This window comes from Chiloscyllium punctatum, chromosome 12 (genome assembly GCF_047496795.1).
Source record: "Chiloscyllium punctatum isolate Juve2018m chromosome 12, sChiPun1.3, whole genome shotgun sequence".
Lineage (NCBI taxonomy): Eukaryota > Metazoa > Chordata > Chondrichthyes > Orectolobiformes > Hemiscylliidae > Chiloscyllium > Chiloscyllium punctatum.
In genome coordinates, this window is record NC_092750.1 from 29,896,481 (window position 1) to 29,968,569 (window position 72,089).

Consider the following 72,089-nt stretch of genomic DNA (forward strand, 5'->3'; position numbering starts at 1 on the left):
ACTTGACACTGATATTTTTTATAAACCCACTGACTCCCACAGCTACCTGGATTACACCTCTTCCCACCCTACCTCTTGCAAAAATGCCATCCCATATTCCCAATTCCTCCGCCTCTGCCATATCTGCTCCCAGGAGGACCAATTCCACCACAGAACACACCAGATGGCCTCCTTGTTTAGAGTCCACAATTTCCTTTCCCACGTGGTTAAAGATGCCCTCCAATGCATCTCGTCCACATCTCCCACCTCCGCCCTCAGACCCCACCCCTCCAACCGTAGCAAGGACAGAATGCCCCTGGTGCTCACCTTCCACCCTACCAACCTTCGCATAAACCAAATCATCCGCCGACATTTCTGTCACCTCCAAAACGACCCCAACACCAGGGATATATTTCCCTCCCCATCCCTTTCTGCCTTCTGCAAAGACCGTTCCCTCCGTGATTACCTGGTCAGGTTCATGCCCCCCTACAACCCACCCTCCCATCCTGGCACCTTCCCCTGCCACCGCAGGAATTGCAAAACCTGCGCCCACACCTCCTTCCTCACCTCCATCCAAGGCCCTAAAGGAGCCTTCCACATCCATCAAAGTCTTACTTGCACATCCACCAATATCATTTATTGTATCCGCTCCTCCCGATGCGGTCTCCTCTACATTGGGGAGACTAGATGCCTCCTAGCAGAGCACTTTAGGGAACATCTCTGGGACACCCGCACCAATCAACCACACCGCCCTGTGGCCCAACATTTCAACTCCCCCTCCCACTCTGCCGAGGACATGGAGGTCCTGGGCCTCCTTCACCACTGCTCCCTCACCACCAGACGCCTGGAGGAAGTATGCCACAACTTCCACCATGGAACACTTCAACCCCAGGGAATCAATGTGCACTTCAACAGTTTCCTCATTTCCCCTTCCCCCACCTCACCCTAGTTCCAAACTTCCAGCTCAGCACTGTCCCCATGACTTGTCCTACCTGCCTATCTTCTTTTCCACCTATCCACTCCACCCTCCCCCGTGACCTATCACCTTCATCCCCTCCCCCACTCACCTATTGTACTCTATGCTACTTTCTCCCCACCCCCACCCTCCTCTAGCTTATCTCTCCACCCTACAGGCTCTTTGCCTTTATTCCTGATGAAGGGCTTTTGCCCAAAACGTCGATTTTACTGCTCCTCCGATGCTGCCTGAACTGCTGTGCTCTTCCAGCACCACTAATCCAGAATTAATGTGATATAGTCTGATCACAATTAAATTATGTTGACCGTTCACAATTTAAATGCTATTTAAATTACTTCTATCTTTTGTAAAATACTCTTAAATGAAATTTGTCTCATATGTTATACACAAGCCATATGTGATTTATTTGGAATTGAGATGCAACTAATCATTTCAGATTATTTATGAAAAAAAATTGACAGTTATTCGGTGTGATCTTAACTCTTATTCTCCGATGTGTGTAGTTTTATAATTTTTATGTTTTCGTTGATGATGGTCTTAACAAATATAGTGTATGCAAGTGGTTGTGTGTGGAATTTAGTGCCAACATTATTGAGTATTTGTCAACGTAGCGTGCAACATATGTGAAATATCCTTACTTTGGTGCCATTGAAACACCAGCAACATTGTATGGTAAGGGCAGCCGTCATTATGGTCACCTCGGCCAACTAGAATTACTAATCTAGAACAACAGAAAGAAAGCAAACATCACCATTCACAAGTCATTCCCTCAACGCAGGTCAGGTCAAAGGACAAACTGCATCCAACAGCATTTTAGATTCAGAATAATGGCAGGTCTGATGTATCGAGATGTGGAAGTCAACATCTGCAGCAATTACTTAATAAAGTTAAAGTTCCACTTACTGTTGGGAAGAAATAGAGAAGCAGCACTGAGATGTGATGTTTCTAATGCATTAGTACCAGATTTTTAAATTTTGATGAACAAAAATACTGAGTTTCTTTATACTGAATTGAAAATATTTAATTAAATACATATATAAAGCATTTTAGTGTAATATGTTTTGAATTAAGGTTACAGCATGTGACTCAAGCATTATCATCCTCGTTATTCCTGTACTAGTTGGTGACTTCTGTTGGACAACACAATTTTAACTGGCTTTATTGATCCTTTGATCAAGGCAGTGATCAAATGGTCAAGCCATAAATTACATTTTGTCAGTCAGTTTAAAACCAAATAAATAACATTGCTGATGAGTCCTATATTGGACTCTGCATGTGGTCTCATTCTTGTTATTTTAAGCCCAGCCCAAATCAGTTTCAATAATGTATTGATTTGATTAATAATCCTGTTACTACCATCAAATTGATTCTCAGTGCTAAAAATTGCTTTCTGGGGGCAAGGGAATATTTGTTTCATTTTGAATCATTCAATATAGTAACATCTGCTATGGTGTGAACTACTAATATTGAAATCACTTGCAGAGGTATCTGTCCAGATGATGAATTAAATTGCAGGGGACAATAGTGGGTGCCAACATATCCTTGTAATAACAAAAGGCAACGTTGCTTTGGGCTTTATTGACATTATTCCACGGGAACCAAAGTGTGTCATGAAGTAGCATGAAGCTTTCCAAGAATGTAGGTGCCTGGAGGTCTGAATTTTTCTTGCCTGGGGCTTGGCTACCTGTCATACCATTTTTGTCAGAAGTGGAGATATAAGTCATCTAATAGTATTCAGATAGTTCCAAGTGGTAGTTTTGAGTTATTGGAAATTACATTTGATGTCCTGAAGACTGGTGGCGAGACTTCATCAAGCAGAAAAATCCTAGTGGACATTTGACAGAGTTCAGGTGTAGAATATAAGTCTTTGCTAGAATGTACTGCAAGAGAAGGTTCAACGCCTTCGTGCTTTCTGGCTTGGGCTGTTGCATTTAAAGCTCCTGTATTACTAACGGTATCATTTATGGTGTCCTAGCAAGGCCATGACTTTGATTCTTTGTACCTAAAGTAAAGATGGATCTGTACATTTATGCCTATTGCTGAAAAGAGTTCTATTCAAATGATAGATTATTTCTTTTCATCACTCAATTAATTTTGAACTCTGCAATTTCCCTGCCATCTTAAAATACTGCGAGTGATTCAATATGACAATTAAATGTTGAATCAAGAAGCCCCCATCATGGATCTGCCAATTTTTTGAAAACGTTTAATCAACTTTGCTTTGTTGTTATGCAGCTATTAAATTCCAATCTTCAATTGGAGACTCTGGATGGAAGCATTTCATTTAGAAGAGAAGACATCTTGAAAGCGTTCAGATTACCAACATAATTTGTTCGCTTCATATGGATAGGTTGATATTAGTAGGACAATTATTTTGTTGCCATTGAAAGGTCAGGCTGAAACTTGAGGCTTTGTGGGTCTCACCAAAGATGAGAGATCCATGCTATCTCTTTGCAGGAAGGCTCACTAAACCACATGCCAATCAGGCAGTGGCAAAGCTAGTGAAGGGCCTTCTCCCATAACCAAGACACTGAGAGCTGAAGTTTCACCTACTGAGAACTGGCCAATCAGTGGCTAGCAAATCTTGTACTCAACAACGCCACTAGTTGCTGCAAGAAGGACAGGTGCTGGATTCCCAGCTTCACTAGAGAGATTAGGCCACAAGTTGTAATATGAAGGTAAAGAGGGGTTTTCATAGGCTGGGAATCACAGAGAGGTGCAGGGAGTCAACAACCAAGGCAGGTAGTGTATCTGTCAGCAGGCCCCTTGTCATTAGGCCATGCATGTTGCATTGATACAGACCTGCCCACCACTGGGTTAATGCCAGCAGTAACGGGAGGCTGACAGGGTGAGATGCTGGGCCATTTGCCTTCCTGTCCAGAACTGAATTCTGGTGGAACTATGAGAGCAGCAAGGTTTAGGTGTGCTATCACCCCACTTAATTATATGCCCTTCCTTTGTCCAAGCTCACCACCAGTAGGAGCAAAATATTCTGCCCATCAACATGATTAATATGATGTGTATTTGCTGGGAATTTATGTGGGTTCCATTTTCTTTTTGTCTGTTTTGACAATTTGCTATTCAGAAAAATGGCCAAATTAAATTGTAGTGGCCTAGAGTAACAAATCTTTTGAGGAATGCATGCTATCTGCTCCCAAAGGATATATGGCAATAAATTTCCTGTGACAAACTTAATGATAGGGTTTCATTATGATAAAATGTTTGAACTTGTCTTGAACAAAACAGTGTTAGTTTAGAAAAAACAGACCATAGTTTTTTTCTGTCAAGTCTTTCCCAACAAAATGAATCCTGATTGCGGCAGCCATTTTTCTTGCTTTGTCTCAGGATTCAGTATGGAATATTGGTGAGGTAAATTGTTGCATTACAAATATTCACATACAAAAGGTGAAACTCTCACTCTGCTAATACACACTTCCATTTAGTTTATTAGCAGATGTTTGCCTCCATGGTTAACTGCCTCAATAGCTAGAAGTCAATGGATGATTGATGGTTCTTTTTTGTAAAAGCCAAATATTTTTTCAATGGTGATATAGTGGCTGTATCCTCCTCTAGCATAACAACGTTGAAAAATTTCTGCAATATTCCAAATCAAGCTCTTGCATTTTTCTTGCTTTAAGATTGGTAAGTGTGTCTTCAGTCACCTAGGCCTTAAATCTGAAATTTCATTTCTAAACTGACCTAACTGCCTATTTCTTTCTCCTTCTTTAAAATTCTCCTTAAAATCTATCTTTTTAACCAAGCCTTTAGTTACTTGTCCTCCTACTTTGCATCCACATTTCTAATGATAGCTTCTAAATGCAGTATTTCAGGTTCCTGGGCAAGCAAGAAGGTTAGAAGACATTGTGGTTCACAAAGCTCAAATGCTAAACTCTCATTCTTCATGTTGAAAAATGTCTATTGCATAGGTGTAGCATGTATATCTAAATTACCTTTGATAAATGTTCAATAATAATAATTGCAGAAATACCTAGGAAGTTCCTTTTATTGATATTACTACAGCTATAACATTGGAGGTACAGCATTAGTCAGGTTGCTATGCAACCATCATTCATGCACATTCACTCATGCCACAGGATATTGCTGCAGGAATTCATCAGGATAATGCTCCCATAGTGTTCAGACCCATTTATGGCTTCTCAGATACAGCAGCAATCCCTGTCCATTCACAACAAAAATTGGACAGCTTTCAAATTTGGGCTGGTAAGTAGCCAGTAATATCAATGCCTCATAAGTACCAAGCAATGTCCACCCTCAATTAAAGATAATCCAGCATTTTCCCTGATATTCAATGGCAATAATATTGCTGAACCCCAACTGACAATATCCTGAACCTTCATGATTTGTGGCTGCCCCTCTGTTCAAGGATGACGTCTACTCAATGTTATGAGTTTCTGCCATGTGTCTTCATGCTACTGAACAAGCTTATTCTTGACCTGCAGAACTTTGGGCACATGGGGCACTAGTTGTGAAAAAGGGTCTGTAATGGTTAATATCGAATTCATAAGCACCATTCATTGTAAAGGCATCAGGGGGACTTAATGACATAAGGCTAGCACCACCAAACAGTGTTGTGTTGTAGAGCATATTCTTATAACCTGCAAATAGTTGCAGAGATGTAATAAACTACATCTCATTTATTCTACAAGACTCTTCTCATTTGATCAAATGGTGGCTACCGTCATACAGATGAGACTATGAATACCCATACAGAATCTACATGCTTTGAAGATATAAATGGCAGCTAACACAACATTAGTATTTATTCAACCTTTCTCCCATGGAATATAGAGATTGGGGTAGAGGCATTGCTGATGGAATTCCTCTAGCTCTCTATGTGTTGCTGATAGTCTTTGTGTCACTGCAAAACAGGACTATGGTGATGATGACTGTTCATTATATGAGGACTTATATTACTTGAAGAGCTCTTTTTTCTCAATAGCACATTGCCATATTTTGAGGAAAGGTGAACTGGCACAGACATTATGGTATTGAGTTTTTTTGTCAATGGTGGCCTTGTGAGTGAGGTGGCTGCCAAAGCATAGGATGTGCTCAATATATTTCTTAGTCTCCCCTCAACATATATGGGAGGTGGAATATTGGGCTGGCCAGGTGTGTGTTAAAATGAGTTTTGTTTCTACAATACTCAAGAATGATTTGTGCTTTCTTGTGTGTAAAATTAAGAAATTGAGGGTGTGTTGTAAGTTTGACACTGTGGGTATTAATTCTACAGTCATGTGCAAATTGTGGATCGTATATGTCTATGGTGGTCAGTATAGATTTGACATGAAATTGGCTAGCTGGCTGGCATTTAATATTGATGCCAAAGGGCTTTTCAACTTCCTGAGCTGGATAGCCGCTATTGGGTAGATTATAAATAGCATGTAGTACGAGTATTCCTGACAGAGGATGGTGGTGGAGGGTTGCTCTTCAGACTGGAGGCCTGTGATCAGCAGAATGCAGCAAGGATTGGTGCTTGGTCCACTGATTTTTTCATTTCAATGTGAATATAGGAAGTATGGTCAGTAAGTTTGCAGATGACACTAAAATTGATGGTATAGTGGATAGTGAATGTGAGGTGCTACATTTTGGTAATGCAAATCAGGGCTGGAGTTATACACTTAATGATAAGGTCCTTCGGGGAATGATGCCAAACAAAGAGACCTTGGGGTGCAGGTTCATAGTTACTTGAAAATGGAGTCACAGGTAGACAGGTTGGTGAAGAAGGCGTTTGGTATGCTTGCCTTTATTGGTCAGTGCATTGAATATAGGAGTTAGGAGGTCATGTTGTAGCTGTATGAAACATTGGTTAGGCCACTTTCAGATTACTGCGTGCACTTCTGGTCTCTCTGCTACAGGAAGGATGTTGTGAAAATTGAAAGGGCTCAGAAAAGATTTACAAGGATGTTTCCAAGACTGGAGGGTTTGATCTGTAGGAAAGACTGAACAGCTGGGGCTGTTTTCCATGGAGCATTCGAGAGCGAAGGGTGACTTTATAGAGGTTTATAAAATCATAAGGGGCATGAAAAGCCAAGGTCTTTTCCCTGAGGTGGGGGAGTCCAAACCTGGAGGGCAAAGGTTTAAGGTAAGAGGGGAAAGATTTAAAAGAGACCTAAGGGACATTTTTTCACACAGAATGTGGTGCATGTATGGAATGAGCTGCCAGAGGAAGTGGTGGAGGCTGGTACAATTACAACATTTAAAAGGCATTTGGTTGGGTATATGATTAGGAAGGGTTTAGAGGGATATGGGCCAAATGCTGGCAAATGGGGCTAGATTAATTTAGAATATATGGTCGACACAGATGAGTTGGACTGAAGGGTCTGTTTCCCTGCTGTACATCTCTATGACTCTGTGACTATGACGATTGAACCCACAGATATACTGCCCAATTAGATTGACTGGCAGCTGTCAGTAATGAGGCTTCTTGTCCATAAGGGATAGAAGTTCCACTCTAACCTTATTAAAACCATCCCCACCTCCAAGGCATAAGTCAATGTGATGAAATTCTCCCCACTTTCTTGGATGACTGATATGTCAACAGTATTTAGGAAGCTCAATACAATCCAAGAGAAAGCAGTTTATTTGATTGACACCCAAACCAGCACTGGATTAGTGGTGCTGGAAGAGCACAGCAGTTCAGGCAGTATCCAACGAGCATCTGCAGTTATTGTTTTTATCCAAACCAGCACCTCAATTACTCACTCCCTCCACCATTAATGCACAGTAGCATCAACGCACAGCAGATATAAAATGCCCTGCACCCAATACACTTTGGTTGTCATCTTCCAAACAGCCAAGTGGAAGTATAAAGGTAACAGAACTCCACCATCTGCACTTTGGCCTCCCAGCACACACCATCTGATGGGGAGCTTTCACATTGTCCCTTCACTGCCATTGAGTCAAGTCTTGGAACCCCCTACCTAACAGACATGTGGTTGTTCATGTATCAGATGGATGGCAATGGTCCTACAAAGTCGTTCCCCACCACTATCTCAAGGGCAATTAGCGGTGTCCATTGTCGTTCACAGTCACATCCCATAAAAGAATTAAGAAAATTAGACATGGTTTAAAAATGTGCAATTTTGGAAACTTTTCCAATTTAAAGGTACATTACATTAATGCAAAAATTTGAATTAAAAGAAACAGAAACCATAAAACAAGTCTGGCAAGATCCATGATAATGCAAATGCAAAACTAAAGGTCCAGAGCTGAACCTATTTAGTGATATGAGGTTTTACTATCCAAGGTGTAAATTGAGCAGCTCTTGTACTATGTACATGCCATGGGAATGTGGAGAGCTTACTACTTTGGCAATTAGGGTGAATCTTCTCAGGCTGTAATACATTGTTTCTGCTTCTCAGCCATTGCTGGCATTGCTTCCTGATCTGGTAAATAGTGTTTGGGATGAGGATTTGCTGTCTACATGATACGTTAATGCCTAATGTTCGTAAAGAACATGTATGTCTCACAGGGGTCTTTTACCCCATGCTATAGTCATGTCTACATAATACTGTCATCTTTGAAGGGCCTCACATCATTAAAAAGTAAAGCTCCCCTCCTCCCCTCCCAGAAGGAAACATTTACAAGCCCATTCCAAATCTGATGGCAGCCATCTTGAGTTTCATTGCTTACTTAGTATTTATAGAATGATAGAAGGAAACAGTATTTGCTTCTCAGGTAACAAGTCCCAGGCTCAGCCTCTTACTCATGGTAAGTCTCCAAATGTACACAGTCCCTCTTTGGTAGAAGCCAGAAGTGCCAAATGGATGATCTATAACCAGTGGTCCCCAGCATCACAGATGCTAGTATTCAGCCAAATCAATTCACTTCAAGTGATATCAAGAAACTGGTGGAGGCAGTGGATACTGCAGAGGCTATGGGCCCTCACAACATTCTGGCAATGGTACTGAAGGCTTGTGCTCCAGAGCTTGTCACTCTCCTAGCCAAGCTTTTCCAATACAGTTACAATACTGGCATCAACCTGACAATGCGGAAAATTTCCCAAGTATGTCCTGTACACAAATAGAAAGACAAATCCAGTTTGGAAAATTACCGTCCCATCAGTCTACTCTTGACCATCAGTCAGGTGATGGGAGGTGTTATCAACAGTGCTACCAAGCAGCACCTGCTCAATAATAACCTGCTCAATGAAACCCAATTTGGGTTCTGCCAGGACCATTCCAATCCTTATTACAGCCTTGGATCAAACATGGACAAAAAGCTGAAATCTAGAGGTGAGGTGAGAATGACACCCCTTGATATCAAGGCTGCATTCAACTGAGTGTGACATCAAGGAGCCCTAGCAAAATTAGAGTCATTGCCTATCAGGGGGAGAACTCTCTGCTGGTTGGAGTCATACCTGGCACATAGGAAGCGATGGCCTAGCGGTATTATCACTTGACTGTTGACCCAGGTAATGTTCCTGGGACCCATATTCAAAGCCCACTATGGTGGAATTTGAATTTAATAAAATTCTCGAATTAAGAGTCTAATGATGACCTTGAATCCATTATTGATTGTCAGAAACCAAACTGGTCACTAATGTCCTTTAGGGAAGGAAACTGTCATCCTTACTTGGTCTGGCCTACATGAGACTCCAGATTCACAGCAATGCGATTGATTCTTAATTGCGTCTGGGTAAGTAGAGATGGACAATAAATGCTGCTCTGATCAGTGACACCCTCCTCATATGAATGAATAAAGAAAAAGCATCTGTTATGGTTATTAGAGGCCAATCATCTCAGCTCCAGGACATCTCTGCAGGAGTTCCTCAGAGTAATATCCTAGGGCCAACCATCTTTGGCTGCTTCATCAATGACCTTCCTTTCATCGTAAAGTCAGAAGTGGGGAGTATCTCCGATAATTGCACAACATGCAGCACCATTTGCAACTCCTCAGATACTGAAGCAGTCCATGCTCAAATGCAACAAGATCTGGACAATATCTAGGCTTGGATTGACAAGTGGCAAGTAACATCTGCATCACATAAATGCCAGGTAATGACACAAAAATAGGGGAAAACCAAGTTGTGAAAGGGATAAAGACAATTTACAGAAAGATATTTATAGGTCAAGTTAGTGGACAAAAAATTGGCAATTGGAGTGTAATATGGGAAAATGTGAAGATGTTCATTTTGGATAGGAGAACAAAAGAACTGATTTAAATGTAGGAAAGCTGCAATGCAGAGGGACTTGGGGATACTTGTGCACAAAACACAGAAAGCAAGCACATAGGTGCAGTATGTAATCAGGAAGTCTAGTGGAATGTTGGCCCTTATTTCAAAGGGGTTGGAGCATAAGAGTAAGGAAGTCTTACTACAACTGTATAAGGTACTGGTGAGACCAAATCTGGAGTACAGTGAGCAGATTTGGTCCCCTTATTTAAGGAAAGATGTTGTTTCACTGGAGGCAGTTCAGAGAAGGATGATCTCTGGTATGAAGGAGCTGTCTTATGAGCAAGTGTTCAACAGGCTGGGACTCCATTCATTGGAGTTTAGAAGAAAGAGAGGTGATCTCACTGAAACATCGAGGATTCTTAATGAGCTTGGAAATGCTGAGTGAATGGGAGAGTCTTGGACCAGAGGGCATAGTTTCAGAACAAAGGACTGACAATTTAAGATTGAGATAAGGAGGAATTTCTCCTCTCAGACGTTTGGAAGTCTGTGGAACTCCTTGCCACTGAGGGCTGTTGGGCTAGAGTCGTCATATATAATTAAGGCTGAGATTATTAGATTCTTGATCAGTAGGGGAATCAAGGACTATGGGGAATAGGCAAGAAAGTGGATGTAAGGAATGCTGGATCCTATTGAATGGTAGAGCAGACTCGAAGGGCCGAATATCCTACTCCTGTTCCTATTTCTTATGGTCTTATAATTTAATGTCTTAGCCAGTATCTCAGCCAATGAAACATTCTTTCAAAATTGTGTCAACTGTTCGCTTGGATAAGATGCTTTCTAATCATTCCAAGATGACCATATAAACCGCAAACACTTGGCTGGATAGGATGGGTAGGGGGGATGAAAAGCAGTTAAAATTCTCCCCATTTCATTTTTTTTTTGTTTTCACTCTCCTCACCCTGACTCAACACATTGGAATTGAGCTTTCTTTTGGATGCTATAGTTTTAATACTATCGATTTGTATTTACTGATGCAATCTTTGTTTCAATTTTGTTTAATTCCTCATTCATGTAATGAAATGAGATGTGTAATGTTATTGATCGAAAGGAAGAATACCAAAAAAAAATGCAGGTTACTAATGCACAAGAGGCATTTCATTCAAATTGAAATATGGAATAAGCGCGACCGAGTGAATAATCTTTACCCTTCTCAAGCATTTGTGACTGCCCATCATGATTATTTTATAAACAAACACTTTCAGTTCATCGTGCCTTGCATTATTTTCAAACTCACTTACTTTGACTAGGAAAGAATGTTGCAATTCTATTTCAATAGAAGTGCAGTTAAATATGTAGGCATGTGAATTATAAATTCGAGTGCAGTACATTGGCGAAATCAAGGCGCAAAACGCTTAAAACTGAAAAAAACTCACACAAAAATGTGATTACTTTGCAATAATGATGTAGAACACTGTGAGCCCAAGCAAACTATGAGAATAACCAGAACTCTCATCTCTTCTACACACTTGAAATTACTTTAGCCTTTAAATCCAGAAGTTTGAAAGCCTTAAATTGTGGTAAAAATTATAATCCATTACATAGAGTTGAGGTGTCATTAAAATGATGTGTTGCTGTACTTGCATTCTGCATAATACCTCAGACTAACTCACTGATGCATGAGTTGCATTATGTTTTCACAAAGTAGTATACAACAGAGATTGTTTGAAAAGCCTATAATGGATGTTGGAATGTAGCTATTTTGACCTATGCTTAGATTATGAACCCTGTGGTTGAGTTTGTTGCACCTAACCCTATCTTACAGTCAAAAAAGCACATTCTTGAAAGTCTTGCTGCGTTAGAACACTGAACTGGAGCCAGAAACGACTGAATGTGGCTCTAGTGGCCATCAGCAACTGGTGGTCCCACTAAGCATTTGCTGAAAGATCTGTAAAACCATAACTTCTTGAAAGCATCAGTTGTGTGGTATGAATGTACATTGTTTGTACTTTGCTGTTGCACTTTAAGATCACATTTTTTAGGGATCGGTTTAGTTCTTATCATTGTTCAGTCTTAGTATCAATTACACTGATTTTGGTGATTGTAGTGAGTAAATAGCATATGATTATTACATATTCAAAGGTCAGCAATATCTGTGCATCAGAACAAAACCTTTCCTACTTCCGAGAAGTTGTCAGCAGCAAGCATTAGCATGACAGTTATAATAATAGTTTATAGAGTAACTCTAGCTCAAAAAAAATGCCTTATGCACTACTCAAGGCCCTACTTTCTTCTGTAGCTATTAAATATTTCCAAAACTGGTACTGGCTTCTTTATAACCTCTTTCAATGGGCTGAAGTTTGCCAAAAAAATGGTTGTGTTAACTTGGGAAGTTTCATGGAAGATTTCTCTCTGTAAGTTTCATGAAATTTAATGGTGTTTACCTTAATACTTATGCACCATACACCCTGGTACTGGTCTCACACAATCTTACACTCACCAAGGGCAGGTGTGCTCACTGCTGCTAGGGTCTTCCAGGTTTCCCACTACCCAATCATTGTGGTTTCCCACAACCCAATCATTGCATAACCATTTCAGCTTATTGAAATGTATTGACTTTATTACGTATAAACTTTATTTACTTTATTTCATTTAGTAAAAATTATTCTGAACAGTGAGGAATATAGCTCACTCACGTATTTGCATCAGTAACCATAATTAAGTGGAGATAAATTGGCTCTATGAATTTGATCTCAGAGACCATGCCTAGTGCGAGGGAGAGATCGGGCCCAGCTTGGGGGAGAGATCAAGCCCAACGTGGGGGAGAGATCAGGCCCAACATGGGGGAGACATCAGGTCCAGTGTGGGGGAGAGATCAGGCCCAGCTTGGGGGAGAGATCAAGCCCAGCATGGGGGAGAGATCAGGCCCAGCCTGGGGGCGAGATCAAGCCCAGCGTGGGAGAGAGATCAGACCCAGCATGGGGGGAGAGATCAAGCCCAGTGTGCAGGAGAGATCAGGCCCAGATTGGGGGCGAGATCAGGCCCAGCGTGGGGGAGAGATCGGGCCCAGCATGGAGAAGAGATCAGGCCCAGCGTGGGGGAGAGATCAGGCCCAATGTGGGGAGAGATCAAGCCAAGCATGGGGAGAGATCAAGCCCGGTGTGGGGGAGAGATCAGGCCCAATGTGGGGAGAGATCAAGCCAAGTATGGGGAGAGATCAAGCCCGGTGTGGGGGAGAGATCAGGCTCGGCTTAGGGGAGAGATCAGGCCCGCACTGGGAAAGCCCAGCATGGAATGACTGCAGGCCCACAGCTAAAGAAGGACTGTAATTTGGAACTTTTATCTTTAATTCTTATTTACTACTTCATACTGAGAAAAACTACAAAATTGAACTTTTAACTTATTTTTTTTTGCTACTTTTTAACCTCAGGTTTTGTACCTTGATACCTTGTACCTAAGATGGCGCTGTGAATTGTAAAGTTTTCACTGTACTCCTCTATTCCTGTACTTGAGTCCAAGTGACAAAAAAACCTAATTCCAATTCTCATTCAATGCCATATTTAAAGCACAGCTGTGCATTTAGTCAAATGTTGAAAGCCAGGAGTTGCCCTTTGCAATTCCAGTGGAGGAGGGATTGCACCCAAGGTGGCCGACAGATGTAAGTTTGGGTTTGTAAAGAAGAAGGTCATCCTCTTTCTTCAGGACTGCCAGAGAAGACCTGTTGAAAGACATCACATCACACAAAAGTAGAGCCCACACCCTCACAAATGAAAAACAAAGACATTTCCTCTACCTATTTGGGTGCACTGTAAGCCATTTTTCACTTTGATTGCATCCTTGTGATTTTTGTGAGGTTGGAAGGTGAGACAGGTAACATTTCACAAAGTGTGTCATAGGCTCAGCCTATCAATCTGGTTAAACTCCCCCCAAATCACCATGTGCCTTTCTCTCTTGCACTTCCTGTTACTCCATCAGATTTCTTCATTCCATCTCCCCAATTTCCCCTTTGAGCCCTAGGCCTGCAGCTTTGCTCTGCTGATTATGCACTGTCTCCCCATTGAGGTCAGGGCGGTGTTGATCGTTTATGACAGCCACTTGCACAGTATCCCATGCACTTGCCTATTCTATCATTATATGTTGAGCTTCCCCCTTCAACATGTTTTTACAGTCTACATCCCAGCATGCTGCTTCCAATCCCTGAAATTGACTTCCCCATCTTCCCTATCACAGCAGTGGCCCCAAAAAGCACCGACGAGACTAACAGTGGCCTATCCCACTGACCGATTTCAGGAGATGCCCTGACTAATGAGTAGTAGACTCCAAAAGATATTTGTTCAGCTGTCTGACTGATCACTCATCCCCAGACTGGTCATACTGCACTAGCCATACCCCACTCTCCAGGTAGTCATGGAACCACTGACACCGAATGCTCCAAGTAGACAACTGACCAATTCCAGAGTTCTGGACTAATATAGGATGATGAAGCCTGTGACTAGGCCAGTACCTACTACCTAATGACAATCTGCTTGATTAGACTGAGGATGGTTCCCCATAGATTCCAAGATTTCGTTGTTTGATTGCAGCATATGCAGTGTGTTTGCTGCATAAACTGCTGGCTCATGGTACAGGTGTGGCATTGATGTAACAGAGTGCCAAACAGCAACAAGTCGGTTGCCTTCACTGATCATTGCTAGTGAACATGGCAAGCTGCTTGGTTTTGTGTTTGTGCTAAAAGGCAAAGCATGGCAGGTATAGTTGGTATCCAAATAGGCACAAAGTAAGAGAACAAGCTAACAGCTTGGGATTGCTTTCTGGTCCAATGCATGCAATACATGTCTGTCCCTGCACACAAAGCAGCCTGCCCACACCTCCTCCCTCACTTCCATCCAAGGCCCTAAAGGAGCCTTCCATATCCATCAAAGTTTTACCTGCACATCCACCAATATCATTTATTGTATCCGTATCTCCTGATGTGGTCTCCTCTACATTGGGGAGACTAGATGCCTCCTAGCAGAGCACTTTAGGGAACATCTCTGGGACACCCGCACCAATTAACCACACCGGCCTGTGGCCCAACATTTCAACTCCCTCTCCCACTCTGCCGAGGACATGGAGGTCCTAGGCCTCCTTCACCACCGCTCCCTCACCACCAGACGCCTGGAGGAAGAATGCTTCATCTTCCATCTCGGAACACTTCAACCCCAGGGCATCAATGTGGACTTCAACAGTTTCCTCATTTCCCCTTCCCCCACCTCACCCTAGTTCCAAACTTCCAGCTCAGCACTGTCCCCATGACTTGTCCTACCTGCCTATCTTCTTTTCCACCTATCCACTCCACCCTCCTCCGTGACCTATCACCTTCATCCCCTCCCCCACTCACCTATTATACTCTATGCTACTTTCTCCCCAACCCCACCCTCCTCTCACTTATCTCTTCACCCTTCAGGCTCTCTGCCTGTATTCCTGATGAAGGGCTTTTGCCTGAAACGTCAATTTTAACTGCTCTTCGGATGCTGCCTGAACTGCTTTGCTTTTCCAGCACCACTCTAATCTGGACTCTGGTTTCCAGCATCTGCAGTCATTGTTTTTACCCAGCAGCCTGGCAGCAGCATTGCAGTGAAGGTACTGGGGAGCTCCTAAGTACAGTTTTGTACTGTATTAAAGTGAGTCAAATTGTGTCATGATGATGTGGTGAGACTCGTTTTCAGTTGATACCAGCCTCCATGAATAAAGGATGCAGGTGCTCACTGACCATGGATCATACCCTGAGATACTGGTGAAAACTGGCCAATGTGGATGCCCAGAGAAGATGCTAGTGAGCTGAAGGTGCCAAGGAAGCTGCTCAGATTTTTATGTCAGGAACTGTTATTGTCTAGTTTCTCTGCACTTCTTGGAAAAAGAGAAAAGTGCACATAAATAAACCAATCATGCATGTTAATATATCCAAATCAGCCCTTGATGTTGACCAGTGATATTCTTACTCAATTTTTCAGTTCTCACCACATTTTCCCAAATAATTTGCCATTATCAATGTCCATAAGACCATAAGATGTACGAGCAAATGTAGGCTATTTAGTCCATTGACTCTCTTCTGTCATTGAATGAGATCATGGTTGACCTGATAATCCTCAATTCCATTTTCATGCCTTTTCTCTATAACCCTTGACTCAGTATCAGTTTACGTATTGGGTATAAACTCTCCTCTGACATGTGAACATCATGTGTGTAAACCAGCTTCTACAGCAAGAAACTTTCTTACTCTCCTGAGTATTTCCTATTTTGGTTTAATATTGCTGTTCATTTATCTGTTAAATTAAACCCTTTTAAATCATTTATTCACAAGATACGGATGTTGCTGAGGCCAACATTTATAGCCAATCTCTAAGTCTCCTTAATATGATGAGCCAACTTCTCGAACCACTGCAGTAAGATAGTCCAAAATGCTGACATAGCTACAATGAAAGAAAGGTGATACATTTCCAAACCAGAATGCTGTGTAACATTCTAATGAAGAATTTTATAGAAGAATGTACCAAATCATCCACTTGCATTCTTCAGTAGCTTAATTTTCAAAACTGTAATTTCATTTGCTTTGATAAAGCAAAAAAAGTTTTTAACCAATTAATTGTAATGATTTATTGCACTAGTTTGCTGAATGCATACTAAAGAACTGTATTCACTGGCTAGGAGGTAACAGTGAAAATAATGGCAATACAATTGCAGAAGAAAAAGAACAAAGCAGCTTGTATGCCTTATATATATGTAACTAGTGCAATGAAATCAGATGAGAAATAAATTTCACAATTAGGTGCTATAGATCTATAGAATAGAAACTCTTCATTAAATATAATTTTTACAATCCTTTGAAGTTATGATTTTAATAATTCATTGAAATCCATATTAAAACTCCTTGGAAGTTTGAGAATCCTTTGTATCAAGAAACTTGTAACAAACTCAACTGTATCCATGATTCTGAGTTCCTGTTACCAGGAAGCTGCTGCGTAACAGTTTAAACAATGGTGCATTTCTTCCCTTAAATTTTGCTGTTAAAGTTTAACATGGAACATTTTTCTAACATGTTGATTGCTGCTGACAAATTTGACAGTTAATAGATATGTACAATGAGAAGCATTTGTACAAAATGTGAACTTAGCCTTTGATTGCGTCTGTTTTGCAGGAGATATACTGGCTCTTTCCATTACCAAGGTTAGCCATGGCTAGATAAGTAACATTTTCTCATTTTAAGTAGGTTTATCACATCAAAAACTTGAGCTTGCTTTTGAGAAAATATCCTTTCATTGGGGAAATTAATGGAGTGTTAACACAATCTAGCCAAAAGAAAATTTTGTAGAAGCTGCAAGAGTTGGCAAGAAAAATCAGAGTGACAGCAAGACAATACCATTGTAATAGGTTTTTGTTGTAATTTATGGCCAAACATTATCTGATTAACAAATTTAATTAGTGGTGTGATGTGGCTTTGGTTTTACCTTGAACTTTGAAACAGAGTAAGTGCTTCTGAACTTTAACTTAACAGCTCAAGTAATTCTGCAATGAAATAATCAAATCTTTAAAAGGTAAGAAATTTTAACAATGCAAATATTCTACATCAATGGTAAAAACATAGGCTGATCATTATTGTTATTCCATTTTTTTTAATGTGTAAGTCTTTAGCTCTAATTACTCTTCACTCAATGTTGTCAGGTCTGAAGAATGTATCACTCATTCCCCAAGAAGTCATGTGAATCTCCCTATTTAAATCTCATCAATCATTTTGTCAAGTCTGGCAGAAACTTCAGTGTAATTGAAAGGCAGAGAAGTTCACCAACAGGCCTTTTGTACCAGGGTATTGGCAATGTTGTGAAACCTATTTAGGGAAAAAGAACTATTCTTTTTGTATTTAATTGATTTAAAATAAATTATCAAATGTATTCATCAGCTGATCATGTCCTCATTTTCTGACAGATGTAAAGCAACTGATAAGCTAACATAAACTTGCCTTTTCTGCACCATTGGCAATGGTTTATTTCTTTAAAATGTAACCTGCAATTTAAAAAGCTTGTGGTGTAATTCTTAAAATTAATAAAGTGACCTTTGAACAGAATTATTTATATAGCAGCAACTTTTTTCCATTGGTATGGTTTATTTTGTCCATGTGTTATGATATATACTTGAGAGTAAAGCTCCTTCCAAATTTCAGTAAAAGTAGTTATTTGAATTGTTCTCTGCCCAATTGTCTTGTATCGCTATTTTTTTCTCCTTCATGATTATTTGCTTTGTCCTCTCTTTCTGCAGCAGTAGACAAGAAACTTTCTGAAGTAATTGCAGGAAAGCATGAAAGTAAAAAAAATGTTAATAAGTTTACCTGCAATAGATGATATAAGTGAAAGTATCAACCTGTCATGCAAACTTGAGGGAATACCAAAAGACTGCAGATCTTGGAAATCTGAAATGAAAACAAATAACTCTGGGCAATCTTAGTAGGTCAGGCACCATCTGTGGAGAGAGAAAAACAGTTAATGTTTCAAGTCCAATATGAGTCTTCTTTGAAACTGAGGAGAGGACTGGGAAGTAATGGATTTTTTTCTGTAGAAGAAAGGTGGGAACAGCAAGTGAAAGAGAAGAGAAGGTCAGGGAAAGTTACAAGTTGAACAAAATTAGGCATAAAGGAAACAGACAAAAACTGGAAATAAAGTTCACAGTAGACGTTGCTGAACTTAGTGTTGAGTCCAGCTTGTCTTGGGCTTCACTGGAGCACAGCAGCTGACCTAGGACAGAAAACTGAGTATGAGAGCAAAATGCTATATTAAAATGGTCATACTTGCAGATTGATCAGAGATGTTCAGAAAAGTAATTATACAGTCTTCATTTCATGTCCAGTGTAGAGAGATGTACAGCAAATAAAGTAGACTAGATGCAAAGAAGTTCAAATAAGTGAGTCAAATAAAATAAACAACTGCAGATGCCAGAAATTTGAAACAAAAATAGAAATTGCTGAAGAAACTTGGCAGGTCTGACAACATCTATGGAGTAAAAGCAGACTCAAGATTTCAGGTCCAGTGACCATTCAGTCAAATTAATAATAGCTAGGAACAGGTGGCATAAATGCAATTAAAGCAATTAAGGAAATGAATATCCTTAAAGCATTTTATAAAATCTTCATTTCTTTTACTGCCATGGGTTTTGATACATTAATGGTTTTGTAGAAATGATTGTGATTTCTTCAATTATGTGCCTTACCCTAAATATTAGTGTCATAATGGCTCAGCTAGTGAGTGTGCAGAATTCAGCTTTGATTTAGGTCACTGATCAAATGAATGTGAAAAGGATTTAAACTTGAAGTTGAAAACTGAGCAATAGAAATGCAAGATTGGATGAAAATCTTAAATTTCAACTGTAGATTCTATTATGGTATTTTAAAGTATTCACAGTATACAGTATTCACAGTAAACTGACAAATTGTCAGTGTACCGCATGTACTTTGTTGGTTATATAATATTGCTTCAAAGTAAGGTGTTAAAATCCAACACAAAGATCTCATGAAATGTAGGATTCCAGTAGTCAAGGTATTGACCTGTGGAGATAAGTCTGGTCAAGTTAACGCTGACAGTTTGGGAATATCTCAGTTACATCAGGATACTATGTCACATGTAGAATAGTTTGATGATAGCAGTAAGATGTAAATCTTGGCAGAAACTTAAGATTTCCCCCATCTTCCAGCCCCAGCACCAATAATGATGTCTAAGAAAAATGTGACTGACAGGAACACGACTTGAAGCCTTAGAATCTATTTTACATTTTGACGCAAACCAGTGTTATCAGTTTGATTTGGCAACCTTGGTTTGGAGAAGAAACCCCGATAGGTAACTGTAAATGTGAGATGTTGCATTTTGGTAAGACAAATAAGGGCAGGACTTATACAGTTAATGGTAGAGCCCTGGGTTTTGTTGTTGAACAGAGAGTCCTACAGGTTCAGGTACTCAATTATTTGAAAGTTGCATCACAACTAGACAGGGTGGTTGAGTAGACATTTAGCATGCTTGCCTTAATTGCTCAGAGGAGAAAGTGAGGACTGCAGATGCTGGAGATCAGAGCTGAAAATGTGTTGCTGGAAAAGCACAGCAGGTCAGGCAGCATCCAAGGAACAGGAGAATCAACGTTTTGGGCATAAGCCCTTCTTCAGGAAATTCCTGAAGAAGGGCTTATGCCCGAAATATTGATTCTCCTGTTCCTTGGATGCTGCCTGATTAATTGCTCAGACCATTGAGTAAAGGAGTTGGGATGTCATGTTGAGATTGTACCGGATATTAATGACGCCATTTTTAGAGTACTGTGTACAGTTCTATTGGAAGAATTTTATTAAATTGGAAAAAGTTCAGAAAAGATTTGCTTGAATTAGAGGGTTTGACTTATAAGTAGAGGCTGAATGGGCTGGAGTCTAGGACGACTTTATAGAGGATTATAAAATGAGGGGCAGATAAGATGAACAGTAAAGGTCTTTTTCATGAGAGTAGAGGAATTCCAAATTAGGTGCATATTTTTAAAGCAAGAGGAGAAAGATTTAAAAGGCAGCTGAGGGGCAACTTTTTCACACAAAGAGTGATTTGTATATGGAATAAACTGTCAGAATAAGTTGTAGATGCAGATGATAACCAAGTGAAATGGATTGCACACAGTGTTAACTAAACACACTCCTATATCTCATAAGATAGATATGTCAGATGTGGCTCCCTTTTGGACAAATTTGATGTTCCCAGGCAACTTAGCTGACACAACAGAAGTGGATTAAATAGCACTGCTTTGGATGGCAATCATGATGGGATCACTGATATATAAATATTGACTGATTTTAAACTTTTTTGTGAAATAATTAATATTATGATGATAGTTTTAGATTCAATTCCTGTCCAGTTCTGAATTAGCTATTCTCAATCTGTTTGTATCAGTGTTAGTTGTTCAGGTTTAGAGAGACTGAAATATCTCAGGTTTCCTGCTCCTGATTGATAGTCAGCAATTCTTCACTCCTCTTATGGACCAGACAGACACCCTCAAAATATTTCAAGAAGGTAGCCTAGACCCTAACTCTTTCTTATTTTTAATGGAGAGTTTAATGTGCTGTGTTCTAGATGCAATTTGACTAGTCAAACTACTCAACATTATGGAAAACACAACTTTTTCACACACTAGTTAAAATACACCAAAATGAAAACAGAACTTTAGAATAACTTAACTCTATTGGAAAACTTAACAGAATAATAATTAACTGTTCCAAGAGATTAACATCCTATAAACACACCCATTGTCAAAAAGGCAAATTCAGAGATCAGATTTTATCAGATATGCAACCCAAGAGCAGTGAAAGAGAAAAAATACAAGCGAAAATTCAGAGTAGGAACCAGGGGTCATTTACTGCAGTTTCCAACCATGTTGAGACTTTAACAGCAACTGCTGCTGAAACTCAAAGGTAAAAAACTAAACACTAGAAATCCTGGTCTTTTAAAGCTGGCCACATTCATTCAGGCTACTTCTATTATTCCAACTTAAAAAAAAAACTAAGGCATCACAAAGTGTTTTCCATTGCCACAGACTGCTCGTCTCTCCTTCATCTCTCACTTAAACCAGAACAAAATACATCTCTTAAAGCCACAGCATCATTACATTGTGCATGAGTGTGTTTGAAAGTGTCAGACCACATGTGTATATGTATGTAAGGCTGTTCAAATTGAGGATGAAAATGCTAACATCAGAGGTTCAGACTTCAAAGAAAACTGCCACACTCTGACAAGGAGTGAGACACTCTGATTTCAATGTATATCAGAGCCCTTCTTAGAAAACAGAATGGTAAGTGGAGGTGTTCAAAATTAGGAGAAATGTAGGCTAAGTAGATAGGGAGAAATTATTTCCATTGGTGCAAGGATCAAAAGCCAGAGATCACAGATTTAAAGTGAATTAGCTTTGACATAGTGAGTGGGTAGGATCTAGGAGCGAGATGGAGGCAAATTCCACCTTGACATTGAGTAAAAAGGAATTATGTAGTTACTTGAATAGATAAGAATTACAGGGGTAAAGGTAGGTAGATAGGATTAATTAAGTTGCTCTTATCGCCATTGGGCACAGGGATAGTGGACTCAAATACCTCTGAAACTATAAGGTAGACAATGGAATACATATAAATGTAATTTATTTACAGTTTGGATTTTTGAATTACTGACATATGTTTTTTTTCTGGATATGTAGTGATTAACCTTTGGGTATTTCTGTAGCTGGACTGATTTCTTTTAAAATATCTTGTGATTTTATTACTTTAACTATTATGAATCAAGGGTTCTGTTTTTGGTTTCTGAATAAGTATGGATCTTTTCAACTTAAGGGACAAACCCATGCCATAGAAAAAATTCTTCATTTTAATTTTTCGGTTTGGGGGCAGTTCTTTAAAATTATTGGATGTATAAAGTAGTTAGCCTGAGAAGATGAGATGATAATAAAACTAGATTAACTTAGAGCAAGGAATTTAATGCTTGTGCCAGATCAGAAGTGTTTGGATATAAACCTGGAGAAATTATTTGAAGCTGTGAACTTTTAAACTCAGATGTATGACAGCTCCAGGAAAAGGCTATTAAATTTTCTAGACTGGGAGTTGAAATCACAGTTAAATTAAATTTACAGGTGTGTTAGAGAAAAAGATTTTTCTCTGGTGTGCGTACAGAACAAAAGTTGATTTTGGCTAATGTACAAGGAATGTTTTCTGCAATTTGTGAAGGAGTGTTTTAGGAATTAATAGGATTATAGTCTATGGTATGTTTCAAAATTTATAAACTTGTGTTATGTGTGAATAGTTTAAGTTTATGTGAATTTATCAGTTGTTTAAGAAATAAACTTCTGTTTTATTGTTAACATTAAATCTGCAACATTGAAAATGAAAGACCACCTCGTTAAAACCAAACAAAACAAAATATGATCTATCAAGCTAGATTTCAATCTGGTGTCTGACTTGTCCAGAATATTACCAGCTGGGATCTTAATAAAGCCATTCTGAAAACTATTTTGGAGATGCTTTAGGAACCTGTTTGGTGGCCCAATGCTCTGGTTTACCTCAGTTGTTCGGTTATGGAGGGGTTATGTCATCAGCCATGTCTGGAAGTGATAGCTCCTGTTCCCTAGGTACAAGCTTCTGAAGTTCCTTAATTAGGATTAGTCATTGAGCGAGTGACTGGTTTAGGTTAAAAGTACTAGCTCCTGAAGACTTGGTCCGAATTTTTGCCCGAAACGTCGATTTCGCTGCTTGTTGGATGCTGCCTGAACTGCTGTGCTCTTCCAGCACCACTAATCCAGTATTTGGTTTTCAGCATCTGCAGTCATTGTTTTTACCTCATTCTGTGCTGATATTATTGACCACTGCATATTCATGAATGAAATGTTAACAAATGCTGCTGACAGATTGTCTGGTGCAGTTTATGTTTTTGGCAACTGATTGAAACAAAAAAAAGGCATGGTTAATATGACAGCAGGCGGAAATCAAGCAAAGATGGGAAATCGGTGCTCCCATTGAATTGAAACTCTGATTTCTTTTGAGTAGGATGTGGTTGACAGCACCCCTTCACTGTTGGATATCAGCCACTTGGGTGAGGCTGTGCAATTAACCAGCAAAAAGATACATTTTCGAAAGAGGACAGTAGGAGAAAGTAGGAAAAAACAAAATAAGTTTAACAACAATAGGAACTGTATCTTGGGTTTTTTTCTTTAATATGAAGGAACTCCTTACTGAAAAGTATGGAACTGTGTGAGTATGGTTAATGATATTCAAACTTCTCACATCCCTGAAAAGAAGTAGCAGTCATAACAATTATGAGATTGTTTAGAGTTTATGTAACACATCAATATTGATCAGGCACAAACATGTTTAAATTTGTGAAGTATATGTCTATCACACAATATAAATAATATTGAAGTTTGTTTAGATTTAATGAAAGCCTTTAACATTTAATTTACTGCAATAGTGTTTTAAAAGTATCACAATAATCTTAGCCCAGAGGCATATGCTGTAAACCAATTATAATGTATGATTAAAAGCTTCAAGTGCTGACACAGTAATGTAATAAATATGTATTTTGGAAGTGTCAGTGCCAGGGGGGTTTTTAAAGGAATTTACAATTCGTTTTGTAAATGAGAGCTGTTCGCAAAGGAGCAAGCTAGGTTAAAGTTCACTAGCAGGTAACGCTACCCCAAAACTGTTCTTTTGTCTGTTCAACAGAAAGAGAAATTGGGTAAGATTGGAACCATCTACATTGTAACCATAAAGTAAGAATAAGGCAGGAAGTGTCTGCAAAGAACCAAAATATTAACATATATATCTAAGCTCTGTCATATTGTAAATTGAAAGAAATAAAAGTGCATCAACCATGAACTAGTGTACATGAGTCCAACTTACCTTTAGTCCTTTATAGGATACATTTTATTGTCTAATCATTAAACTTGGTTGTTCATCTTTTTCTGAGATTTACTTAAACCACGCCAAGTTTCACTTATTGATCTTTGAGATCATGAAAGTTTCCTCCTCTTACTAATTGTGAGTGTCGAGATGCAGGTGATATATGGAGACATAAAAATGAGGCTTTGCATATTTATGATAAGTTACATGTGGACAGGAACACTGGTAGTTTACAGAAAAACACTGATCAGAGTTGTGAAGTTGGGGGAATCATAGGAGATAAGCATAACATGTAAGAAGACAAGCTTGTCCAAACTTACTGCTTTAGCTCTGCATAGAACCCTTAAGCCCTGGCAGTGCAGTCCTTGAAGCCCAGTTATCCCAGTGGCATTTGAATCATTTTTATTTGCTAATTTGATCTGGAGCTTTGAAGACGGTGTCTTTAATGATGTCATTCTATCAGTCAGTAATTTATAAATCAATATATCAAGAGTGATATAGGAGAGAGGGCTTCAGATAAGTCAATCATTGGGATATCTTCCAGGGCAGATGGGACCTGTGCAAGAAGGATAAGTTGCACCTAAACCAATATTCTGGCAGAGACATTTGCTAGTGCCACTCAGGAGTGTTTAATCTAGTGTGGCAGGGGGATGGGAACCAGAGCAATAGGTCAGCAAATAAAATAACAAAGGAGGAGTCTGAGATTTAGGCCAGTAAGACGAAGAGGAAGGACAGATAGGGAGAGGTTACTGAACTGGCCTAAAGTATATTTGTTTTAATGTGAAGAGTATGATAGGTAAGGCAGATGAATTTACAGCTTGGATTATACATACAACTATAATGTAACATCTATTACAGATATTTCAGTGAGAGAAGGTCAAGACTGGCAGTTTGTAATGTCCAAGATTTAGATGTTTCAGGCAAAGTAGAGAGGGAAGTAAAAGAGGTGGAGTTGTATTACTGATTGAGGAGAATATCACAGCTCTACTGAGGGAGGACATCTTGGAGAGTTCATCCAGCGAGGCCATATAAATAGATCTCAAGAATAGGAAGTGTGCAATCACTTTGTTAGGGTTGCACTACAGGCCTCACACAACCAGTGAGAGATGGAGGAACAGGTACGTGGACAGAAATGAAAACAAGAGGCTTGTTGTTGTGGATGATTTTAATTGCCCTTATATTGACTGGGACTTGTTTACTGCCAGGGGCTAGGCTGGGGGAGAATTTCTTAGGTGTGCCTCAGATGGTTCTTTGAAACAATGTGTAAATAGTCCAACTAGAGAGGGGGTCATGTGGGCGGCACGGTGGCACAGTGGTTAGCACTGCTGCCTCACAGCGCCGGAGACCCGGGTTCAATTCCTGCCTCAGGCGACTGACTGTGTGGAGTTTGCACGTTCTCCCTGTGTCTGCGTGAGTTTCCTCCGGGTGCTCCGGTTTCCTCCCACAGTCCAAAGATGTGCAGGTCAGGTGAATTGGCCATGCTAAATTGCCCGTAGTGTTAGGTAAGGGGTAGATGTAGATGTAGGGGTATGAGTGGGTTACGCTTCGGCGGGGCGGTGTGGACTTGTTGGGCCGAAGGGCCTGTTTCCACACTGTAAGTAATCTAATCATATTAGACCCGATATTGGAGAATAAGCCAGGCCAGATGATCAAAGTTGTAGTAGAGAAGCATTTCAGGAACACTGACCAAAATCGTTCAAATATTATGTGTCTTATGGATTAGGATAAGAGTAGTTCTCAGGTGAAAGTACTAAATTGGGAATGCTAATGACAACAATATTAAGCAGGAATTGGGGAAGGTAAACTAGAACCTGCTGTTCGGTGTTAAATCCACATAGGACATGTGGGAAACTTTTATCGGTCAGTTGTTAATCAATTGATTACAGTTCAGGACCAGCATGTTTCTGTGAAAATGAATGATAAGGATGGCAAGCTTCAGGAACATTGGATGACAAGAGAAATCAAGAGCTTAGTCAAAAAGTAAAAGGAGGTACATGTAAAGTCTAAGAAACTGAAGACAGACAGAGCGCTCAAAGATTACAAAGATAGCAGGAAAGAACTCAAACAAGAAATTAGGACAGTTAAAAAAAAGCATGAAATTGTCCTTGGCAAACAGAATTATGGGAAATTCCTCGGCATTTTATAGATATATAAAGAGTAAGAGGGTGGCTAGGAAGGGGTAGACCCACTCAGGGACAAACATGAGAATTTATGCATGGAGCAAGGGGAAAAGGGTGAGATCCTTAACAAATAATTTGTTTCAGTATTCACAAGGAGACTGACATGGTGGATGGTGAATCTTAGGAGGGATATGTTGATACTCTGGACCATTTAAGGATAAAAAAGGGAGAGATGTTGGTGTTTTAAGCAGCATTAAGGTAGTCAGCTCCCCAGGACCTGATGGGATCTTTTTCAGAATCCTGAAGGAGGCAGATGAGAAAACTGCTGGGGCCTTGTATGAACTCTTTGTATCCTCTTCAATCACAGATGTCCCAGAGGATGAGAGAATAGCCAATGTTCTTCCTTTGTTTGAAAAGGAAGAAACAAAGCTGATTGATAGGGACAGGGTGGTAGGTGTTGTCTATATAGACTTTAGCAATGTCTTTGACAAGGTCCCTCATGGCAGGCTGATACGGAAGGTGAAGTCACATGGAATCTATGGTGAGCTGGTAAGATGGATAGAGAACTGGCTTAGTCATAGAACACAGAGTAGTGGTGGAAGGGTGTTTTTCTGACTGAGATCTGTGACCAGTGTTGTTCCTCAGGGATCAATGCTGGGACCCCTGCTGTTTGTAATATATAGAAATAATTTGGACGAGAATATAGGTTGTCTAATTAGTAAATTTACAGATGACATAAAGATTGGGGAGCTGCGGATAGTGAAGAAGATTGACAGAGGATACAGCAGGATATAGATAGGCTGGAGACTTGGGCAGAGAAATGGCAGATGAAGTTTAATCCAGCCAAATGTGAGGTGATGCATTTTGGAAGATTGAATGCAGGAGGGAATTTAATGGTAGAACCCTTAGTAAAATCACCATATGGAGGGAACTAGGCATGCAGGTTCACAGTTCCTTTAAAGTAGCAACACAGGTGGATAAGGTGGTCAAGAAGGCAGATGGCATGCTTGCCTTCGGTTGAGGCATAGAGTATAAAAGTTGGCAAGTCATGTTGCAACTGTATTGAACTTTAGTTTGGACACATTTGGAATATTGCATACAGTTCTGGTCACCATACCAGAAAATAAGGAAGCTTTGGGTAGATACAGAGGCAGTTTACTAAGATGTTGCCAGGTTTTGAGTGTATTAGTGATGAGGAGAGATTGGATGGTTTGTTTTCACTTGAACATTGTAGGATGTAAGGTGACCTGAAAGAAGTTCACAACATTATAAGAAGTATGGATAGAATGGATAGTCAAAGTCTTTTTCCTGGGGTAGAAATATCAGTAACTAAAGGACATAGGCTTAAGGTACAAGGGGGTAAATTTAAAAGAGTTGTGAGAGGCAGTTTTTTACACAAAGGATGGTAAGCGTCTGGAATGCGCTGCCAGGGGAGGTGTGGGAGGCAGAAACTATAGCAACACTTAAGAGACACCTTGACAGATATATGGATAGGCAGGGAATAGAGGGATACAGCCCACATGAGGCAAAAGATGTTTAATTCAAGGAAGGCATCATGAGTCAGTGTAGTCTTGGTGGGATGAAGGGCCTGTTCCTGTGCTGTACTGTTGTTTGTTTCCTTTGTTCTTTGTGCCTTGTTTAGTGTTCAATTGTTATATGTTTGATTATATTTGTTGGCCATGTGCTCCAAATTAACTGTCATAATTCAGCCAGTAGGAACAATCAAATTTGTTGTCCCACTTTTTCACTGGTCATAAGCACATTTGAAGTTAAAAAAAGATTGCCAATTCCTGATGCAGTAAGACCCTGAAGCAGAGTGACCAGTGGTAGGACTTGGGAGCAGTGGAAGTGAGGTTAAAAGGAGCAGTGAGGGTGGAGTATTCCCAGACGTAGGCAGTGAATCATGTGGGACTCAGGAGCGATGGTAGTGAGGTTAGAAAGAGCCGTGAGGGTGGAGTAGTCCCAGACATAGACAGTGAAGCTGCTCCGACAAAATCAAAGTGTGGCATCAGAGGAGAGCGAAGGTAACTGATGGGTATTACACTCTTGTCACTTGTGACTGGATGTTAATTTATGTCAAGACTAGAACTGCAGCTTCAAAACTTCAGATAGATAATTAATATTTAGTATTTCAAAACTAAATGTCTTCCCTTGATAGAGTTAAGGGATTCTGGTTGTTTGTCTGACATAAATAAGAATAACATTTTCCTCATCTATACTTAAGGAGGAGTAAGGGTAAAAATAACAGCAAGACTCTGTATTCTATTTAGTTCCGATATGTCTGGGGAGCTCAGCCTTGTGCTTTGTACTTTCTGCACAATGTGGAAAATCCTGGCAGTCTGATTGACCAGATTATACACAAGTGTCTCCAGCCGGACCATCCTGAACTCCAGATTTGGGAGCTTGACTAGGAGCTGCAATCACTAAGGTACATTTGCGATGCTGAGAGGCTCATGGGTAGTGCACTTCAGGATGTGGTCATCTTGCAGCTTAATGAGGGAACTAGGCATGCAGGTTCACATTTGGAAAAAATCTGGAAAAATTATTAGCAACCGTCAGCAAGGCTTGGTGCAGGAGAGGTCATGTCTCACAAAACTGACGGAGTTTTTTGAGGAAGAAACAAAGCTGATTGATAGGGACAGGGTGGTAGGTGTTGTCTATATAGACTTTAGCAATGTCTTTGACAAGGTCCCTCATGGCAGGCTGAGGTTTAGGCAATAAAGGAATGGGTGACCATTAGACAGAAGAAAGGATCAGGCTGGTAGTGAGATAATCACCGAGTCTGTCTCACTTGCAAACCATTTCTCGACCTTGGAAAATGATGACATTGAAAGTTCTTGTGTCAAGGCCAGCCAGAGCCAAAACCATGTAGATGGTGCAGCTACTCAGGGGCAGTGTAGGGGAAAGGACTGAATGTAGGAGGACAATAATGGTCAGGTGCTTCTGAGATTCTGGGATTACATGCTGCCTTCCGAAGGCCAGGATCAAGGATGGCTGCAAGACGATGTCATAGAAAGAAAAATAAATCAGTTCCTGTGAACAGACTTTAGGGAGCTAGGTGAGAAATTGAAAAGCAAGACTTCAAGATAGTAATCACTCGATTATTCCCATTGTCATGCAGAAATGTCTATCAGAGTAGATGTGCACAACAGATGAATACATAAGTGGAGAGATAATGCAGAAGAGACAGCTTTAAATTCCTGAGACATTGGGACCATTTCTGTGGGGGGGGGCTGGTGGAGGTGCTGTGGTGGAGCTGAACAAGTCAGACAGATTATTTTGAACAGGAAGAGAACAAACATCTTCATGGCCAGGATGTTAATGCTAATTGCTAATGCTGTTGGGGCAGATTTAAAGCTAGATTACCAGGGGATAGGATCCCATCAGGTAGATTGAAGGGTAGTGATGTTGAGATGCAATTAGAAGTTAAAGCACGAGAAGGGCTGCACAGTGGCTCAGTGGTTAGCACTGCTGCCTCACAGCACTAGGGACCCAAGTTCAATTCTCGTCATGGGTGACTGTCTGTGTGGCATTTGCACATTCTCGTCGTGTCTGCGTGGGTTTCCTCTGGGTGTTCCGGTTTCCTCCCACAGTTCAAAGATGTGCACTTCAAAGGTGAATAGGCTATGCTAAATTGTCCATTGTGTCCAGGGATGTGTAGGTTAGGTGGATTAGACATTATATGAGGAAGTATGGGGTGGGATTGAGTCTGGGTGGAATGCTGTGAGGAGAGTTTGTGGATTTGTTGGGCTGAATGGCCTGTTTCCACATTGTAGGGATTCTAAAAAAAAATGAATCTGGAAGGAAGAAGAATCTAGATAAGAAAGAGGAGAGATTAGCAAAGCAAAATGGAATATTTGTTAACAGACAGGCACATGAGAATTTGATATCATAGCTACGATCAGTTGATTGAAGAAGAGATTGCGATATTGATCAAGGAATCAACTACGACAGTGAGAAGTGATAATGACATGAAAGGATTTTCAAATGAAACCATATGGGTAGACACAAAACAGGCAAAAACACCATTGAGTTTTTACTAGAGGAAAAGCTGGGGAGAGATAGAGGATATGTAAGGGATATGTAAGAATAAAAGGGCAGCAATAGTACTGAATGTTAACTACCCAAATAATAACTTAGATAGTTAAGTGTGCAAAGTAGTGAGGGAGCAAAATTTTAATTTCATTGAGGAGAATTTTTTTTAGCCAGTATATAGAAAGTCCAACAAGGAATGGAATAGTTCTGAACCTAATATTTGGAAATGAGCCCAGGATATTAAGGAATAACAATAGGGGAGTATTTTGTAGATAATGACCATAACTGGTTATAGAAAGGATCAGGATGAGCCAAAAATTAAAGTTCCAAATTGAGGGAATCCTCATTTCTAAGATAAGATACAATTTGGCTCAAATGCAGTGGGAGCACAAATTGCAAATAAAACTCTGTCTTAGCAATCAGTGTAGAATCCGTACAGTGTGGAAACAGGCCATTTGGCTCAACAAGTTCACACCAACCCTCCAAACAGTATCACAGCCAGACCCACTTCCCTATATTTCCCCTGACTAATGCACCTAGCCTACACATCGATGAACACTATAGGAAATTTAGCATGGCAAATTCACCTAACCTGCACATATTTGGACTGTGGAAGGAAGCCGGAGCACCCAGAGGAAACCCACACAGACACAGGGAGAATGTGCAAACTCCACACAGACAGTCACCTGAAGCTAGAAGGGAACCCAGGTGTCTGGTGCTGTGAGGTAGCAGTGCTAACCACTGAGCCACTATGCCATCCCAAGGCATTGACTGAGGAAATACCGAGCTAAAGGATGGGACCCAAACTGGAGATCCCTTTATGTCAACGAATATAAATGTTTGAATGAAGAAAAAAAGAGTGAAGCCCATGGAATCTAACCTTTGCCACTTGCACTTATGTAGAAAGAATTGATGTTTCAAACCCAATAAGACTTTTCTTCAGAACTGAACATGAACTCTATTTCTGAAGTTCTGCAGAAGGGTGACTGAACCTGAAGCATTAACTCTGCTTTCCCTGCACAGGTGCTGCCAGACCTGCTGAACTTTTCCAACTCCAGTTTGTTTTCCAGTTTGTTTTTGACTAACTCTGTTTCTCTCTCTACAGATACTACCACACCTGTTGCATTTCTCCAGCAACTTCTGAGTTTGTTACAGATTTCCAGCACCTGCAGTATTTCACCCTTTAATGTTCATTGACATTAGCACTGCTGAATCTTCTATTGTTAACATCCTGCAGGCTACCCACGAACAGAAACTGAGCTGGATTAACCATATAAATGCTGTAGCTACGAAAGCAGGTCAGAGACTAGGAATCCTGCAGCAAGTAACTCATCTCCTGACTTCCCAAATCCTGCTTACTTTCTACAAGGCACAAATCAGGAGTGTGCTGACATATTCCCCACTTACCTGGATAGATGCAGCTCCAACAACACTCAAGTAATTTGACACCACCCAGAAAAAGCAGCCTGCTTGATTGGCACTACATCCATAAACATCCATTCCCTCCATTCCGCCATGCTCAGTAACAGCATTATGTACTTTTCCCAAGATGCACTGCAAAATTCACCAAAGCACCTGAGACAGCACCTTCCCAATCACAACCTCTTCCACCTAGAAGGGCAAAGGCAGCAGATTCAATTAGATTAGATTAGATTACTTACAGTGTGGAAACAGGCCCTTCGGCCCAACAAGTCCACACCGCCCCGCCGAAGCGCAACCCACCCATACCCCTACATCTACCCCTTACCTAAGACTACGGGCAATTTAGCATGGCCAATTCACCTGACCTGCACATCTTTGGAGTGTGGGAGGAAACCGGAGCACCCAGAGGAAACCCACGCAGACACGGGGAGAATGTGCAAACTCCACAGAGAGTCACCTGAGGCGGGAATTGAACCCAGGTCTCTGACGCAGTGCTAACCACTGTGCCACCATGCCGCCCACAAAGAGAATACATGAGAATATTATCACTTGCAATTTCCACCTGGGTAATCCAAGATGGAGGACAGGAAAAATTTCTGGCTCTAACAGGCTGCTCCTTTTTTGAGGTATTTTAGTTGTTGGAGGTGATTTTGTCAAATTCTAGAAGCAGCAATTACGGTTTGAAATGCTGTTGCATTGTTTTGGAACTTTGGAGGAAAAAAAATCAAAAACAACAACACTTAAAAATGAGAGGAACAGACAAAGGCAGCACATGGTCTGTGCAGGAGAGAGAGAGAGAGAGAGACAGAGAGAAAGAAACCCACACTGCTAACTGACACAGCAGTGAACTTGCACAGTTACTGCCTTTGCTGTTGAATTCATGTATCGCAGGACATTGGAGTGCGTCTAGGAAAATTAACAAACACTGAAATTCACAACTTATCTTGGAGGAACCTGTTTGGGAGAGGTCACAGCACAGAGACAGATAAGTGAATAGATTTAAGTGTGGCCGTGGGGCCTTGCTGTAAGTCTGCAGTAGTGAGTAGAGTGGGTTCTTTCTTGATTATGTATTTTATTGAGGTATGCTGTTAATTAAACTTAAAAATATAAGCCATAAATATTAAGTTAGCATGGAACAGTGTTTTGTGGAGGAATAAGATGATGCTATTTCCTGAGTTTGCAGATTGGAAGAAGCAAAAATGGCTCTTAGTAGAGCAATATGCTCTTCTTGTCGGATGTGGGAGTTTAAGGAGAGTTAGTGTGTTACTGAGGATTATATCTGACTGTATCTGCAACTTCTCTCCTTTCCTATAACTGTGAATCCCATCACATTAAATGGATCCGTTGGAGCGACAGTTAGAGGCAATGAGGAATTTACAGGAGCAAGCAGATGTGATGGATGGCAATTATAAGAAGGGAGAAAAGTTGCAGATATAGTCACATCAATGGGTTAACTCCAGGAAAGGTAAGAGAGGAAGGCAGGTAGTGCAGGAGTCTTCTGTGGCTATCCCCATTTCAAACAAGTATACTGTTTTGGAAACTGGAGAGGGTGACAAAATCTCAGGGGAATGTAGCACTAACAGCCAAGTTTCTGGTATTAAGATTGGCTCCAATGCATTGAGGGGTACGTCAGGTTCCAAGAGATCGATTGTATTAGAGGATAGTGAGGAAAGAGGTCAATCTGAGACTGGTACAGTTGAGAACAGAAGTGAGTCAAACACTCAGGACAGGCAGGAACAAAGCAGAGAATAAGGTAGGATTGATAAATTGAGCTGCATTTATATCAATGCAAGAGGCCTAACAGGGAAGGCAGATGAACCCAGTGCATGGTTAGGAACATGGGACTGGGATATCATAGCAATTACAGAAACATGGCTCAGGGATGGGCAAGACTGGCAGCTTAATGTTCCAGGATACAAATGCTACAGGAAGGATAGAAAGGGAGGCAAGAGAGGAGGGGGAGTGGCATTTTTGATAAAGGACAGCATTACAGCTGTACTGAGGGTGGATGTTCCCAGAAATACATCCAGGGAAGTTATTTGGGTGGAACTGAAGAATAAGAAAGGGATGATCACCTTATTGGGATTGTATTATAGACCCTCTAATAGTCAATGGGAACTTGAGAAACAAATTTGTAAGGAGATCTAGTTATCTGTAAGAATAATAGGGTAGTTATGGTAGGGGATGTTAACTTTCCAAACATAGATTGGGACTGCCATAGTGTTAAGGGTTTAGATGGAGAGGAATTTGTTAAATGAGTACAAGACAATTTTTCTGATTCAGTATGTGGATGTACCTACAAGAGAAGGTGCAAAACTTGACCTAAGCCTTGGGGAATAAGGCAGGGCATGTGATTGAGGTGTCAGTGGGGGAGCATTTTAGGGCCAGCAAGCATAATTCTATTAGTTTTAAAATAGTGATGGAAAATGTTAGCTTAGATCTAAAAGTTGAAGTTCAAAATTGATTGAAAGGTCAATTTTGACAGTATTAGGCAAGAACTTTCGAGTGCTGATTGGGGGCAGATGTTCGCAGGTAAAGGGATGGCTGGAAAATGGGAAGCCTTCAGAAACAAGATAATGAGAATCCAGAGAAAGAATATTCCTGTCAGAGTGAAAGGAAACGCTGGCAGTTATAGGGAATGCTGGATGACTAGAGAATTTGGGGTTTGGTTAAGAAAAAGGAAGCGTACGTCAGGTATTAACAGGATCGATCGAGAGACTCCTTAGAAGAGTACAACAGCAGTGGGACTTTATTTAAGAGAAAAATCAGGAGGGCAAAAAGGGGATATGAGATAGCTTTGCCAAATAGAGTTAAGGAGAATCCAGAGGGTTTTTACAGATACATTAAGGATAAAAGGGTAACAAGGGAGAGAATAGAGCCCCTCAAAGAGAAACAAGATGACCTTTGTGTGCAGCCACAAGAGATGGGTGAGATACTAAATGAGTATTTTGCATCAATGTTTACTGTCGATAAAGACATGGAAGGTATAGAATGTAGGGAAATAGATGGTGACACCTTGAAAAATGTTCACATTACAGAGGAGGAATTGTCTTGAAACGCATTAACGTGGATAAGGACCTGATCAGGTGTACCCTAGAACTCTGTGGGAAGCCAGGGGTGTGATTGCTGGGCCTCTTACTAGTATCGATAGTCACAGTTGAGGTGCTAGAAGACTGGAGGTTGGCTAACGTGGTGCCACTATTTAAGAAGGATGGTAAGACAAGCCAGGGAATTATACACCAATGAGCCTGACGTCGGTGATGGGCAAGTTGTTGGAGGGAATCCTGAGGGATAGGATGTACATGTATTTGGAAAGGCAAGGACTGGTTAGGGATAGTCAACATGGCTTTTTGCATGGGAAATCATGTCTCACAAACTTGATTGAATTTTTTGAGAAGTAATTGAGAGGATTGATGAGGGCAGAGCTTTTGACATGATCTATATGGATTCCAGTAAGGCGTTCGACAAGGTTCCCCATGGGAGACTGATTAGCAAGTTTAGATCTCATGGAATACAGGGAGAACTAGCCATTTGGACATAGAACTGGCTCAAAGGTAGAGGACAGAGGGCGGTGGTGGAGGGTTGTTTTTCAGACTGAAGACCTGTGACTAGTGGTGTGCCACAAGGATCGGTGCTGGGTCCACTATTTTTTGTCATTTATATAAATGATTTGGAGGTGAGCATAAGAGGTATAGTTAGTAAGTTTGCAGATAACACCAACATTGGAGGTGTAGTGGACAGCGAAGAAGGCTACCTCGGATTACAATGGCATCTTGATCAGATGGGCCAATGGGCTGAGGAGTGGCATATGGAGTTTAATTTAGATAAATACGAGGTGCTCATTTTGGGAAAGCAAATCTTAGCAGGACTTATACACTTAATGGGTAAGGTCCTAGGGAGTGTTGATGAACAAAGAGACCTTGGAGTGCAGGTTCATAGCTCCTTGAAAGTGGAGTCGCAGGTAGATAGGATAGTGAAGAAGGCGTTTGGTATGCTTTCCTTTATTGGTCAGAGTATTGAGTACAGAAGTTGCGAGGTCATGTTGCAGCTGTACAGGACATTGATTAGGCCACTTTTGGAATATTGCATGCAAATCTGGTCTCCTTCCTATCTGAAGAATGTTGTGAAACCTGATAGGGTTCAGAAAAGATTTATAAGGATGTTGCCAGGGTTGGAGGATTTGAGCTATAGGGAGAGGTTGAATAGGCTGGGGCTGTTTTCCCTGGAGTGTCGGAGGCTGAGGGGTGACCTTACAGAGGTTTATAAAATCACGAGGGGCATGGATAGGATAAATAGACAGGATCTTTTCCCTGGGGTGAAGGAATGCAGAACTAGAGCACATAGGTTTAGGGTGAGAGGGGGAAGATATAAAAGCGACCTAAGGGGCAACTTTTTCAGGGTGGTGTGTGTGTGGAATGGGTTGCCAGAGGAAGTGGTGGAGGCTCGTATAATTGCAACATTTAAAATGCATCTGGATGGGTATATGAATAGGAAAGGTTTGCAGGGATATGGGCCAGGTGCTGGGAGGTGGGACTAGATTGGGTTGGGATACCTGGTCGATATGGATGGGTTAGACCGAAGGGTCTGTTTCCATGTTGTACATCTCTATGACTCTATGACCCTAAATCAGTCACTATCCTGACTTGGAAGCATACCATCTTTCTTTCTAGGTTAAACCCCCATTCCTCCTGTACTGAGGGTGTACTGGAGATGGACATTGACTGCAGTTCAATGACTTCTCTCACTATTACTTTCTCAAGGGCAATTGGAATGGGAAGGTAGAACTTGAAACACAAACATATCAGCCGTGATCTTATTGAATACCAGAGCAGACTCAAAATGCTGAATGGGCTCCCTCTGCTTTTATTTCTGTTTGCTTATATGAAAATAGAAACAGATAATAAATGCTGATCTAACCAACAAAATTTACATCCCCTGAATGAGTAAAATAACAACTGCAGTTGGAGTTTATTTGCTCCTAAGTAATGATTTGATTGGAGCAAAGGTATCCGCTTTCAAAACAACCACAGAAAAGCTAAATGTTGTCAAAGGGTCAGAAATAGATATCAGAAAAGATTCCAAGAAATTTTATTTCATGTCTAATGATCTAAGAATTAGCTAAATAAAGCCCATCATCAGAATTCGAATTGACACCACATATTTAGTTATCTGAAACCTCCAGTGGTGATTTGGATATTCCAAAGGAAATGTTCAATCAAAATCTTCATTGATCGAGGTTCAGCAATTCAATGCAGAGTTAAACAGAGGCCAGTCAACTCAAACTGAAGTTGAAACTGAATGGAGTTTCAGAGTGCTACGATATTAAAAATGGGATCTGATGACAAAGTGTCGATATCCTTACAGATCTACATATGGTGTCAGATCACCAGATAGTGCTACTGTCTACATATTTTCAAGAAATGTTAAGGATGGTCCATGAAATTCCTGTGATGGGGTGTGCAAAGATCTAAAACATCCAAACATATGTAAGTTGACAATTTTATTGGCTGATTCTTCACAAGGTGAAATTTTGCACAACATGCTTTATATGCCAGATTGTGGGAAAACCAAAACATGCAATTAAGTACCTTTAATTCCTATCTTAGCTTATGAGGTACCATTTAGTCAGGCGTTCATTGGCTGTTTGGGATCCTTACTGAAAATGAAGGGAGGAAGCCAGGGTGTCCCTACTATTACAGATATGCCTACTCAGTTTCCAGAGGCCTTTGAGAACAATTAATGTTAATGTTGTGGGAGAGAGATTAATCCAGTGCTTCACTTGATATTGATCACTGATGGGGATCCAGTCTGATCAAGGCACCAACATTAAAGACACAGAGTCATCCAGTTCAACAACACAAAGACAGGGCCTTTGGTGCAAACTGGTCCGTGCCAACCTAAAAGTCCATCCACGCTAACCCCATTTCCCTGCACTTGGCCTATAACCTTCAAAACTTTTCCTAACTATGTATTTGTCCAAATACCTTTTAAATGTTGTTAATGTACCCACCTCAACCACTTCCATTGGCAGTTCATTCTATATGCGTACCACCATCTGTGTAAAAATGTTGCCCTCAGATTCCCTTTTAGTCTTTCACCTCTAACCTTAAACTGATGCCCTCTAGTTTGTGATTCCCCAACCCTAGACAGAGTGCATTCACCCTATCCATGCCTCTTTATGATCTTATACACTCTATAAGATCCCCCCTCAATCTCCTACGCTCTAAAGAAAAAAGTCCTAGCTTGTCCAACCTCTCCCTATAACCCAGACCATTGAGTGCCGGCAACATCCTTTAAATTTCTTCTGCACTCTTTCCAGTTTAATAACATCCTTTCTATAGCAAGATGATCAACACAATACTCCAAGACTGGCCTCACCAACATCCTGTACAATTGCAACATAACTTCCCAGCTTCTATACCCAATGCCCTGACTGATGAAGTTAAAAACCACACAATACCAGGGTATAATCCAACAGGTTTATTTGAAAGCACTAGCCTTCAGAGCTCTGCTCCTTCATCAGGTAGCTGTAGAACAGGATCATAAGACACAGAATTTGCAGCAAAAGATTACAGTGTCATGCAGCTGAAATGATAGATTGAACAAACCAAGATTGCTGTTGAGTCTTTCATCTTTTAAAATGGGTTGCAGGTTCTTTTAAGTCACATTCTCGAGATAACTCAAGGTTTTATATAGAAAGGTGACATCTTAGCTCAGACATTGTATTAAAGGTATGAGGTTAGAGTTTGTCTGAATCTCGATCTTGAGTCAGACTGGTTCTTTTTCCAAAGTGGCAATTTATAAAATATTACATGGATTGACTGCCCGCATTGATTGCCTGCAGAGTTTCACATTTTGAGCAAAATAGAACATATCTGCAAATATAATTGTGCAAATTAAATTCACCCTATAGACGTATGTGTGTGTGTGCATGAGAGAGAGTATGAGTGTGAATGCACATGAGAGAGTGTGTGTTTGTGTGTGTGCATGCTTCGCAAAGTGTGTGTGTGTGTGAGTGTGATGGAGTAAAAGCCTGTGAAAGCATATGTGTGTGGGTGTGAGTGTGGGGGGGGCGGCGGTGGTTTATGCGTGTGTGCATGAGAGAGCGTGTGTATGAGAGAGGGTCTGCGTGTGTGTGTATGTAAGAGTATGTGTGTGTGTGTGTATGTGTGCTTATGTCTGTGCATTTGAGAGAGTGTGTAGTGTAGTAGGGTCATCTGTAGTGTGCCATGAAGCCAAGGTCCCAGTTGAGGCCATCCTCATGGGTTCCAAACTTGGCTATCAGGCTCTGATTGGCCACTCTGCATTTTTGCATATCCTGAAGTCTGCCTTGAAGCTTGGACACCCGCAAATCTGAGGCCGAATTCCTGACCGCGGAAGTATCCCCCAAATGGGAGGAAATATTTTATAAATTCCACTTTGGAAATAAAATCTGTCTGACTCAAGATTGGGATACAGACAATCTCTAACCTCACACCTTTAATACATTGCCCGAGCTGAGATGTCACCTTTTTTTATAAAACCTTAAGTTATCTCGGGAATGTGACGTAAAAGAAGTTCTGGGATTTACATATTAATAAACCGAAAAGCACAACCCATTCTAAAAGTTGAAAGACTCACCGGCAATCTAGAGTTTGTTCAATATATCATTTCAGCTGCATGACACTGTAATCTTGTGCTATGAAATCTGAATCATCAGATCCTGTTCCACAGCTACCTGATGAAGGAGCAGTGCTCCGAAAGCTAGTGCTTTCAAATAGACGTGGTGGACTATAACCTGGTGTTGTGTGATTTTTAACTTTGTCCACCCAGTCAAACACCGAGATCTCCACATCCTGACTGATGAAGTACCTCACCCATCTCCTATGGTTTTACATATACATGTCCACTTTAGTCCTTGAGGGGTCCTGTTTTGTCTCTAGTTATTCTTTTTCCTCTAATACATGAAAAGAACCTCTTTGGTTTCACCCTAATCTTCTCAGCCAAAGTTATCTCGTGCCACCTTTTTGCTGTCCTATGTCTAAACTTTTCAAGATGTTATGAGGAGCCTGGAGTAACACAGTTAAAGGCCCCAGTATACCCGCAAAGACAGAAGGAGCTTGAAAAGGTGCCAGCAAACTCTCAAACCTATGATTAGGATATGCTGTCATGAATATCCTCATGACTGGGACATGGGATTGGAATTACTTTAATTTGTCACACAGGATTCACTGAAAGCAGTGGCTGGTTTTATTCCTTTTAATATAATTTATAGACATAAGGTAAGAGGTCTTCTGAAATTAACCAAATACATATTTTAGGGCAAAAAGTTGAACCTCCATTTTGATGGAGAAGCTCAAAGGAGCCAGCAAAATAGCTCAAGGATACCTTAGAACATCACAAGCCATAAGGAAATGGGCAAGTAAACAGGTTCTAATACTAAGTGTGTATAATTATAAGTTGGAACACTGTTTGGGAGGCCAAGTAACAAATAAAGATGCAGTGAGCCTTTTCCCCATGGCAGGTACACCACTACTGGAAGAGTCCATAATGATTTTAAATCTTCTGGACACACGGTCAGTCACCGCTGACAATATCAGAAAGATCTGGTCCTGGCAAAACTGAAAGAGCTGGGGGGATGGGGGAAATCCAGAATTGAAATCTTTTTGGACCCGGAGAGACCAGTTCACAGTAGATATTACTATGGGAAACAAGAGTGATTGTCTCAAGCAAATGTCCTGCCAGATACTGGCTGAACTCCACCAAGGTCATCCAGGGGTTTCCAAAAAGATGTTGGCAAGAAGTTATGTCTCATGGCCAGGATTGTGTTTAGAACCAATAGTGTTGATGGGGCAGTGTCCAGAGATTTTGGATTTTCAGCTAAAGAAAGCTTGCTACAGAACAGGCTGCTCAGCTCGTGCCTTCTGTTTCAGAATGACTGTTGATTAGATTCCCTACAGTGTAGAAACAGGCCCTTCAGCCCAAACCGACCCTCCAAAGAGTAACCCACCCAGACCCATTTCCCTCTGACTAATGCACCTAACCTGCACATCTTTGCACTATGGGAGGAAACCGGAGCACCCAGAGGGAACCAACGCAGTTGCGGGGAGAATGCGCAAACTTCACACAGACAGTCACCAGAGTCTGGAATTGAACCTGGGTCCCTGACGCTGTGAGGCTGTAGTGCTAACCATTGAGCCACCGTGCTGCCCATATGATAGCATGGTGAAAAGTGTTTAATCCTCTGGAGGAATGACTAGAAGAACTTATTAATTATGAATTTGCTGAGCAAACTGTGTTTGCCAGGACCCTAGAGAAACCATAGGATTAATCACTTGACCACAACTTAAGAACATTAGATTGATAGACTTGGACAATTCAATATTTTAATTTAGTTTTTGGGCTTCAAGAATAATCACCATTGGCCAACATATATTTTTATTCTTAAAGAAGTCTCTGCATAGAGAAGTGTACGTTCCTCTCCACTTTACCTGCTGAATGTGCGGTTATGTATGTCTGTGTTTTGGGTTAGTTATAAGGGTAAATATTTATATTTTCATTTTATAAATTATATGTGTTAATCAACTCTGTATCTTCATTGAATAGGTCTTGTTTTGTAACAGTGATAAATTTGTGTTTATTAAACAAATGTGGTTGATGTATCTTTTCATGCTATATCTAATATAGAGAAAGCATATGTCTGGCCATATCAGAACATGTGTAAAATGTTTTCACTTTAGGTTGGAACCAGTGGAGTATTGGAACTAGGGTGACAGTACATTCATTCCATTTCAGTTGTAACAACAATCAGTATAGGATGAGATGAAGGCAGACTCAGCCCAGTCATTGTAGTACATTCCTCTCAGATGGCTGATAGATACTCAAGGTAGTGGCATCATGTAAATCACCATTAACAAAATGTTCAAATGTACCAGTCATATCAACAGCATAGCTATAACAACATGAAGGAAACTAGACTTGTCACAACAAATAGTTCACCTCAAAGCTCCCTACAAGTCTCAAGACAAAAGTGTGATAGAAGACTTACCATTTGTGTAGATAAATACAGTTCCAACACTAAAGGATGTGAACATCATAGAATAATTGATTTAATTAGCATCATTACCTCTGACTTACTTCTTTCATCGCCTATGATTGTAATATGTATAATCTATAGGAATTACTACAGCAGGTCCTTCTACAATCAAGGACGAGAAAAACAGAGAACACTGGGATCTCTAGATTTCCCTCCAGTTTGGACACGAGCCTGCCTTGATGTTTTTGCTAGATCCTTAATAAAATGTAGAACAAAAAACATTTCCCAGCCCCTTCCCACTACCTCTGCCTAGACTCAGCATAATACGGACAAGGCTACACTGGATGTTAACATTGCGTTGTGTTGCTGTTGATATCAGGCAGCCATTATTTGTATTGGACTGCCTTCCTGTCTGCATCTTGGTGTGAGCAGTAACCATCGAAAATGTACTATGAACACCCATTGCTCCGACCCCATTAACACCCCTCCTGCCTTAACTACCCAAGTGACACCCCCACTGCTCACAATGGTCCCAGTGGAGTATAATCCAGGCTCAGTAGGTTGTAGACGATATGTGTCTTTTATCTCACTAAATTTTAGAGAAATTACTTCAATGACACTCGGTAAGACTGACTCCATTATTGTTTTGTTTTTATTTTGTCTATTGTATCCCCTTAAGGCAGCTTTAAGCTTGATGGATTCAAAGCTGAACACTTTAAAACTACTTTATCAGACAAATTGTCCCACATTTTCTGGGTCTGCCAAAGTCTGTTTCAAACAATGGAAGCAAAATATTGCCTTTTGTTCTGTGCATCAGTAGTAATAGCCATATTAACATTGATATTTGCAGTTAAGTATATGTTATTTAGCATCATAAGGCAGAACCTTATTACTATTTTAGAACAGCAAGAAAGGAATGACCACACATGTTGTGAGACAGGCAATTTCATGCAGCCATAAAATATTTTTTTAAATCTAGCAATTAGAGACAATGAGCTGAACCCTATGTTTTTTGGCCAGGTCTGAGTTGAGTTGAATTGAGATTTTTTGGAAGAATGCCTGTCGTGAGACCTAGCAAGTTTTTTTGTTGTATCTTACCAAAGTGGTGACATTAACTACTTACTCTGGCCTATTGAGTCTTTCACATCCAATTCCTGTCCTATCCTACCACACACCATTCCCAGCATAACTGGCCACTCACTGGATAACTGCTAAAAGACCAACATCCCTTGCAGCCATGCCATTGTTAAAAAGCCACTCAGCGCTCTTGCATCAGTTGGTCCTGTAGTCTCCTCCCTCAGAGCTCGAGGCACTTAGCTGGCTCACTCCAACTGTAGTCACAGCCATTTTCTTGCCATTGCAATGACTGCTCCTTGGCCAGTGGCTTCAAGCGTATGCCTTTATATATCAGTGAGCTCTCAAACATCCAAATCTCTGCTCTAGTAGCACTTCTCACAAACAAAGTGGGCGACACATTCTCCAGGTCCCCATCCCATGCGTATAGATGAACCTGCACTGATCCACATTTGCCCCACTCTTATTAGGTGATCATGCCAAGGTATATCATATGCAGTCTCTTCCCATTGAAGGTAGGATGCTCCTGATCATGGACAAACAGCCCAAATGCATGTGGAGTGCCCATCCATACTTTACAATATCACCCCCTTGCTGATAGAGATACTGATAGAGTCAGAGTCATAGAGATGTACAGCACAGAAACAGACCCTTCAGTCCTACTCGTCCATGCTGACCAGATATCCCAACCCAATCTAGTCCCACCTGCCAGCACCTGGCCCATTTCCTTCCAAACCCTTCCTAATCATATACGCATCCCTATGCCTTTTAAATGTTGCAATTGTACCAACCTCCACTTACTTCTGCAGGCAACTCATTCCACGCACACCACCTTCTGCGTGAAAACGTTGCCCCTTAGGTCTCTTTTATATCTTTCCCCTCTCATCCTAAACCTATGCCCTCTAGTTCTGGACTCCCCCACCCCAGGGAAAAGACTTTGTCTATTTACCCTATCCATGCCACTCATGATTTTATTAACCTCTATAAGGTCACTTCTCAGCCTCTGATGCTCCAGAGAAAACAGCCCCAGCCTGTTCAACCTCTCCCTATAGCTTAAATCCTCCAACCCTGGCAACATCCTTGTAAATCTTTTCTGAACCCTTTCAAGTTTCACAACATCCTTCCACAATATTCCAACAGTGGCCTAACCAATGTCCTGTACAACCACAACATGACCTCCCAACTTCTGTACTCAATACTCTGACCAATAAAGGAAAGCATACCAAACTCCTTCTTCACTATCCTATGTACCTGCGACTCTACTTTAAAGGAGCTATGAACTTGTACTCCAAGGTCTCTTTGTTCAGCAACACTCCCTAGGACTTTACCATTAAGCATATAAGTCCTGCTAAGATTTGCTTTCCCAAAATGCAGCACCTCACATTTATCTAAATTAAACTTCATCTGCCACTCCTCAGCCTATTGGCCCATTTGATCAAGATCCCATTGTAATCTGAAGTAATCTTCTTCACTGTCCACAACACCTCCAATTTTGGTATTATCTGCAAACTTACTAACTATACTTCCTATGTTCATATCCAAATCATTTATATAAATAATGAAATGTAGTGGACTTAGCACCGATTCTCATGGCACTCCACTGGTCACAGGCATCCAATCGAAAAAACAACCCTCCACCACCACCCTCTGTCTTCTACTGTTGAGCCAGTTCTGTATCCAAATGGCTAGCTCTCCTTCTATTCCATGAGATCTAACCTTGCTAACCAGTCTCCCATGGAAAACCTTCTCAAATGCCTTGCTGAAGTCCATATAGATTCCTGATGAAGGGTTTTTGCTTGAGACATTGATTTTCCTACTCCTGGGATGCTGTCTGACCTGCTGTGCATTTTCAGCACCACACTCTTGGCTCTAATCTCCAGCATCTGCAATCCTCACTTTTGCTCCATATAGATCATGTCAAACACTCTGCCCTCATCAATCATCTTTGTTACTTCTTCAAAAAACTCAATCAAGTTTGTGAGACACGATTTCCCAAGCAAAAAGCCATGTTGACTATCTCTAATCAGTCCTTGCCTTTCCAAATACATGTACATCCCGTCACTCAGGATTCCCTCCAACAACTTGCCCACCACCGGTGTCAGGCTCACTGGTCTATAGTTCCCTGGCTTGTCCTTACCACCCTTCTTAAACAGTGGCACAACATTAGCCAACCTCCAATCATCCAGCACCTCACCTGTGACTATCGATGATACAACTATCTCAGCAAGAGGCCCAGCAATCACTTCCCTAGCTTCCCACAGCGTTCTAGGATACTGATGCCCCACCCCCATTGACAATCGGCATCTCCCACATTGTTCCCAGCCTGCAGTCCCCAGTCCCAAAGAATAACATGCCAGTTCTCCTTACCATGGCAGCTAGATGGTACTCCACCCTCCCACATCCACACATACCCACACACACACACACGCACGCATGCGCAATTGAACCACAGGACTAATTGGATGTAGGTTGGCTCGCTGAGCTGGAAGGTTCATTTTCAGATGTTTTGTCACCATACTAGGTAACATCATCAGTCAGCCTCCGGATGAAGCGCTGGTGGTATCACCTGCTTTCTATGTATGTGCTTAGGTTTCCTTGGGTTGGTGGTGTCATTTGCCTTGGTGATGTCATTTTGTATTCTTCTTCTCAGGGGGTGGTAAGTGGGATTCAAGTCAATGTGTTTGTTGAGAGAGTTCCAGTTGGAATGCCATGCTTCTAGGAATTTTCATGTGTTTCTCTGTTTGGCTTGTCCTAGGATGGATGAGTTGTCCCAGTCGAAGTGGTGTCCTTCCTCATCTGTATGCAAGGATAGTAGTGAGAGTGGGTCATGTCTTTTCATGTCTCCTGGGGCTATTTTTCTGCCGTTTGTCCATTGTAGTGTTTGTTACAATTCGTGCAAGGTATTTTGTAAATGACATTAGTTTTGCTTGTTGTCTGTATAGGGTTTTTCAAGTTCATTAGCTGCTGTTTTAGTGTGTTGGTGGGTTTGTGGGCTACCATGATGCCAAGGGGTCTGAGTAGTCTGGCAGGCATTTCCGAGATGTCTTTGATATATGGGAAGTGTTTCTGGACGTGTTTTGTCTGCTTATTGGTGTTTGTTGCTGAGAAATCAGCAGACTATGTTCAATGGGTACCGTTCTTTTTGAATACATTGTATAGGTGATTTTCCTCTGCTCTGCGTAGTTCCTCTATGCTGCAGTGTTTGGTGGCTCATTGAAATAATGTCCTAATGCAGCTTCGTTTGTGGGTGTTTGGATGATTGTGTTGTTTTCCTGTAGATGTTGGTTTGAAGTTCCCCATTGGCTGCTCGCTCTATCTAGAAATGCCAGTTTGTTCTTGTTTTCCTCCTCTTTAGTGAATTTTATGCCAGTGAGGTTATTATTGATGGTCTTGAAGGTTTCCTCTAATGTGTTTCATCTAGTGATGACAAAGATGTCATCCATGTAGCGGACCCAAAGTTTGATTGGATATTTGGCAGAGCTGTTTGTTCGAGTCTCTGCATTACTGCCTCTGCTAAGAACCCTGATATCGGAGATCCCATGGGTGTTCCATTGGTTTGTCTATTGGTTTTGTTGTTGAAGGTGAAGTAGGTGGTAAGGCATAGATCCACTAGCGTGTCAACATTGTCCTTGCTGATGAAGTTGGTGGTGTATGGTGTATATGTCCTTGGTTCTTCAAATAATGTAGTCAGTGTTTTCTTGGCCAGGTTGAAGTTGATAGATGTGAACAGGGCTGTTATGTCAAAGGAGACCATTATTTCATCCTCTTTTATCTTAGTGTCTTTGATGGTTTTCAGGAATTCTTGGGTGGAGTGGATGGAGTAGCGTGAGCACAACCAAAGCAAAACCAATGTAGTGTACAAAACCCCATGCAAGGACTGCACAAAACACTACATAGGACAAACAGGAAGACAGTTAACAATCAGTATCCATGAACACCAACTCGCCACGAAACGACACGACCAGCTATCCTTAGTAGCCACACACACAGACGACAAGCAACATGAATTGAACTGGGACAACACTACCATTATAGGGCAAGCCAGACAGAGAACAGCCAGGGAATTCCTAGAGGCATGGCATTCATCCACAGACTCTATCAACAAACACATCGACCTAGACCCAATATACCGGCCACTACAGCGGACAGCTCGAACTGACAACCGGAAGCAGCAGAGACAGGCCACTATAAATGCCGGAGGAAACAGCACAGAAGCGCTTCACAGGAGGCTCCCAAGTACTGAGGATGTCACCTAGACAGGGGACGAAACGTTTGCAAGACAAATTCCCAGCTCGGCGAACAGAACCACAACAATGAGCACCCGAGCTACAAATCTTCTCCCAGAAATTGGTTAGCTGAAAGAAGACAGAAGGTGGTGGTTGATGGGAAATGTTCATCCTGGAGTTCAGTTACTAATGAGGTACCGCAAGGATCTGTTTTGTGGCCACTGCTGTTTGCCATTTTTATAAATGACTTGGATGAGGGTGTAGAAGGATGGTTGGTAGAGTTATGCCAAAAGATGTTGTGGGTTACAGAGGGACATAGATAAGCTGCAGAGGTGGTCTGAGAGGTGGCAAATGGAATTGAATGTGAAAAATTGTGAGCTCATTCACTTTGGAAGGAGCAACAGGAATACAGAGTACTTGGCTAATGGTAAGATTCTTGATAATGTTGATGAAGACTATGGTAAAGGGCTTATGCCTGAAATATCGATTCTCCTGCTACTTGGATGCTGGCTGACTTGCTGTGCTTTTCCAGCACCACACTCTCGACTCTGATCTCCAGCATTTGCAGTCCTCACTTTCGCCCTACTGCGAAGCCTCTTCCAAGGATGCTTACCTTGAAGAAATTATTCTCCTTCTCTCTACAAGGGTCTCAGTGACTCTCTCTCCATCAATAAACCCCTCAGGTCATCTCTTCTGCCCTGAAGCTCTTCAGCCACGTCCTGAAGCAGACTTGCTATCACAGCCACATCTCCTTCTCAGTACCTGCCTAGGGAACTGAGTGATCCCATATGGACTCCAGACTACATTCAGACCAACACAATTTGGACTTGAGCAGGACAGCCACTACATACTACAAATCCGAAATGCCTGATGAAGGGCTTATGCTCGAAATGTCAATTCACCTGCTCCTCGGAAGCTGCCTGACCTGCTGGGCTTTTCCAACACCACACTCTCGATTCTGATCTCCAGCAGCTGCAGTCCTCACTTTCTAGTGTAGGTGAACAGAGAAATCTCGGTGTTCATATACATAGATCCCTGAAAGTTGCCACCCAGTTTGATAGGATGGTTAAGAAGGCATACAGTGTGTTAGCTTTTCCTGGTAGAGGGATTGAGTTTCGGGGCCATGAGGTCATGCTGCAGCTGGACAAAACTCTGATACAACCGCACTTGGAGTATAGCGTACAGTTCGGGTCACCGCATTATAGGTAGGATGTGGAAGCTTTAGAAAGGGTTCAGAGGAGATTTACTTGGATGCTGCCTGGGATGGAGAGAAGGTCTTATGAGGAAAGACTGAGGGACTTGAGCCTGTTTTCATTAGAGAGAAGGTTGAGACTTAATTGAGACATATAAGATAATCAGAGGGTTAGATAGGGTGGACAGTGAGAGCCTTTTTCCTCAGATGGTGATGGCTAGCACGAGCGGACATAGCTTTAAATTGAAGGGTGAGAGATATAGGACAGATGTCAGGGTAGTTTCTTTACTCAGTGAGTAGTGGAACAGCCTGCCTGCAACAGTAGTAGACTCGCCACCTTTAAGGGCATTTAAATGGGCATTGGATAGACATATGGATGAAAATGGAATAGTGTAGGATAGATAGGCTTCAGATTAGTTTCACAGATCAGCACAACATCAGGGGCCAAAGGGTTGCAGGTGAGTTCAATTTTTGTCCCAGCTTTTCCTCTATTAATCTGATGCAATCTTTAATCCCTCTTTGCCATTTAAAAGTTAGCCCAAAGTCTGAGGGATAATATTTCGTTGGGTTGACGTGCACAAGTTCTCCCAGTTGGCCTGTCAAAGAGATTTTATTTAAAGGCCAGCTGAATCCCACTTCACTTGCTGTTAGTCAGGAACATTCCCAGAGCCTGTGGTGGTCTCCTCAGTGGCACAGAAATGCCTGCCAAGGAGGACATCACTGCCCTCGGGTTTTTTTGATGTTGCCTTGCAAATGCTGCTGGACAGAGCCATTGAGAGGAGGTCATTCTGTTCCCAGGGATGGCACCAGGAGGTTGCTCAGCCTGGGTACAGATCACAACACAGGTCAGTGTCACTGACTCACCTAAGAAGGATGGCAAAAGTGCCATAAAGAAATGAATAATCTACTATAAGTGCTACCATCTTCAATCTGCTCTGTCTCACTCACAGGGTCATCTCTCAGTTTAACTCTGCCACTGCGCAGGCATCTCACAAATGGTCGTAACCTGCAGGCCTCAGTATGGGCTCACATCCAGCTCATCATCTCAAAGTACTAATCCTTCCTGTTCTTTGCAGTCCTAACTCACTAGACATAGTTCACGGCTTGGCATGGTTATGTATGTTTGCGAACTGCTCCTGAATCCAACGCCGTCACACTCAAACCTTCTCTTTACTTCACTTCAGGACCATCTGAAATACAATTGTGCTAAGAGAGACCAGACCAGCTGGGAGGTAGCCAGCAACGACAGCCATCATTCGTGAGGTGACAAAGAGGCAGAAATAACCAGCAACCTGTAAATAACAGTATACTTTGCCCTTCCCAGTTGAATGCATGAACTATTCTGCATCTTCATTAAGTTATTCGTCTTCTGCAAACACTGGTGCCACCCAGCATCAAGCCCAGTGCCAGAGTCTACAACAAAAGCCAGTGCCAATCCTGAGGAAACCCTGGCAAGGCATTCACCTGCAGCCGCTACCCAGCACCAAAGACATTTACCCACAGTTAATACCAGCTAGATTAGATTTGGGGGGCACAGTCTTGTGAGTGCATCATGGGCACATGTTCATAGTGGGTGAAGAAAGAAGTGCCTGTGTTCTTTCGTCACTCAGAGAATAGCCCGAGATCAACTTTTGAGCCCCATTGCAGGAGATGTAATTCTTTATGTGGCCATACATGTCATGCTAAACCTGCAGAGAGGGGGCAGGGTCTGTATGCCAGCATCCTTGATGGCTGAAATGAAAGATTGAAGATTCCACCCATGTTCTCACTGCTGACGTGGCTCTGGCATGCGAGTATTTGGCTGTCTCCATGGATAAAGCAGAGACTGCCTTGGAGACCCAGTTACAGGAGAACGCTCAACAGCTGCCAGAAATGTGCTTAGACCCATGCTGCATTGCTGTAGCCGTGGTTGCTCAGTATGGATGGCAAGGTAAGGGCAGCATGAGAAACCTCAACCTTACTCCAGGTTCTCCTTCTTCTCAGGGAGAAGAACCTCAACCTTACTCCAGGTTCTCCTTCTTCTCAGTGGTGCCAGCGGGTAGCCACAGAGAGCAGGGGAAATGGACAGACATCTCAGGAGCTAGGAAAGGTGCCCTAATCTCTCCCTTCTCTCTGCCAGTTCAGGCTGAGGAGAGTGACCCTGCAGGATACTGACGGCAGAGTGTGTCCAGCCCCCTGTACCCCACTTAGGCCTGTCCCTAGATATAGTGGAAGAAGAAAATCAAAGTCAAATTAGTGGCACGGACGTTCAATTATTGTATTAAATCTGCACTTTTATGAATATACATTTATTTGCACTGATGTAATATTTCGTAGTCTCATTATCCCAATTGGACATGGGATGTTTTTCTGGAGTGAATGCTTTGGAGCATCTTTCACACCGAAATAAGGTGCTGCCTTTCAATCATGCACCTTGGAACCTCCCTCCTAATGTGCAAAGTGGACATTGTCTCATCTATCAGGGAATTACAAACCTGTAGTACAAGGTGGGGATTAAAATCAAGCAACTCAGGAACAACTGATGATGATGATAAGGTCTAGGGAAGAGACTGGTTGACCCCACAAATGTTTTTTTACATTAGATTCCCTACAGTGTGGAAACAGGCCCTTCGACCCAACAAGTCCACACTGACCCTCCGAAGAGCAACCCGCCCCCTCTCTGACTAATGTTCCTAACACTATGGGCAATTAAACATGGCCAATTCACCTTACCTGCACATCTTTGGTCTGTGGGAGGAAACCGGAGCACCTGGAGAAAACCCACACAGACACAGGGAGAAACTCCACACAGACAGTCACCCGAGGTTGGAATTGAACCTGAGACCCTGGTGCTGTGAAGCAGCCGTGCTAACCACTGAGCCACAGTGCCACCCTTAGGGGAGCAATTGTGGAGTCTATCAGGTCCCTACCGGCTTCAGGAGGGAAAGTTCTGTCCCATGGCTAAGGTTCTACAAAATTTCAGAGCTTGAGCTTGGCAATGATCAGTTTACCCAAAGTGCAACACTGAAAGATGGGAATGGGTCCACACTTAGTAGCCCAAAGCACAGGTAGCACTGCCAATGAGGATGCTCAGTATTGCAACAGTACAGTGAAGACTCATTGCATTTTTCAGCACTGCAGGGAGAGTGAGTGCATAGGTGCATAAAGCACACTCTGGTAGTGTTCACCAGGAAGTGACCTCCTGATGTAACTTGGTACTAGGACCATTATAGTGCAAACATCCTGCAGAGTGCAGTAATGGAAGTGCTCGCAGTACCTTTAGCACTAACATGGGTCCAAGGCAAGGTTTGCACAGGCCCTTTTGTTTTCACAGTGGTGAGGACATCAGGACTACATTTCAAATGAAGAGTCAATACTTCATTGAATAGATAAATCAAACAGGAAAACTAATCAATCCTGGACATTGTGGCATACAGCAAGCAGACGGCTGCCAGCCAACTGTGTGAATGAAATATTAACAAGAACAGAGAAAGCCTCAGCTCAGCTCAATCACACTGGAGATAGGTAGCTTTGAGATTGTCTCCGGTCTCTCAGACTCAGTTGACCATTGCCTTGTCCTTGTCTCTTTGGCATCTCATCATTCTCATCTTCATTTTCTTCCTCAGAGATTTCCTTTTGTGTTATCCCTCAGATTGTACACCCTGACTGGCTGACCAGCAGAGCCTGGGCTGATTTTGCGTGACTTCCAGGCCTGGCCGTAGCTCAATCCTTTGACTGAAATGGCCCTGATTTCTTGATTTACATTGTTTCAACTGCCTAATTGATCACGACCAATGCTCCAGACTAGAAATTGTGCAGCCTCTGGACTAAGGGAGTACTCCTTGACTGAATGGAGTCTAAGCTTGGTCCAGTGAGCATGGTTCTCCCTTTTCCTTTTCACACATGGCCATGCTATTCAAGGATATGTGTTTGCCCTGGAAGTTGTGGGCACATACACCATGTCTGACAATGACACAGCACTATCCTCTATAGCAATAGGCATATTCCTTTCACACTGATGCTTCACTGTTTCCTCCAGCTATATTGAATCACACAATTGATTTGTTGCAGAAGGAGGCCACTTGGCCATTGTGCCTGTACTGGTTCTCTCAGCAATTTAACTCTGTCAATCTCCTGTCTTTTTCCCTGTAACCCCGCACATTGGTTCTTTTTAAATAATCATCTAATGTTGTCTTGATGTATCAATTGAACCTGCCTTCACCACACTTCCAGGTAGAGTATTCCAGACCTGAACTACTCCCTGTGTGAAAAAAAAGTTGCATTTATTTCTTTTTCAAAACACTTTAAAACCGGGCCATCCAGTTCTTGATCTGTTTATGTGCGGTAACAGAATCTCCTTATCCTTTGACCCTGCCACTAATGTCGTTAAAAACTTTTATCAAATTTCATTTTAGTCTTTGCCACTCCAATGAAAATGGTTCCACCTTCTCCACTCTTTCCTTGTAACTTGAAGTTCCTTATCCATGTGATCCTCTCCTGTACTCTCCAAAGCTTCATGTGGTGTGGTGTCCAGAACTGCACACAATACTCCAGCTGAGGTCTAACCAGTGTCTTATGTAAGCTCTCATAACCTCCCTTCTTTGGATCCTATGCACCTATTTATGAAACCTAGAATACAGTTTGCTTTGTTGACAACTCTCTCGACTGTTCTGCCACCTTTAATGACATATGTACATAAACCATGTGTCTCTGCTCCTGCACACTCTTAGAATAGTACACTTTACCTGATAGCATATTTTCATGCTGTTTATACAAAAGTGTATCACCTCTGACACAGGGTAAATCCTCCTGCCTAATTTAAAACCCGCAACACAGAAAAGATTTATCCCATGCAGTAATCTGTAAACATTCGAGTGGCCAAGAACTAAGTAAAAAATTAACAACTTTATTTCTTAAAGTATAACCAAGAATAATTAACTAATTATTCCTCCCTCTAACCTATCTTTACCTTCCCTTCTATAATACTAGTCCAATAAAACTCCCAAATAAGATTTACAGTAAAATACAAATTTTAAAACCAGCCAGCGGTCGAATCTCCTCTTTATCTTCGTTGATAGATTGGCTGTCCAGGTCAGTGTGGAAGTTTTTCTCAGTGCAAACTCCTTCTCTAGACAGGTACCTCTCAGAGAGTTCTGACTAGCAGTCTACAGCTGTTGGCCTATTCCCAACTGTTCAGTTTTCCCTAGTCGTACACCCCAATGCATTGGATGGTCATTGGCTTTTAAGATTGTCAATATACTCAATTCAAACTTGATTGGAACTTGGTATTTTTCAGGGTATAATTTAAACTGATTGGCCTAATTCGAATCTGTTTTGTCGTTTCCAGGCAACTAGCTACCCTAGCGTGTTACATTGTGTCTTATTGAGAACTCTTGGTGCTGTCACTGCTAGCTTTTACTCTCTTTAAGATACAGTACATCCACATCTTCAGAACACCTTACACTTCTCTGCATTGAATTGCATCTGTCTCCTATCTGCCCGCTCCATCACTGCATCAAAGTCCCTTTGAAGTTCTACACTGTCCTTGTTATGATTTACAATTCTCTCAGGTTCTGTGTCATTTGCAATCTTTGAAATTTTCACCTGCGGTCCAAGATTTAGGTGGTTTCCAGGGTCCACAGGGAACTGTATTACAAACATTCTTTCAGCTCAAAACATAAGTCTATGGTGTGACAATGTATCAAATGCCTTTTGGAAGTTCGTGTACATTGACAGTCTTCCCTTATCAACCCTCTCTTTTACCACTTTAATGCCTTGCCTTCTATACTATGGTGATGTTCACTGCCACAAGGTCTGCTAAAGCCACCTGTGAAGCTGGAGCTGGTACCCTTGCTGTCCTCCCGTTGGGTGAGAAAATGGGCCAGGAATACATCCTGCCTTATTTCCCCAGGAGGCACTACTGCAATTGTAGTGATTACAAAGGAAATGAAGACAGGACCTCTGAGAAGGTTTTATATAGAGGCAGCCCAACAGGAGGCAGAACAACAAAGTCACCAGGTTTCTGTTTGGTTTGTGCAGTTAAGTTTGTGAAGCATCAATCCATTGAGCAGAAGTTATTTGGGGAGGAGAAGCTTATTCTGGTCAGTTGTCTAATTAAAAAGGTACAAAGACACATCTGATCATGAGAAAGTCATTTCTCCATCTGAGGAAAGACTTCATTGTGAATTTTATGTTGGTCGTGAGTGTCTGATTTTTGGGCTTATCACGCTCACCATTTTTCTTGCCATCTCAAGGAATGGAAAACTGTTCCACATGTTTCGTTACGTTCCTGTGTGATCTATTTCACCATAGCTATTGAAAATTAACAAGGCCTAGCTGTGAGGGTGTGTAGGAGGTGGTTGTGCTGGTAGAAAAAAGAAGATTAATGCCTCTGTTAAATAGTGGACAGAAGAAAATCAGAGGTCTGCATTAAATTTTTGTTAGTGCACAACATCAGCAATAATTTCCCAGCTCATACATTTAAGGATAGTCTTCTAACATATTATTCAACAGAATAATTCTGATTAGCGTAATCCATTAATGTTTATTCAGGATGATTTTACCTGCTGGAGTCCTGGCCAGCAAACCATGTCAGCACTCTGGGAGATTCAGTCATTTCAGTAGCTGAGCTTCATTAATATGTTGTTGAAACCTTGATCCAGATTGGCCATTTATATACATCTAAGGTTTGGGGGAGCTATTACTGCACTGAAGGGAACCCAAGTCAATCAGAAAGCTCTATTATTCTCCTGACTCTAGAGAAATACACGTTCTCGTATCCCCCATCTCCTCCATCTGTTCTGAGCTGAATGGCATTTGAGGCTAAATAGTTTGGGAATAGACCACCAAATTGACCACATAGGTATGAAATTATTTTTATTTACCTGACTTCTGTTCAGTGAAAATCGTTAAAGTAGTCCCAAGGCTTTAGTTCAGCAGTCATTGATATGACCTCCATTGCTTCCAGCAATTTCCTTTCATAGCAGTGAAAATCAAAAGCACAATATATCTGTCTGGAAACATTCACTGTGTTCAACACAGCAAAGACATCATCAAGAAATCTGATAGGAGTGCTGCTTGTTGTATGGTATCCATTGGTAACTTTCCATAATGCTGCCTGGATTTTGGCCTGGAGGTGAGTTTTGTGCAGGTGGACTGTTGTAAGGTTAGGATATCCAGAAGAACAGGTTTATCAAATCAAGTATCCCCGCAGGATTTAACTGCAGGACTGCTTTAATTTGTTTCTGTTGGCCTCCTACCCATAGGCAGCCTAAGTGATCAGTAACCTTTTAATTGGGGAATTTGCTTCACAAGGCTGAAGCTGATAAGAACAGATATGTACATCTGGGAAGTGAAGGAGAATGCAGGCAAATAAGGGAAGTGTGGTGTGGGGTATTCTTGTCCACAAAATGATATAATATTGAAGAAGGGTGTAAGGATCTACGAGGGTTAAGACTGAAGAGAATCCGAAGCACCATGCACTATGACAATATCATTTGGACTTGGCAGAACAGCTTAGGATCTTGAAGGAGTCAGACCTATCATGTAGATCCTCCATATAATCCATTTAATAATGTCATTTATATCAATGTACCCTGTAACTAGGTGTTAACATGCAAAATACTACTTCGTGATCCATACAACGGCCTCTTCTAGTTAGACCAGTAAGTGGTTGTCCTCCACCACATTAGACCAAGCAGGCCCTGGTGACCTGTTTAAGGAGAATAGAGGCATCAAACCTACAACATGGTGAACTGGGTTTCGCTGCATCATGATAGGCAATAGTGCTGATTTAATTTGACTGTACATAGAACATTCTGGCAGCTTTAAGCAGCCTGTTCATACAGACAGACAGCAATAGGAAAGAGCTAAACATTTAAGAACATTGGAAAAGAAACCCTCATGATGAAATCCAACCAAGGAAGAATTTACAGACAATGACAAATGTAATTCAGACTTTGTAAAAGATGCAGTGCAGCCAGAGGGTTAAGAACTCCATGGTAAAGGAGAATTAGTGACTCCAAAGTAGGTACAGACTGCAGGGCATGGCAGTGGACAGTAGACACAAGTTTGAGTCTGGATTCAGCTGCAGAGCAAATGGACATTGGAAATTCTGTGAGTAGTGGTAAAACCCCAAACAGTCAAGGGGAAATCTTTTAAAAAGCACATCCCATCACAGGCTGAGAAAGCAAAGCAAAAAAACATACTTACAGCTCAGATCAAGTATCAAAGCTATAATGGGCAGCACCTTGTGGCATAAATACAGTGAGGTAAATTGAGGGCCACAAAATGAATTTAAATCAAGGTGGTAGGTCCTGGAACAAAGCAAAGACAAAATTAAAGCATTGAAGGGACATACCAGAAGGCCTGGTCTTTCAGAGGAAGAAAGTTACGAAACTTTACTAAGGCCACAGGAAAGGCAAGAGGTTCTTTGTTAAAACCACATTAAGGGCAGAAAGTATTTAGTTGAAGCATCCAGGAAAAGATACATGAAGGAACTGGGGATTAGATTAGAGCTACAGATATAGAAAATTCAGAAAAACTGAAAAAGAAGTTGGAATCATTTATTTAAGCCATGAATAGTGGGAGTCATTTAATATAACTGTGATTAAAGAGGGTACAATTAATTAAAGATACAGACAGTAGGATTAATTTAGTAAAGCTATTAAGGGAATGAGAATCATTCATTAAAGTTTCAACAGCAGGTTCTAGCCAGTGAATCCATGAAAAAGACATTTAACTATGAAAGGGGGAGTTCTCCATTTTGGCCAGAGAAGGCAGCCATCTTCCATTTTGGCCAAAGAATGACAAACGTTCATTACTGCAGGGGCACTACTATTACTGCAAAATAAAATCCATTTTAAATAGGGAAAGTAAATCATCGCATTAAGAAGTTTTGGCATCGGAAATAATAACGCCTAGAACATTTAATTTCAGAGATGGACCAAATAGAATACAGAACCGGATACCTTGAAGAAAACAATACCTAAGATACAGAATGCTTCCAAACTAGATGCTAAATCAGAAGTTGAACAAATCAATACACTTCTGAGTTTAATTAGGAATATAGCTGATTGTGTTGCCAAGTGGTAGAAGTGACAATGCTTACTTTTGATGAAGTGCTGAAAGCTTTTGAGAATTAATTTCATCTCAGAACAAGCAAAATTTTAAAATAAGTAACATTTAATGGAAAAGTTAGCATCCAGAGGAATCCATGGATAATTTCATGAATGATCTCTATGGAGTATTGGGAAAATATGACTATCATGATTTGAAGTCAGATTCCGTCCTTTCCATTTGGCTCTGCGTCATAAAAGCTCAACTTAGTAAATACGTCAAGAATGCTCTCACCATGAAGCTTGCCTTGTCATTTGGCTTATGTCATATGATTTGTTGGAGAGGGTATTTTGATCTACTGCAAGAAAAAAATGAATTTCTAACTCTTGAAAATAAAATAATCTTCATAGAACTAAAATCCAAACTTTAAAAGGTTTTTTTAATATTCATTTGTAGGATGTGGGTTCCGCTGACTGGCAAGCATTTATTGCCCATCCTAGCTGCCCTGAACTGTATGGCTTAATAGGCCATATTAGAGGGTAGTTGAGAGTCAACCACATTGCATTGGATCGAGTCACATGTAGGCAAGACCAAATGAGGATAATAGATTTCCTTGTAGGACCCCCATCGGATATTAATGAACCAGATGGGTTTTTCTAAAAAAATGGTAATGATTTCATGCTTATCAGTAGATTCTTAATTCTTCCAGTTTTTTAAAAAGTTCAACTCAAATTTCACCATAGCAGTATTTGAACCCAGGTGCCCAGCATATCAACTAAATTTCCAGATTAATAGTGTAGCGATAATACTACTCGATCATCATCTTCTCTTTTATATAGCATAGCATGAGAAAATATATTAAACCATTACATCTCTATACACCAGGAAGAGTCTGCATCTTATAGTCGAACAAGTTGAGGAGCAATAGGCTGACATTACTAGAATGAACCCATTCCCCTGGAAGCACCACTAAAATAAAACAAATGACTGCAGATACTCGAGATCTGAAACAAAATTAAAGTGTTGGATGAGCTCAGCAGGTCCAACAGCATCTGTAGAAAGAGAAACAACATTAATGTTTCTATTGCGGATATTAACTTTGTTTCTCTCTCTCCAGATGTTGTCAGATTTGCTGAGTCCCTTTAGCACTTTCTGTTCTTGTCCCTGAAATGAATAGTGTTCAGACATAGTTGCTGTCCTTATACCTCATGGGTCTATCCAAATATGTGTTGATTGTACACAGCTCAGTGAGCTGGTGGTAAGAAAAGTCCACCCCATGCTTATGAGTTGATGAGAGTTTAGCTAATCTATCCAAAAGCAGAGTTTCACAAAACTTGATACAGACAATCAATTCTGGCAGGTGCCATTGGATGAATAATCAAGATTGCTTACCACATTTGCAACTCAACAGATTGTCATTCGAGATCGATTCAGCTCCAAAGGTTTAGCAATGGACTTCATCTACTACTACTGAATTGGAAGTGAAGAGTTGAATGGTAGCCTCAGATGCTAACAGACACAGCAATAGCGGAGGTTTTATTAATAATGTGTTTGGTCTAGAGGTCATTGACCTGAAGTATTAATTCTGTTTCTCACTTAACAGCCTATCTAATCTGTTTAGCATTTCAAGTATTTTCTGTTTTTATTTCAGATTTTCGGCATCCACAATATTTTGCTTTTGTCCCTAACTGACCTTAGAGAGGGGCAGCACGGTGGCTCAGTGGTTAGCACTGCTGCCTCACAGCACCAGGAATTCGGGTTCGATTCCAGCCTCGGGTGACTGTCTATGTTGAGTTTGCACATTCTCCCTGTGTCTGTGTGGGTTTCCTCTGGATGCTCTGGTTTCCTCCCACAGTCCAAAGATGTGCAGGTCAGGTGAATTGCCCATAGTGTTAGGTGCATTAGTCAGGGGTAAATATAGGGTAGCGGAATGGGTCTGGGTGGGTTACTCTTCGGAGGGTCAGTGTAGTATTTGTTGGGCTGAAGGGCCTGTTTCCATACTGTAGGGAATCTAATCTAGATAACAGTGTGACTTAACAAGCCACTTGCATGCTAATGATGCTGTTTAGGAAAAGAAGAAGTAATGATGTATCCATGAGAAGCTTAATGGATTTCTAACTTATTTTTTGCTTTTAGTATGTATAAATTTACAGAATGTAGGACTGCTCATTAGTCAAACTACATTGTTGTGCACATGGAACATTTATTAAATCTACTAATGACCGTTACAACAGAGAAACAAGATTCAGATTCACTCCATTTTGAATCTGATGATTGTATTCCTGTGTGGGCTTCGTGTTTGTATTTAGGGGAGTTGGATAAAAAAAGTGGATAGAAAGGGATTCCTGCCACTCTATATGGCCCTGTTGTACTCCAGTTTAGTGTTTTTTCAATTATTTATGTTTAATCTGCAGGAATTAGATGAGGAAATATACTACTACCTCAAAAATATTCTTATATATATGTATTACTTCATGACACATGTTGGAAATGATTCTTTGATAATAATCTGGGGAAAGAACAACAAAATGAGGATTTAATGGTTAGCCCAATGAACATTGAGCAAGTAACTAGGAGTATACTGTTAAAAGGAATGGAAGATAGTTGAAAGAAACAGAATGGTGAATATATACAAAATGTTCTAAACTAAAAAATAATTCCACCCCTGTAAAGGGAATCTTAACAAACAGATCCACACATAATGAGAGGGATTGGAGGCAGAGTGGAGATGTAGCAGATTAGAAGCCCATGTGCAATTAAAATGAGTTCTCTTCGCTCTTTAATTCAGACACAGTATTGGTATTCTGCTTCCTGTTCCTGACAAGTCAGAGAGAGCAAGTAGAATCACTCGTCAAGTGTTCCAAAGAGATGAATTATCATCTGGAACCCCAAAAGGGATCAGAATGGCTGAAATGTACATTAATTACGAAGACCTCAGAAAGCACCAGAACATAAAGGAGACCTGGGAAAGCTACTCTTACCTGGGGAAGGTCTTGTTATGCTGGTGTATGGACTGAAGGATGGTGATATTTCTCAAGAATTGGACTTAGACCAGCCACTTTAATAAAAGCAGGTGTGATATGGCAGAGGAAGTGAACAGCAGGAGTCTGATCCCTCAAACCAAACTATAGGAACTGAATGGTTCCAGGAGCTCATGGCAGGTGACTGGCATAACATTTTCAGATGCCAGTCCCACCACCTGATTCACACCCTGATATTCTCAGTATTTTCCTGCAAAACTCCTAAGCAGCTCCACTCATCGATTTCTTTCCAAGTAGTCCTCACATTCTCATCTCAGACAGTCAAGGCTCATCTTTGTGCTATTTCTCATCCAAATCTCATTGTCATCCAACATAAATATCATCCTTCCCCTCGTGTCTACACAATTCATTTCTCAGACTCCCAACTTGAATTGTGGGGGTGAGGCAGTGCAAGTTACCTTGATGACTATTAGCAATGTCTGCTCACTCTATCAAATGGAAGCAGATCCTTTCTTTTTCCAAGAAGCAGCTGATGCCATCAATTGGCTGCAATAAAGGTCTGTTCATCACAAGGCATTGGTGCTGATACATGTTGAGAGAGTTAATCGTTTACCTGTAATCCCTGTGTTAGCAGTCTTACTCCTTTGAGCCAGATTCAGGCACCAATTCTTCTCAGGAAGAGGAACATCTGCCTGAGGAGTGTTGCTCCTCTACTCTTGATTCCACAGGTTCTTCTCTCGTTCCCCATCAGAAGTGCAAGGTAGAGATGCATAAATTACTCCCATGCCATGATAAATGCTGACAGCAGACCAAGGTGAGTTGGTCCAAGACAATTAAATTGGCTTCCTAGGAGTTGGAGATTACCTGTCAAGCAATGAAAAGCAATAGTGCTGTGACCACCAGTCCCTTGTTCCTAGGGAGGAATAAATTTATACAGTCTCAGTTCTTGAAGGCTTCACTGAAGAAGTACTCCTTGCTGTGCTACCATCGTTTGATCCTGGCAAGTTCCCCATAGTTCATGAACTGGCTACTGAGGCAAGAATTCTGAATTAATCCATGAATTAACTGGGAATTTAAATACTTTAATTACTAAGCTGACAGCTCAGAGTCATAGATAGAATTATAAGATTGTAAAGCAAGGAACCAGACCCTTCGGTCCAAGTTGTCCATGCTGATCAGATATCATAAATTAATCTAGTTCCATTGGCCAGCATTTGGTCCATATCCATCTTCTTATTCTGTACCATCCAGATGCCTTTTAAATGTTGTAATTGTACAATCCTCCACAACTTCCTCTGGCAGCTCATTCCATGCACACACCATTCTCTGTGTGAAAAAGTTGACACTTGGGTTCTTTTTAAATATTTCCCTCTCACCTTACACCTGTGCCTACTAGATTTGGACTCCCCTACCCTGGAGAAAAGACTTTAAATATTCACCCTATCCATGACCTTCATGATTTAATGAACATATAAAATTTAAAAGGAGAAAGTGAGGACTGCAGATGCTGGAAATCAGAGTCGAAAAGTGTGGTGCTGGAAAAGCGCAGCTGGTCAGACAGCATCCGAAGAGCAGGAGAGTCAACAGTTTGAGCATAAGCTCTTCATCAGGAAGAGCTTATGCTCAAAATTTGACTCTCCTGCTCCTCGGATGCTGCCTGACCAACTGTACTTTTCCAGCACCACACTTTTTGACTTATAAATTTTATAAGGTCACCCCTCAGTTTCCAATGCTCCAAGGGAAAGAGTCCCAACTGATTCAGCCTTTCTATTTAGCTCAAAACTTCCAACCCTGACAAAATACTTATAAATCTTTTCTGAACCCTTTCAAGTTTCACAACATTTTTCCTACTGCAGGGAGACCAGACCGAATGCAGTATTTCATGGAACTATGTTACTTATCTGCAAATCCACCGAGGTAAAACCTCAAAGTGGTTAAGATCATGTTGGGTGTACATCCCAATGCTGCATTATGACATTAAGACACACCTCTCCCCAGTTTAATTCCTCTTCCCCCCTCTAAACTCTCCCACATACCAGCCTGTTAGTTAAAATTCTGTCCTGCATGTCCACTTAATTATCAAAACTCCCCAGTACTTTGATTTTAAAGCAATATCAGTGGGAATCCTTGGGGAATTGTGAAGTTGCAGTATTTGGAGTGTGGAATTGAGCATTTCAATCTTATTTTTCATCAGAAAAAATAAATGTAGTATTAGGGATGTTATAAATGTTGAACATAATCATTCACAAAGCAATTTAATGTCAGGAGATTGTCAGAAAGAGCACTGATAATTAATACACAGAGGTGTCAATCCTTTGTCTTCATCTGTGACATAGATTTGTGTAGGGAATCTCTACATATCATAGTTCAAACAATGTTCCCATTGTTTTGCATCTATCTCAAGTTGCTGTTCCTAAGGTCTGGATGCTCTGATTTAAGACTTACTTGTGAATGAGATGGCAACACCAGAAAATCTTTTTTGCAACTTTGTAACATACATACTTCGAACAAGACAGACCAGCATATCAGAAATAATAGTACAAATAGGATTGAGTTTCCTAGATTTTGAAGGGCAATTGCCCATGCTTGAAAGGTGTAGATTTGACACTCTTGAGTCAAAATGAAGTGGCTTTCATGCGTATTTATACTCATTTTGGTTTAGATCACCATCAGGATGTTAAAATGTAAGGCAGCCATGACCAGAGAACCACAAAAGACCATTCTGCATTTAGGTATCCATAACATATTTTGGGTGGAATCCCGAAGGCCTACATGATGCATTAAGCAACACTCTACAGCTATGGACTTCCCAGGAAATAGCATTTGATAATCAAAACTGTAAATCTCTAATCATCAGCATTATTTCTCCGCCCCCCCCCCCCCTTCCCCCACCACCATCTGCTTCCATTCTCTCCTTCCGTCACTTATTACAGGCCTTTTTTATCTGTGTGCTCTATGTGCTTTTTGGATTGAGTAGGTCTGTGTTTTATTCTGTTGCCTTTTGAGTTCCCCAGAAGGGTTTTCTATTTATTTTGAGCATGATAAAATTTCAAAAATTGTGTCCGGACCTGAGTATAAAAGTCCTTTGGCAATAAATTGTGATAGTGTGTTGTTGACATGCCCAGCGCCACAAGGAGTAGTAAAGTTAACTGCAGAAATGAATGCTATTCAATTGCAGCCAAGTTAGAAGGAGAAAACAAAACAAAACTAAGGGGACAAATGGATCAAGTGTTGATTAAATTCTGCAGCTACAATAAATGTGTAATCATTTTGTTTAAAAGAAATCTTAGCAATGTTAATATACTTGGTGCTATATCAAGAGAAATATGACAAGGGATGGGGGGGGGGGGGAGCGGGAAGATGGTGTGGCATTCTCACAAATGGCTGGGAGTTTATTCTTGCAAACGTGGATTGATTCTGTTTGACCGAAGAAGAAAGCATTCTTCATTTAGGATGTCCTGTCTGATCCGAGGAATGTCTGAGCCACCATTATAATTATTATCAATCACACAGTTCAAGTGAGTGCTGCCTAAACCAAAATGGGCTTGGAATATATTTGTTGAGGCATTAGTTCTCTCTTACTTCTCTGTGTGATGTACACAATTAAGTTTATTTGATGGCATTATTTAGAATAGTTACTTTGCAGTACGTGGATGTACATGTTAGTGATGTGTGAAAGCCCAATTCAGATGGAACTTTGATCCTAATTTTTAAAAAACCGGAACATTCCATCAAGTAAAAAACCACATTAAACAAAATTAAATGTTTCCTCTAATTCTGTGATAGGAAATGATGTTGCCAAAAACTTCAACCAGGGAAATATACTGCAAGAATTCACAAAAACAAACAAAAAAATACTAATGTCAGTGAAGTAGAAAGGGAATTTGCATTTTATGTTGATTGATCTCTTGTCAGTATGTGTGGCTCAGTGCTTACTACATTTATGGTGCTGCCAAATATGATGACCAGATTTTTTTTCCTTCCATACAGGCTTATCTGTTGGTACAATTAAGTGATGACTAAATCAGGAAAATATGTAACAAATTGTCTAATATGACCTATGTTAGTTTAGTCAGTGAATATATATAATATGCTTCTACCTTTATCAGAAAACAATAATACGCCCACTGTTCATGGTGATAGATAAGCCAGATGTTATGGTCTCAGAAAAAGATGTTTGTAGGCTTTATAAATGGTTGTCAGTTCCCTTTAATTGCCCTGTCATTATGAATGGGGCAGGGCTGAATGTGGACAGATTATTCAAAACAAAGCTCAGACTTTTACAATGGAGTGTACATCTCAGTGGTCTGGTTACAGAATGAGAAACAAACTCTAGTTGTAAATGCTCAGCCACAAAGAGACCAACAATTCAAAGGAGTAGCTACATGAAAAACAAGCAATATTTTTCTATTTACAGTTTCTGTTTTTCTAAGAGTATTCAACTAAAAAATGCCGTTGATGATAAGGATTGAGGGAATGACCTTAAGTTAATATTGAGTTGCAGTTCTCCCACTACTTTGACAAAATCAATTTTTGAAAAGGTTTTATTGAATAAGAAGAATATTGTTAAAACTTTAAGGGATGAACTGTTGTGGAACGGAAGAAAAATGGAACTCTCCTCCTGGTGGCTTTAGTTATGAATCACATCATATTATTCTACAATTACTTATTCATTTACTATCAGCCCCCCTAGTATTCTCTTAAGGTCAAACAGATTACTTTCCCCATCCATTTTGTTAAATGGTTGCCAACTCAGCAAAATACAGCAATGCCAAAATCTGAATCAGAGGAAAAGAAGTTCATAGTAGTTTGCTTATTTTATGTAAAACAATGAGTGTTTAAAAGAATTGCTGAAGGAATTAAATGGTTTTCGACAGGCTCATTATGTTTTTTGTTATATTACTGAACTTTTCTCTGTACGTCTCATATTTTAGTACTTCCAGACTAACACATTTGTATTTTCAAGTCAAAGAAAATTTCTGCAAAGATGTTCATAATATGATTGTAAAAAGGTATATTTTTCAAACACATGCTGTTTGCTCAATTTTAACTTAAGGACACTTGAATAATAGTGCTATGTGATGAAGCACTTTACGCAGAATTGCAACAGCTGGGGTATAGGTTCAATCTTCATGCTGCTATACAATAAGCCAGAATGCTACTCCTCGAAATTGTCATGTATATCTTAGTATTCAAACAAGATCAGAAGTCTTATGGAAATTGTCATCTACCTTTTGAGCTAACAAGAAGCAACATATATCAAGGGTGAAAGAATGAGTAAAGGATCTATACCAATGGATTATATGGTAGTAATGACACCAAAACTGTTGGCATTTGTCATTCTGAAACCTGAAACTGATAACAAATTCCAAGGTCCACGCATACATATGAAAATCTGGAATCAGTTATTCTGTTTTACCCAGAGAATGAACTGTCGATGTCCCCCCAGACTGTCACCAAGTAGCAACCACTGAACAAAGAAACGTTTGCACCTTACACTATTTATTTCAGTGCGAAAAACATTTAAAAAGTTGGTATTTTGATAAATGTGATGCAACTGGATTCTTAATTGTGTACTACTACTAAGTGTTAATTACTATTGAACAACCTCAATGAACTTCATAAAAACTATTGGGGTAAGTCAAATTTCTCCATTATGGTATTTAATAAAATATCAAATTCAGATCTTTTAAGAGTTTATTTATGAAATTTCAGCTTCTACTTCAATCCTGTGCAGAGCCTATTAATTTATTCCACTCAAAATTTACATGTACATATTTGTTCTGTCTGCAAAGAATAGCATTCTGTGTATTACTGAGTGTAGCATCTAATATATATTTTACCACATTTAAGCCCCACTGACAATCCTAAATTGTTGGTCAGCCTAACTCTTCATTCAGGATTATCCAAAAAACACTGTCCTATTGCAAAATCACATATTGTGATTATGTAACCTGTGCTGACTTGAACTGAACAAAATAAGTCCCACAATTTGTTTATTCATTTCCCATGGAATGCCTTGACCAAAAGAATCAACTTGCCTGCTTTGAAATTTTTAAAAACGTTTGACAGTTAACTATCAGTCATCAATGCATTCACCTGCTAACCAATCAGTAGTCTCATATAGTATAAATGTTTTTCCCTTTAAATTGGCTTTCTTGCCAAGTGACCTGATGAGGTGTATGTCAAAACGCATTGACACAATTCATTTTTTCAGCAATACTTAAGTTCTGCATTGCCACATGACTGTTTGTATGTAAAATGTTTAATTAAATTTTAAAAAGGTAGTGTTTTTTTCCATTGTGTTTATGAGAATACTTCAATGTAATTGGCTGTTTACTCGGCTTGGTGACATCTCTGCTGTTGCACTCTTGGAGAAACCCCTTAAACTGGCATTTGATTTAGGAAAGTGGGAAATCCAGAGGACAGCAAGCAATAAAGCTTTGTGAACAACCTTTTTGAAATTAGCAGCAAGCACCATTGCTACACTGCTACCCACAAATTTAAGGCCATAATATCGAAACAGAATATAAATGTAAAGAGATTAAAAAAAAGGTTCACCTTGTGAAAGCTGATTTTATTTTGATTTTCATAATTTCCTTTTCTTGCTAAATCTGCAAAGCAAGAGGAAATATTGGTGCCTCTTCCTAATTGCTCTAACATACACCAAAGGTAAGTGTAATTCAGCAGGGTTTCTTACTTTCCAATACTGTTAGGACAAAACTTTGTACTTATTACTATTCTAACAAGGCAGCACATTAAAAATGATTCATGAAATGGAAATGTCCAACTAATGTAGGGTGTGTTCTTATCAATGTTAGCACCACAGTTGAAAATATATCTCCCTTTGACCTAGAAATTCTAAACCTAATTTAACAGTGTGTTCTGTTGACATAAATACTGGTAAAATGCAAAAATAGATCACATAATTATCATTCCCCATATTGAATATTATATACATGGTACTGATTATTACCTACTCATATATAATGTTTGATATGTTGAGTAAAAATATATGCAAACATGACAGGAGAAGTTTGAGATGCATTATGCTAAAGGGGAGAGCTGTGAAGACTTGTTGAGTATAGTTTTTAAAACACCACATAAAGTACAAACCAAACAAAAGGGACACTGTTTCTTTCAAATTGCAGAGGCCTGAAAAAGGGAATCCTATCAAGTACATTTCAGAGAAAGAATAAGCTTTGGTCTTGTTTCATCATTTGGAACTCAACTTTAAAATGAAAACTCATCACATCTTTGGTGCTGTGTCTTGTTTGCCTGCACGTTTTATTCAAGTTGTAACAAAAAGACTTCAAACTGCATAGTAGCTTTAGGACATGTTATTTGTAAATTAAAATTAATATATGGCATTACGTTTCATAATTCTTTTCAAATGAGCTGAAAATTCTTTTCAAATGAGCTGAAAATTAATTATTTCTTTAAGACCAGACAATCCAGATGATTTGACTTTGCTAAATATTTCTGGAATTTGATTCATCCCAAAATGCAACAAAAGTGTATGAAACTTCAAAAGATTTTCTTTTAAATATTCTGTCTGTATATAAGCAAACATTTTTGTCCTGGCTAATAAGTTAAAAAGTATTATTCTAGCTTCAGGTGTATTTTTTGATACTGCATAACCAATTGTGAACCTTGCTTTTGAGCAGCTGCTCACCTCAACTTTTTGTATGTCAGCACTTTGATTGATAGCAACTGGTTTGTAATTTTCCCCTTGTTCTGTCTGATTACAGCACAATGCAAAATTGTTAACTATGTCTTCATGAAATTAATGTCTTTACTACACAATTTCCTGGGACAAAAAGGAGCCAAAAACATCTGTGTTCATTACACTAATTAAACCTTACATCAAGATTTAGATGGCTTTATTAGTACATAGATATATTACTTGATGTGTCTTTTGTTTCACTGTCCTTTTAGAGTGAAGTTGAAAATTATAACTTGTCATTTAGAACTACACTTTTTTTATATTTAAATGTAAACTGGTAATTCACACTACTTTTGGAAAGCTGAAGATTTAAAGTGGGGAATATATGTATGAGTAGACATTTTCAGTATTGCACTTTTCTCGATATAAAAATGTATTCATCTTTGACCAGCAGCACTATTCAATTCCAAATGTAAACGTTACAAAGACTGAATATGCTGTGAATTTGCTGCAACAGTGGTTGTAGTTAGTTATAACATAGCAAGTCTATGCACTGTCGCCAAATGCTGAATAAATTAATGTCAACAGGATTATTTAACCTAATGACCGTGTAACTCAACACGTATGTTATTATCAGTTCAGATCTGAGCAAGTTACTGAACTACTTACAGTCAACAAAATGGTACCATGAAATAAAGTTAAGCATCTCAGTGCTTGTGCAAAGTATATTTCTGGGCTTGTTTTAAGAATAGTTTGTTGACATTTTCTTGTGGTATTTAGTTAGGTACATTCCAATGATTGAATTATTCATCTTCTGAAAGTCACCTTCTTGTACATAAAAACGGCCCCAAGCTAATTTATTTTTATCAGTAAGGTCACAACAGAATAATAAACAGGATTAACAGCTAGAACAAAAAGTATGCTTTCTTCCAGACCACTGATCTTCTTTTGCATTTACAAGGAGACTATTTGCTGATAAAGAGAAAACAAATCATATTGTCTAATTTACCTGTTGTTGGACTTCATTAATTGTAAAAATTGATTTATCTATCAGAAACATGTTCAGCTGTTGCAAAAGAAAAAAAAATAATGTAAACACTGTACTTGTTGGAATGTGTGTTGGCTTGATAAACATAATTGACACACTGATTTAGCTAAACTATAAGTAGTTAAAACTATGAAACACTAAAGTAGCATGATAAAGATTGATAGTAGGAACAAGCATTAAAACTTTTGTTAGATGCACTAAATTTTTAATCATCAAGTAGAAATCTCTTATAAATGGTATCTCTTCTTAAAACAAACTCTCTTCCCTAAAATGGTAAAAACTGAAATTTTATCCTATTTATGTCATTTTGGTTAGTACCTACTTTAGGTAATCAATATTTGTAGTGTTGATGGGCCTACTTTACAGAGTGTAGCTAAAGAAGAATAAAGATTTGCAAAAAGTAATGCCTGGTGTTGACATGCAAATAGTAATATTCTGGTTAGTGGGTTATCTTTGGCTCAGAGAGCTTTATTGCAGGTTGGCAATCTGTTCCTCTCGATCCAAGCAGTGAGAGTGAAAATGAGCATACTTTTATCTCTGAGATGAGTACCAAAAAAAGGGCCGGGGTGTGGAATGGTGTTGGTGATTTCTATTTAAACAATTTTGTGCATTTCTAACACAGAGAGAAAAGTATTTACATAAGTGATTTTGCAGAGTATAAAACCTAACAGTATATAATGCCTTATAGAGCTGATTTAAAGGTAATTGGCTCAGAAAATAGGCATAGGAACAGCAATAGATCATTCACCCTTGAGCTGTTCTGCCACAATATGACATCATGTCCACCCCACATTGTAACTCAATCCATTTGCCATGGCTCTATTTCCCTTAATATCCTTGGTTTGCAAAAATTTCTAACTGTCAATTGAGTTCTCATCTACTGCTTTCTCTTAGAGAGTTTCACACTTGTACAATGTCAACTTACAGTGACTTTAACAGAACGTTATTAAATGAAATTTCACAGCAACTCATGTAAGTACTATTAGCAGGTGACCAAAATCACCATGAAAGAGAGATAGCGAGGTTTGGAATGTGAATTCCAGAGTCTGAAGACACAGCCACTAATTGGGAAGTGGAAATGCACAGGTATGTCAGAGGCTTATCGGATAGGAGAAGGTCATACAGAGAGAGACAAGGGTATGGAGGGACCTGAAAACAAGGAGAATTCTAAATTTGAGGTGTGGCTGATAAAGGAGCCAAAGTGAGTCAGGGCTCAAGAATTATATTTGTTAGGACATGGGCAGCAGAATTTGGATGACCTAAAATTTACAGTGAATGGATGATGAGAGTCTGATTAGGAAGATGTTAGACCAGTCGAGTCTAGAGATGTAAAAAGGATAAATGAGGCCTTCAGCAGTAAATGAGCTGAGACAAAGCTGAAGTCAAGTTATGTTGCAAAAGTGAAATTAAGTAGATTTAGGGAAAGTGTAGATATGTGGTCTGCCACCTTTTGTGTGCAGAAATGTTTCTGAATTTCTCTCCGGAATGACCTAGCTCTAGTTTTAAGACTATGTCTCTTTATCCAAGAGTCCTCCATCGTCAGAAAAAATTCCATACAATCAACACTATTCATTATTTTCAAATTCCTAAAAAAAAGTCTCAAGTAATCTCTCATTTAACCATCTATATTACAGGAAACACAAGCGTAGTTTATACTATTTATCCTCATATTTTAACTGTTGAAACCCTGAGGAGAAATTTTTTCATCCCTACAGCGAGCTTCTGGAATTACTACCACAGAAAGTGATTGGTATCATTTTATTAAATGGTTTTTGCAAGGTTTGTGACGGTTTGTAGCTCAGGTTGAGGTTTAGGGTGTAGGTTTGCTCGCTGAGCTGTAGGTTTGATATCCAGACATTTCATTACCTGGCTAGGTAACATCATCAGTGGCGACCTCCAAGTGAAGCGAAGCTGTTGTCTCCTGCTTTCTATTTATATGTTTGTCCTGGATGGGGTCCTGGGGTTTGTGGTGATGTCATTTCCTGTTCGTTTTCTGAGGGGTTGATAGATGGTATCTAGATCTATGTGTTTGTTTATGGCGTTGTGGTTGGAGTGCCAGGCCTCTAGGAATTCTCTGGCATGTCTTTGCTTAACCTGTCCCAGGATAGATGTGTTGTCCCAGTCGAAATGGTGGGTTTTTTTCTCCATGTGTAGGGCTACGAGAGAGAGAGGGTCGTGTCTTTTTGTGGCTAGCTGATGTTCATGTATCCTGGTGGCTAACTTTCTTCCAGTTTGTCCTACGTAGTGTTTGTGGCAGTCCTTGCATGGAATTTTGTAGACGACGTTGGTTTTGTCCATGGGTTGTATTGGGTCTTTTAAGTTTGTTAGTTTTTGTTTGAGAGTGTTGGTGGGTTTGTGTGCTACTAGGATTCCGAGAGGTCTTAATAGTCTGGCTGTCATTTCTGAAACTTCTTTGATGTATGGTAAGGTGGTTAAGGTTTGGACCAAACACAGCCAGAAAACCTAACCACCTTACCATACATCAAAGAAGTTTCAGAAATGACAGCCAGACTATTAAGACCTCTCGGAATCCTAGTAGCACACAAACCCACCAACACTCTCAAACAAAAACTAACAAACTTAAAAGACCCAGTACAACCCATGGACAAAACCAACGTCGTCTACAAAATTCCATGCAAGGACTGCCACAAACACTACGTAGGACAAACAGGAAGAAAGTTAGCCACCAGGATACATGAACATCAGCTAGCCACAAAAAGACATGACCCTCTCTCCCTCATAGCCCTCCACATGGAGAAAA

General features: G+C 40.4%; 1 long non-coding RNA gene across 1 annotated transcript; it reads right to left on the bottom strand.

Moving 5' to 3' along the window:
- Positions 1 to 1,612: 1,612 nt before the first annotated feature.
- LOC140483473 (uncharacterized) lies at positions 1,613 to 55,566 on the bottom strand. The gene is made up of 3 exons (XR_011961970.1): positions 55,461 to 55,566; positions 18,451 to 18,531; positions 1,613 to 1,676 (listed from the first exon to the last, which is right to left on the bottom strand). It is a non-coding gene; the product is annotated as an uncharacterized lncRNA (long non-coding RNA).
- Between the last annotated feature and the right edge of the window lie 16,523 nt (positions 55,567 to 72,089).